The sequence below is a fragment of the Leiobunum rupestre genome, chromosome 8 (assembly GCF_980474605.1).
Source record: "Leiobunum rupestre chromosome 8, qqLeiRupe1.1.hap1, whole genome shotgun sequence".
Lineage (NCBI taxonomy): Eukaryota > Metazoa > Arthropoda > Arachnida > Opiliones > Sclerosomatidae > Leiobunum > Leiobunum rupestre.
In genome coordinates, this window is record NC_143391.1 from 34674102 (window position 1) to 34746190 (window position 72089).

Sequence of the window (72089 nt, forward strand, 5' to 3'; positions counted from 1 at the left end):
CTTTGGAGTTTGTAGAGGAGCGCGCGATGGTGGACACTCCCGAATGCGTCTTTGAGATCCAGTAACACCGCTAGGCAATGCTTATTGGAGGCCAGAGCGCAGCTGGCCGCAGAAGCGAGACGAATCGCATTGTCAGTGGCACGACGACCTTTTCGGAAACCCGATTATTCCGGAGGGAGCACCTTGTTGAGCTCTAGATACCAGACGACTTTTTAAAGAATTCAAACCCTAACCGCTAGATCGCGCTGCCTGTGTTGGAGTATGAAAACATGGAGGAATAGATTAAAGTCTACCTCGACATACCCCCCGTTTCTACATCTCCCTTTACGCGATTTCTGAAGAGGAACGTCAGTGCTTCGCCCAATCAAAACTATCAATACCACTCCAGGGCTATTCCTCTATGCCTCCAGTGAGATAAATCTGGCTCGATACAGAAGTCAAACTTTGGAGGTACCTTGGGGAAGGCAGCCCGAAAAGTGTCCTTCAGTAATTTGTTCATGGCTATTTGGACGGGTTAGCCCTAGGCGCAGGGTTGTGCTTGTGGGGGGGCGGCGAGAAGGGCAGCCGCCCAGGGCCGCTAAATGTAAGAAGATTTTAGGTCTGCTAACACATTTCTAAAATGGATTTTTAGAGGCTATTGAAGCCTTTTGAATATCGTCTAATGTGACTAAACACAAATGATAGGGGGCACATTGGTGTAGGGTCCATCGGAGATGCTCGAGGAGGGCTGCAAATCAGAACATTTGTAAAGGCTAAAGGGGGGGGGGGTGCCAATCATGATAACTTGGAAAATGTTTTCAGGTCTCCAGGGGGAGGGTACAAATTAAAACGTTGGTAATGCTCTAAAGGCTAGACTTGAGGGGGGGGGAATTGAAGGGCCCGCGAGTACCTTTTGCCCTGGGCCCCAGAATACCTCAGGCAAGATGAGCACGGACTCGAATAAGGGCTCTTATAATTTTCGCTAAATAATCCCGCTAAATACCCTAGCAAGTTAGCATCGCTTTGCCTAGATGGTCAGGTCTTAATTTATAATTTGGTGGTTAATCGTTTTATTACTTACAATAATACCGTGGTTAATCGCGGCTTCCGCAATTAATTGCCTAAATATGTTCAAGATCGAAATATGTAGTTAAATTATTACAAATGCCGACCTCTAATCTTTGTTTTATTATATATTAATATATTTTTTCGAAGATGCTCTAATCGAAAATTAGGAAATAATCTCTGCGATTAAGAACGCGACATTGGTTTACATCCGTTTAAAAAAAATTCATTTAACAAACGTGATTAACCGCAAATGAAGATTAAGATAAAAAACCAATCGTTTATGGTTGCTTATGTTCTATTTGTTTGGAATTTATATTTCAACGAGATTGTAAAATAACAAATTATCTTTTCCCTTATCGCAAACGGAGAAATTTATTGAAAAATAACCACTTTTTACAATTAACCATAAATAACCGTAAATTTGTTGGATAGCGGTTGGAAAAAGCCGATCTCTATCCACCATGCTTGACATCCTTTTTAAAGTGCTATCAATCACGTGTTTTTTTCCACCAATAGAAAAGAACTTTATTCGACATATTTTCCGCGAAAAGTAGTGCATTCCGGGGAATTTTGGGATACATTGTTTCGGTCCTCGCTTTCGACGTCTCGAATCGTCCGCTTCTGTTACAGAAACGCTAGCCTAGTATTTTACTTCGCGCTCGGTTTTGTTTGGCAAGCCAAAATATACCTCTCCTCGGAAGAGTTTTTAATTTTCAGTGAAGCGTAACTGTATCCGTGGTTCTGCGGTAGAACGCTCACCTGTCATGCAAGAGGGCTCGGGTTCGAATCCCGGCCGATTAAAAAATTATACTACACCCAATGACAAAAAGAGGGCGCTTTTGGAAAAACCTTTTCCCTGATTCTAAGAAACTGCGAACGCAGTGATTACCCTTTGCCCCGAAAATGCGAACGCGTTCGCAGGCCTGACAGACAGACCCACCGACAGACAGACAGACACGGTGGTTGTATAACCCCTCCTAGGGTACAAAGTCCCCTCGGAGAGGTAAAAATGCCACGTAAGCAACCTTTGCCGCCGATTGCAGTTTTAAACGCCCCAAAATTTCAATCTACACAGTGTAATCAAGGAGGATTAATTAATTAATCCTCCTTGGATGAATTTGAAATGAGAGCAAAGGCTTCAGTCAGTAAACACTAAACAAACCCAAACGGAAAGCTTAGGTGTTATGTTTCCATCCTCTGTTGTATTTTAAGCAACGTTTATCTAGTATTTGCTAAAGACTTCCATCCATCAACAACGATTCGCAAATAGCTTTATAGGTTACATCCAGTTGGAAAAAATCATCTTCATAATTCTTCAACAATGCTTCAATACTTAACTCTTGGCTAGTCATTTTTTATGAAACCAATTAATATGTTCCTTTTCTGGCTATAGAATTGAATGTCAACTAATTAAAAACCACGAAAAGATTCTAATTTTAATGTCATTTAAAATTTTTACCTTTTGAAGTTTTAAATCCGTTTAAATATTTGTTTTCTTGTAATATACTTCACATGACATAAATTTGTGGCTAGCGCGATAACACGTCATATTAGGCTTACTGAAAGCACTGATTTAAGTTACATGTGTATCTATTTTAAAAAGTCGTATTATTGTTTTAAAATGTCGTATTTTAGTTTCAATCAAGGACAGTAGATTCAAAGACGAGAAAGCAAGAAAACAAATTTCGATTTTAAACGTCTTCATATTCACGGGGAGTTAGATGTAAACAAACCGCGGTCATTGTTAAGACGTGGTTCACCATTGACAGTATTACAGTATTATTGTAGTTAGTTTTTACCATTTTGATGTTAAATTAAAAATAAAACTACGAGCGTAAATAAAAAAATGCCTATTTGTTTTGAACACTTAAGCCTCGTCAAATTAGGTGACCGCCATTTTTTGTTTACAACTAACTTTCCTTGCGTTTAGGTCGTTTTAGGTGATATATTCCAACAGAGGCCACCAATACACTTTCTCGTCCCTGAATTTACTGTCCTTGGTTCAATCATATATCTACTTTATATACTTTACTAGCCGAGAAGCCCGCCTTACAGGTGGGCCCTCAGCTAGTTGTGTGTTTCGAAGCACTCCACCCCAGTACGCCCCCCCCCCCAACCCCTTTTACCCATGCGATAATTACCGTGGCACTCTTTTCCATAGTCGAACCACCGCAGTAAGGACCCCTCCCTTTTTCCATGCGATAATTTCCATGGTACCCTTAACCTCATAGTTTACCGCCCCCCGTAAGGCCCCCTCCCCCCTTTCACATGCGATAATTTCCATGGAACCCTTTTCCCCAAAGGAGAACCACCCCAGTAAGGCCATACCTCCCCTTTTTTCCCATTTGATAATTACCGTTCATCCCCTTTTTTCTCATGTTATAATTACCGTGGTACCCACCTCCCCCTTTTTCCCATGTGATAATTACCGTGGTACCCTTTTCCCCATAGTAGAACCACCCCAGTAAGGCCCTTCCTCCCCCTTTTGCCCACGTGATAATTACCAGGGTACCCTCCCCCTTTTGCGCATGTGATAATTACCGTGGTACCCCCCCCCCTACGCTTTTCCCATGTGATAAGTACCGTGGTACCCTTTTCCCCGCAAAAATAACTCAAACTCGCAGTCGTACCAAACCCCCTGTACCCCTTTAAACCCCCTGTATCCAATGGCTAATGTATAAAGGCCACGGGATTAACGTACGCCGAGAGCGCCACAGGACTTTTAAATCGGAACGACCCCGAAACCTCCCGCCCCTCCCCGTTTCCGAAACTAACAGGCCTTCTGAAACTACCCCATACGACCCCCCCCCCTCCGAAATTTGCCGCGGAAACAAAGAGAAAATTTCGGGTGTATTTCGTGTTGGGACAAACAAGGCCCAACTCTCAGGGACGACCGATTTTGAGAAAATAGATAGTCGAACCACCTCAGTAACGAAGCCAAAGGCAGTCTCGGTTTCCCTATGTTCCGTGGGTTGTTTTTTCGGAGACGCTGAATAACGTGGAAACTGAATAACGTGCATCCTGATTTACGTGGAAAATGACAGCGACTTGAATAACGTGGAAACTGAATAGCGTGGAAACTGAATAGCGTGGAAACTGAATAGCGTGGAAACTGAATAGCGTGGAAACTGAATAACGTGGAACTGAATAGCGTGGAAACTGAATAGCGTGGAAACTGAATAACGTGGAAACTGAATAACGTGGAAACTGAATAACGTGGAAACTGAATAACGTGGAAACTTAATAACGTGGAAACTTAATAACGTGGAAACTGAATAACGTGGAAACTGAATAGCGTGGAAACTGAATAGCGTGGAAACTGAATAACGTGGAACTGAATAGCGTGGAAACTGAATAGCGTGGAAACTGAATAACGTGGAAACTGAATAACGTGGAAACTTAATAACGTGGAAACTTAATAACGTGGAAACTGAATAACGTGGAAACTGAATAGCGTGGAAACTTAATAACGTGGAAACTGAATAACGTGGAAACTGAATATCGTGGAAAAGATTCCTTTTGGCGTTGCTAGAAGTCGCCACTAACTGAATTTTGAAGGCGTCGTTTTCCATTTAAACAAGTTGGGCAAAATCATACAAATTGTTTCACTTGCTGAATTATTTAGTGAAAAATGTATTATTGTTTCTTCTCTTTTCTCAAAATTATTTTTATTCGATAATTATATGGCCTATTTATGCATTGCACCGAAAAGACTTACGATTTTGTATAAATAAAAGGGTGGCAGATTTTTTGGCGGCAAAAGTATAAAGATGGCTCTGATTATAGTTTTAAAACCAAAATAAATAAATTTTATAAAATAGTAAGATTTTATAAAACGAAAATTTCTAAAAAAAAAGGTTAATTAACAAATAAATATAAATTAAATATTATTATTATATTAATTATTTAGGAACGAGTGACACTAAATTTTAGACTAGAAATGAAGTTTATGAGTGAACTGGTGGAACAATATTTATCGAAGGAAATTGCGTTATAGCCAATTAGGTTCAAAAATTCACTATGCGAGGTAAAATTTATGTAGTCACAGATTTTTTTAATGAAATTTAAAGAATTATAGTAAAGTTGGACTTGGAAAATCCATGACTTGAGCTATGGTCTACAAGTGAGCGGGAGTGGTCAGCGAATGAGCGAAGAGATCTGCATGTGTTTGGAAAATCATTTTGCATCTTACCGAAACTCAATCGTAAGATAACCTCACTGTTTTATCAAATAACTGTGGTCTTTCTCTCGACAATATATAATTTTTAAAAAACAGATACTAAATTACTGAAATAAAAAAACAGCCTCACAACAATTAAAATAATATCTTATTTTATAAATCTGATCAGGAATTTGAGAAAAGTTCGGGGTCGGAAGTTATAGCGTCGTGGCTGGACGGGAACGGTTGGCGGAGGAGGCTGCAGGACGGAAATAGCTGGCGGTGGCTGGACGGGAACGGTTCGCGGTGGTGGCTGGACGGAAATAGCTGGCGGTGGCTGGACGGGAACGGTTGGCTGAGGAGACTGCAGGACGGAAATAGCTGGCGGTGGCTGGACGGGAACGGTTAGCGGTGGTGGTGGCTGGACGGAAATAGCTGGCGGTGGCTGGACGGGAACGGTTGGCGGTGGTGGCGGCTGGACGGAAATTGCTGGCGGTGGCTGGACGGGAACGGTTGGCGGTGGTGGCGGCTGTACGGGAATGGCTGGCGGCGTCAGAACTCGTTGTAGAAGCGGCTTATTTGACTCGGAGTCGGACTCGTTCTCCCTCCCAAATAATATTTTATTATATAAATCTGATCATGAATTTGAGAAAAGTTCGGGGTCGGAAGTTATAGCGTCGTGGCTGGACGGGAACGGTTGGCGGAGGAGGCTGCAGGACGGAAGTAGCTGGCGGTGGCTGGACGGGAACGGTTGGCGGTGGTGGCGGCTGGACGGAAATAGCTGGCGGTGGCTGGACGGGAACGGTTGGCGGTGGTGGCGGCTGGACGGAAATAGCTGGCGGTGGCTGGACGGGAACGGTTGGCGGTGGTGGCGGCTGGACGGAAATAGCTGGCGGTGGCTGGACGGGAACGGTTGGCGGAGGAGGCTGCAGGACGGAAATAGCTGGCGGTGGCTGGACGGGATCGGTTGGCGGTGGTGGCGGCTGTACGGGAATGGCTGGCGGCGTCAGAACTCGTTGTAGAAGCGGCTTATTAGACTCGGAGTCGGACTCGTTCTCCCTCCCAAATAATATTTTATTATATAAATCTGATCAGGAATTTGAGAAAAGTTCGGGGTCGGAAGTTATAGCGTCGTGGCTGGACGGGAACGGTTGGCGGAGGAGGCTGCAGGACGGAAATAGCTGGCGGCGGCTGGACGGGAACGGTTGGCGGCGCTTTCGATGGACGGAAATGGTTGGCGGCGGTGCAGGCTGGTCGGGAACAGTTGGCGGTGGTGGCGGCTGTACGGCAACGGCTGGCGGCAACTGTGACTGGACGGAACCGCTGGCGGCGTAAAGACAGGGACGTACGACGGCGACAGAACTCGTTGTAATTATTTTTTGATTTCTTGTATACTTTTGATAATAGTGTTTATATCATAGATAAATACTAGCTAAAGTATTTAAAATTAAAATTAACTTTTATTCTAAATAAATTTCGAGCGATACATAAGAATTAAATATAATTTATACAGATCATAGAATCAGTGCTTCCCTAGCTTTTTAAGTCCAAGTAGTAATTATTTTGAGAGTTTTAATTGTCACTTGGTGTAATTTATTTATAATGAACTAATAGTCATCCAGGGAAGTTCCCGGTGGGAAGGTGTGCAGTGTCGAAGAGGCATTACCTCGTTGAACTACGACGGCGAAGCGCTGGATTAAGTAGGAAACTGATAGCGTTTTCCATTGGGAACCTCTGAGTGTTATCCGGATTTGTTGAATGACGTCACTGCTCTCTGTAGGAGGCGCCCTGGTAGCTCCCAATGAAATACGAAACGTTTTCGGAACACTCTTTTGTTTCCCTCCGACTCTTGAGTTGGGGAAGCTTGAGCACTCCGGGAGCACTCCGGGAGCACTCCGGGAGGGAGTACCTTGGTCAATGGAAGACGATCCTCCCTTCCGGAGTTGCCCCTTTTTTCCCAATGGAATACGATTTTGATTTTGGAGCACTCCGGTAGTGCTCGGAGGTTCCCAATGGAAAACGCTATTAGTGACGGATCGAATCCTACGACCTATAGCGTTGGTCAGTTCCAAACCGAAGGAGCCAAGAGTTTCGATGGCCACTGCTTTAAACATATAGTGTTACTCAAGCACCGAGTATTTGGATCTCTTCTTCGTTTCAGCCTGGGTAGCGGCCCGGAAAGGGGCTGTTGAAAAATTAAGATTCCCACTGATTTAGATGAAGTCAGTTATATAATTAAATTAGTATTCATTAATTCTTTAAGAATATGTATTGGTTATTTATATTCCCTTTTATAACATATCCAAAACGAATTGAATTTAATAAAACTACGGCACGTAAAGTCAAGAAACTCTACAACATCTAAAAAGTGCTGAATGTATGAAGTATTTTGAAGAAGCAAAACTTCAAATAGAAACGTTTGCCCGAGAAAAGGAAGTGTTAAAAAATTAAGGCCGGAGAAACCGAGAGAAAATTTTGAAGAAAACTGTTAAATCTGAGGGGCAGGTCACTTCCTTGATTAACGACGCACCCCTCTAAAGGTTTAATCCGAATTAATAGTGATTATTTTGATTAAAATCAATTTAATCACGATTCTGTTGATTAAATCACGTTTAATCATCATTAGAATGTTTAAATCTTATTGAATCATGATTAAATGAAAAAATCTGATTTAATCACGATTAAATGAAAAAATCTGATTTAATCACGATTAAATGAAAAAATCTGATTTAATCATGATTAAATGAAAAATCTGATTTAATCATGATTAAATGGAAAAATCTGATTTAATCATGATTAAATGGAAAAATCTGATTTAATCATGATTAAATGGAAAAATCTGATTAAAATAATTAAATCCCTATTGAAACGATTTAATCATGATTAGTATGATTAAATCGCGATTAGAAATTTGAAGGAGAATCAGAATGATTATATTGGTGAATGGAATGATTACAATTGTGCGTGATTAGAACGAGCGGATCAGAATAATGTTACATGAAAAAAGTCGTTACCTTAATTACTAAGCGGTGATAACTTGTTACAAAGCTGTGGTGTTTTCGGATGTTCTAAATAAAATGCGATAAGTTATTTTTTTATCATTTCAATCAAATACATTTACGAAAGAACCATCAATAATTAATATTAAATTATCGTACTTTAGTGTTGATTTTAATTATAAAATCTCGATTCGATCTGGTTAAATGATTTAATCTGGATTAAAAATTATATCCTGATTAGAATGATGAAATCTTGTTTAAATTATGATTAGATTTTCTAATCTTGATTACCCTGATTTAATCACGATTACCCTGATTTAATCATTTTACTATGATTAAGACGCACCCAAAATGGAAGTGACCTGCCCCTCGTCTAAGCGTGGAAAAAGAGGAGCTACATGTGATTAATTTCGGAGTATGAGGAAAAAGAACGATGAAGGATTAAAGTGCAAGAATTGTTGAGACTGGATTTGTTTCACTTGTTTGAAACCAAGTGAAGGAAACTGTGAATAATTACCTAATGAAGTGCCGAAGTATTTCTGCAAATACTGTTTTCCAGAAGAATAAATATTTATATTTTATAAAATAACACTATAAACAATTATTAAAATTTTTCATATCTAAATATTTAGATTCTGTTTTTAATTGTTTCTATGATCTGTAGAAAAAAAATTATTATGTATCGCTCGAAATTTATATGGGGTTAAAGATAAATTTAAATTTTTATTACTCTTAAATCACAAGGGCTAGTTTTTATCTATTAGGGGTTGAAATTTCAAGTCTGACGTATTGAACATTCGAATTACATGTAATTAATTATTACTAATGTGCTAAACATTACTCCTTATACGCGACAACAAGATGGTCAAGAGCAGTATTTTCTATAAGTCAGGGGAATTTATATATTATAATCGTTGGTGTAGGTCAAGAGTATATAATATTAACACTAATGGCAAAAGTATACAAGAAAAAAAATTAGTACGTTCCTGTCTTGACAGCGCCAGCCGTTCCGTCCAGCCGCCACCACCGTAAATTGTTCCCGTTCAGCCACGACGCTCTAACTTCCGACCTCGAACTTTTCTCAAATTCCTGATCAGATTTATAAGGGAAATATTATTTGGGAGGGAGAATGAGTCCGACTTCGAGTCTAATAAGCCGCTTCTACAACGAGTTCTGACGCCGCCAGCCGCTCCCGTCCAGCCACCGCCAGCCAATTCCGTCCTTCCGCCACCACCGTCAGCCGTTCCCGTCCAGCCGCAGCCGCAGCCGCAGCCGCCCCGCAGCCAGCCGTTCCGTTTAGTCACAGCTGCCACCAGCCGTTGCCGTCCAGCTGCAGCCGCAGGCAGCCGCAGCCAGCCGTTCCATCCAGACACCGCCAGCTATTTCCGTCCTGCAGCCTCCTCCGCCAACCGTTGCCGTCCAGCCACGACGCTATAACTTCCGACCCCGAACCTTTCTCAAATTCCTGATCAGATTTATAAAATAAAATATTGGACCAGCCACAGACGTAGCTAGCCGTTCCGTCCAGCCACAGCCGCAGCCCTCCGAAGCCGTAGCCAGCCGTTCCGTCCAGCCGCAGCCGTAGCTATCCGTTCGGTCCAGCCACAGCCGCAGCCATAGCCCGCCGTTCCGTCCAGTCACAACCGCCGGCAACCGTTCCCGTCCAGCCACTACGCTATAGCTTCCGACCTCGAACTTTCTCAAATTCCTGATCAGATTTATAAGGGAAATATTATTTGGGAGGGAGAATGAGTCCGACTTCGAGTCTAATAAGCCGCTTCTACAACGAGTTCTGACGCCGCCAGCCGCTCCCGTCCAGCCACCGCCAGCCATTTCCGTCCTCCCGCCACCACCGTCAGCCGTTCCCGTCCAGCCGCAGCCGCCGCCGCAGCCGCACCGCAGCCAGCCGTTCCGTTTAGTCACAGCTGCCACCAGCCGTTGCCGTCCAGCTGCAGCCGCAGCCAGCCGCAGCCAGCCGTTCCATCCAGACACCGCCAGCTATTTCCGTCCTGCAGCCTCCTCCGCCAACCGTTGCCGTCCAGCCACGACGCTGTAACTTCCGACCCCGAACTTTTCTCAAATTCCTGATCAGATTTATAAAATAAAATATTGGACCAGCCACAGACGTAGCTAGCCGTTCCGTCCAGCCACAGCCGCAGCCCTCTGAAGCCGTAGCCAGCCGTTCCGTCCAGCCGCAGCCGTAGCTATCCGTTCAGTCCAGCCACAGCCGCAGCCATAGCCCGCCGTTCCGTCCAGTCACAACCGCCGCCAACCGTTCCCGTCCAGCCACTACGCTATAGCTTCCGACCTCGAACTTTCTCAAATTCCTGATCAGATTTATAAAATAAATATTATTTGGGAGGGATAATGAGTCCGACTTCGAGTCTAATAAGCCGCTTCTACAACGAGTTCTGACGCCGCCAGCCATTCCCATCCATCCGCAACCGCAGCCCGCCGTTCTATCCAGTCGCAGCCACCGCCAGCCGCAGTCACAGCCGGCCGTTGCCGTCCAGCTGCAGGCATGTGGTTAGAATTTATAGACCGGTGCTCCAAGCTGCCGCCAGCCGTTCCGTCCAGCCACAGCCAGGTGGTCAGAATTAATATACCGGTGCTCTAAACCGCCGCAGCTGCAGCTGGCCGTTCCATCCAGCCGCTCCCGTCCAGCCGTAGCCGCCGCCAGCCGTTCCGCCCAGCCACGACGCTCTAACTTCCGACCTCGTAATTTCTCAAATTCCTGATTAGGTTTATAAAATAAAATATTATTTGGGAGGGAGAATGAGTCCGACTTCAAGTCTAATAAGCCGCTTCTTCGACGAGTTCTGACGCCGCCAGCCATTCCCGTCCAGCCGCAGCCGCAGCCCGCCGTTCTGCCCAGTCGCAGCCACCGCCGTAAACCGTTCCCGTTCAGCCACGACGCTCTAACTTCCGACCTCAAATTCTCTCAAATTCCTGATAAGATTTATAAAATAAAATATTATTTGGGAGGGAGAACGAGTCTGACTTCGAGTCTAATAACCCATGTAGCACAAATCTTCCAATTTACAGTTGGCCAATGGTCGGACACCGGAATAGTATAGCCATTTTATCCGACTAAGAGCCAACCTGGAATTTTGGGGGTTGACATTTTTAACTTATTAACGAACATATAATTTAGTGACGTTTTAATGTTGGCCAAAACGACTCTATCACTATTTCGTCGAAAAGTACAGGGCCGTGCTTAGAGGTCTCGCGGCCCCGGGCGAAATGCATGGTCGAAACTGAGTGTAGCGGCCCTCCGGTATATACATCCCTATGGTAAAATTTTAACGGCCCTGGGCGACCGCCCTGCTCGCCTCCCCCTAAGCACGGCCCTGGAAAAGTAGGATGTTTTATGGTTGGTCAAACCATCTTTGTTTTGGGCACGGCGCCTATGCTTTTTTTAGGTTGGCTATGCCGACACTTAGGATTTTGAAATCAAATATTACGAAAATTAGGAAGTTTATAGGTTGGCAAATCCGTCTGTACTTTTTCACGATGCCTACCCTATTTTTAATATGAATGACGACTCTGCCATGCCGTCAAAATGGATGGCATGAAGTCGGTAACACGTCGCAAAGAATACAGATTTCAATTTGCGTCGGCATAAAAAAATATTTAATGTTAATATTTCAAGTTAATTATAAAGTACGGTCGGCCCATGATCGGCCCACAATATTTTTTTATAGTTGAAATGTCCTAGTGCATTTTTTTGGCAGGACGTCGACTGGCCTTTAAATCGCGACTCCGTACTGTATCTAATCTGCCTAGAATTTTAATGGAAATTTACTAAGCATCTTTAAATAACAGTTGGTTGAATGTACTTTTAGAGGTCGAAATATGAACTATCTTTTGTATACTAGCCGACCAATTTCCAACTGATGTACGACGTTATATTTGCCCTTAAGTCGCGGAAATATTCCGCTATAATAAAACAAAAACGTATATATTTTTTAATTAACTTCTGGTATGACGTCTACTACTACGAAAGAGTTCAAATAGTCAGTTGAAAAATCGATTAATTGATAATAAGTCCCCTCTGGTATAGGTCACATGGGTGTAGATGAATTTATTTGAAACAAGTATAGTTCACAAAGATCCCAAATTTCATTAACTTCTGATATAGAAGTTTGAATTATGGGATATATCCACGATATCGGTAATTTGAATGCCCCATTAGTATAACACACATGTCTATCGGTTTAAATGACCAAACAAAATTAATACTAGTAGAATCGAAAATACAGATTTTAATCATGCGTCGACGTCGACCCGACCTTATTTTGCTTCGATTCTTCAATAGTTTTTGATTTGGCAAGTACTAAGTTTTAAAGTCGAAGAACCGTCAAGGAATATCTGTTGGGCCGCCGATATTTTACATTTCTACCCTCAAATGTCCGCAACGCCAATTACAATGGTCGGGACCACGGGCCAACCATGGGCCGACATCGTCGGTAAGCCGTCGCCGTGCTACATGGGAAGCCGCTTCTACAACGAGTTCTGACGCCGTCAGCCGTTCCCGTCCAGCCGCAACTACCGCCAGCCGCAGCCGCAATCAGCCGTTCCCGTCCAGCCACAGCTAGGTGGTCAGAATTTATATACCAGTGCTCTAAACCACCGCAGCTGCAGCTAACCGTTCCATCCAGCCGCTCCCGTCCAGACACAGCCGTAGCCAGCCGTTCCCGTCCAGCTCCACCGCCGTAAACCGTTCCCGTTCAGCCACGACGCTCTAACTTCCGACCTCGTAATTTCTCAAATTCCTGATTAGATTTATAAAATAAATATTATTTTGGAGGGAGAATGAGTCCGACTTAGAGTCTAATAAGGCGCTTCTACAACGAGTTCTGCCGCCGTCAGCCCTTCCCGTCCAGCCGCAGCCACAGCCAGCCGTTCCGGTTAGTCACAGCTGCCGCCAGCCGTTGCCGTCCAGCCGCCGCCAGCTGTTCCGTTAAGCTGCAGTCACAGCCAGCCGTTGCCGTCCAGCTGCAGCCATGTGATCAGAATTTATATACAGGTGCCCCCAACCGCTGCAGCTGCAGCTAGCCGTTTCATCCAGCCGCAGCCGCTGCCAGCCGTTCCATTCAGCTGCAGCCGCAATCAGCCGCTCCCGTCCAGCCGCAGCCGCAGCCGAAGCAAGCCGTTCCATCCAGCCGCAGCCGCAAAAAACCGTTCCGTCAAACCGCAGCCGCTGGAAGTCTATCATCTTAATACCTTACGCCAGCGTCCACAGCCTGGACAGGTGACAGAACAGCCAATACAGTGTGTCAGAATTTATAGCCCGGTGTACCTAGTAACAGAGACCATACCACCGGAGGCCTATCATCATAGTGCCCTACGCCAGCGTCCACCTAGCCCGGACAGGTGATAAATCCAGCATGGGTAGCAGAACCCTACTACTGATGGTCGCACCTTTGACGCAAGCCACTCAACCCAGCAGAAGGTGCAGCAATGGGTGGACCAATCCCCACTTCGCACACAGCAGTGGGATTAAGAATGGATGCTGTAGCAACTCCAGCCGACACCCTACCTACACAGGTAAGGAGTCAAACCCTTTGGAGAGAGCTCCTAAAGGGGAACGACGAGCACACAGCAGTCCAAGTAACCCGGCACTGCCGGCACCGGAGATCCCGGTGTTGTTCCAAAAGGCCGGGAAACAGGACCGCCGTGCCCGCATATGGAGGCCCACCGCCCCACAGCAGGCTACCCAATCCGCCGAGGCGGCCAGTTTGCACGGACCCTCTCCGTTAGCCCTCTCATTCCCTACATACCCAGTGTGTGACTTTATCCAAGTAAACGTGACCGGCGTCACCATCCGTGGCAACATCTTACGCATTTTATGGCATAAGCCATGATTGTTTTTATGATTGCTTATTGCGTTAATAGCAAAAATACAATCCGTAAAAATCGTTGCAACATCACCAGGACGTTGACCTTGCGTCCTTAACCAGCAAATACTTTCATGTATTGCTACGAACTCCATATAAAACGCATCTACCTTTTCATTAATGCAACTGACCACGTTATAGACCTCTACACCTTTCTTTTACACAACAAAAGCCACGCTGGCACCCCTTCTGGACAACGAACCGTTATTAAACACCTCTACCCTATTGGTAGTTGCTCTTTGATGTTTATAATTCCCTTGACCGCTAGGTGGTCCTCCCGTGGGTCACCTGGGTAGAGGTAGTTACCACCTTGTAACTCCATCTTGCTGTCTTCTCTGAAACAGAAGGACCTGAATACAGCAGCTTCCTGACTCACCAGCAGGTCTAACGTTTGTATACCAGCAAGGACCCTTAGCGCATCGCTCGAGACAGTCCAATAAACACAAGTTATACGTAGGGCAGCAATTCTCAACCGGCAGCCGTTCCCGTCCAGCCACGACTAAAATTTTTGTCTTCTAGTGACCGGAAGTGGCTTACGACTATTTGAAAGTCAACCGCATAGGTGGGGTAGTTTCTGAGAAACAGAGTTGCAGACATGAGATACGCTCCAAAAATTCCAAATTTGGCTACGTTAGGACAAGTGAAATACCAGTTTTCACTAAATTTCACGATGGTAGGGTGAACAAGTCAATCTCTCGTGGAATTACCCATAATATAGAGTTGATCAATACCTATCTAACGAAGTATCAATTGAAATTTCTTTATACACCGTTGATGAGATATTTCCCTTTCGCGGCACGTTTTAAAACCGTCAATAGCGGCGTGAAGTGATCACCACCACCGCGAACATCATCTTAGAAAATAACAGCCTTGTTTATATGGAGAACGACGCCTTCAAAATTCAGTTAGTGGCGACTTCTAGCAACGCCAAAAGGAATCTTTTCCACGATATTCAGTTTCCACGTTATTCAGTTTCCACGTTATTCAGTTTCCACGCTATTCAGTTTCCACGCTATTCAGTTTCCACGCTATTCAGTTTCCACGTTATTCAGTTTCCAAGTTATTCAGTTTCCACGTTATTCAGTTTCCACGTTATTCAGTTTCCACGTTATTCAGTTTCCACGTTATTCAGTTTCCACGCTATTCAGTTTCCACGTTATTCAGGTTTTACTAACTTTTCCACGTAAACCCGGATGCACGTTATTCAGTTTCCACGTTATTCAGTCGGTCCGTTTTTTCCTCGCCGGCCCGCCTTCGCCTTCCTTACTGACTAACCAAAAGCTCGAACAACGACGACGACGACGAAGTGGTTTTTATAATATAGATTTTATAATATAGATTTTGGAAAATAAATTATCAAATTATCGCAAGCGAAAGTTTAATATCCGCGTATTTTAAAGCGAACTATTTTTTCCGCGGCGGAGTACATCGATACACTTAATGTTCCTGAAAAGTGCCGAGTGGGAAGGCATCAGCAAAGCCAAGAATTTTTTACCCCTCGATACAACCGCGGTGATTTTACGACTATGCGCACTAGGCGCTCGTCTAGCTCCCCCGATTTTTAGGGGGCCCCATTTTGCGCAAAAAGTTACAAAAGGGCCATAAAATGACATTGCGCCTAGCGGGCCACAAGTGGTGAAAACGTTGGCGTGATGAAGCTGGAGGTAGACGGTACGTGTTTACCGTTTTTAAAACACAGGTCGTCCAAACTCCTTCTAGTTTAAAATAACAAATACTGTCAAGACTAACAATGGAACGAATACTTGTCAACCGGTCAATACTACCAATTTCATAATCAGTCACCGTTCAACCGTTTGATTAGATGCAGTAGCGGCGCTAAGGTTTTTTCACAGGTGGGCTAATTATTTTCTGGCCCTTACAACCATAGAGTGTACCTATACACTCCATTTTACAAATTTAGTGACCCCTTATAAATTTTCCAGGAAGCGAGAAGAGCAAGGTCGTTTTTTTGGTGCGGCTCTCGTCGCGTTTACTGGACCCCCTATGACCTTGTATCTGACCTGGAGGGGACACGTGCACGCCCGGGGTATTTCCCAAAATTCCCTTTCTTTTCTTTCTATTGTCCATTCAACTTTCTCTCAATTCCCGCTCCCTTCCTCCCGAATCTATCTGTTTATGGTCTACTATCTTATTGAGTAAACCAATTGATTTTGAAAGTTTTTTTCCAGAAAAAGCTTTCTTGGCAATAAAACAAATTTCTAGAGATAAAGAAAATTCATAAATTCAAATATGTGGCCTCTTCATTATGAATATGTGGCCCTTTTAATATAAATATGTGGCCCCTCTCAGAAATGCAGGGGGGCTAAAGCCCACTTCAGCCCACCCTTAGCGCCGCTACTGATTAGATGACCTCTAGCTCGGTCACGCAACTAGCGGCGAAAGTTTATCCTTAGACCCCATTGAAACTACGCACGTATACTGCCAGTGGGATAGTAAAAGAAATGTATAAATCCAGGAGCCACAAACACACCCCAACAAAGAGCTAGTGCTTTTACTCACCAAATCACTATTGTAACACAAATTTAAATCGTCGTCCGTATGGACAGCTTTTACATGATTCAGTACGGTTTTCTCTAGAGCGAAGAGGTCTAGAGAAAAACAGAGCCACCGCTGATCTGAAGAGACAAAACATTAAACTATGTAAAAAAAATCAACCTTGGAGAGGGAAAAACTAAACTTCATTCTTCCGGTCTCAATCAAGAGTCCATCGTTAACGTCCTTGCCAATTTAAAATCTTTACGCCATGTCTTACGACGTATACGAAAGGGTGCCAGGCCCCTGGACGGCAAGTGCCCTTTCCATTATTATTAACAAGGCCGAACGTGAAAATACCTCGGAATCTTGGCATATTTTATTTTGCTTCCCAACGGCTTGCTTTCACGTAGTAGCAACAAACACAAGGAGAACGCAGCTAGCCTTTAAACACGCTAACGCAGTGTTGTGTACGAATTAATGGCTTCAAAAGTAGCTTGACGACTTAGGCAGGAACCGGGAGGGTCAACTAATGTTATTGCCCCCTCCAACGTTTTGGTCAGTTGAAATCTTCAAAAGGCTCAAATTCTCATTTTAAAAGCATATAAAGCTTATAGAACCTTAACTGTGTTTAAATTTTCGTCTTTTCCCGCCAATTTACATAGTGGTAAAAAGTACACATGCATTCGGAGAAGCTACACGCCATTAAAAATTGAAAACCATTCTCCAGACCCCTTTCCGTTTCTCTTTGCCCCCTCCAACTTCTAGAACGTTCCTACGCCCCTGGACTTAGGCCTAAGGTGGTGCCTAGCTGAAAAAAAATTCATTGGACGAGCCTTTACGCTGAACGTTTTACGGGCGGGGGGGAAGACAATTTCCAAATTTTCCCCTTCCGACGGCAGCAGGCGCTAAAGCGTCTAGCCAATGAAAACTGTACACAAGAAAATCCACGACTTTTGACGGGTTGCGTTCTCCTTGTGTGGGGTGCTGTGTTTGTTGCTCCTAGCTTGCACGTACCAGACGTGTCCGAAGGTAAAGCGGTCTCTCGCCACTTGTACTAAAACCAATATTGAAATGTTCCAGGACGGCTAGGTTCTTACTACCGCTTCGCGTCCGTCTAAGCCTTCTACGATCAACCGTAAAGCGCGTAACATCGGCAAAATCGTCGAAGCAAAACTAGCGGATTGTGCTATTTCTGGCGCTGTACGTATTGTCTGTTCAGGTGACACTTTCGCACCAAGCAACACTGATGCTCTCGCATCATTAGTGAGCATCTACTCAGCTCAGAGCACCATGATTACTTATATGAAACCGTCGTTAACTGCGGTCTTTTATGTCACATTTAACCGTTTCCGACTCAGATGTCCGATTGGCTTGGTTGTCTTTACCCGCAGGCTCTGCGGACAAAATTGTTTTCTCGTCGGTGTAAATATACCTTGTAGCAATGAATAAAACTTAATCTCTCTTAATCAAATCTTATCTTTTATAATGAACATTATGCATCACTTCATGGAATCATGGTGTCAAAAGTAGTTCCCGCACTTTCCACTTAAATAACGTACCCCGTTTTTTTTACCTAGACCAAGCCTGCGGTTCCGCCTTTTGCCATGGCTATGTCTGCTTCTTCCCGGGGCCCGGAATACAACGACCCGGGGACAAAGAATCCAGCCACAGCATAGGCTGATACGCGACGGTTTAAAATTTACACAGCTTCAAAGTTATCTACCGAGGATCCAGGGACACAAGCAGCACAATTCTTATATATTGTTGGCCCAGCTGGCCGTACGGTTTATGACAATCTAACCAATCCGCAACCTGCTACTTTAGACGACATCTACGCTGCATTATGCTCCATATAACAACCCTGATTCCTACCGATATAAATTTTTTCATACAAAACAAACTGAACACCAACCATTTGGGGATTTCCTGTCTGATCTACGTTATCAAGTAAAAAACTATGGATTCGACCAACTGTTTGATTCACTACTACGTTACCAAATCCTTGTACGCATTTACCGTTCTAAACTTCGGTATTTTGTTGTTTTTTTCAAGCAGAATTTTACCCTTGTTCAAGCAATAGCTATATGCCAAGCGGACGAGACATCTACCACACATGCTGATCTCAAGATAATTTTCTTTCACCTAGTTCTCTTATAGCCGCTGTCAATGCTTTAAACAGAGGAAACCATATTCGACAAGAATACCACCCTCGAGCTCCAGCTACGGTTCGTCCAGCTTCCGTCTCTGGGCGAGGACAGTGGCATACTTACGAAACACGACACGGTTTTCAACACTCACGAAGACCATTCCTCCACCAAGGATCCTCAAGACCTTAAAGATATCTCCCTTCAGCTAATCGTAACAACCATTGCCCAAACTGTGGACTGCTGCACTTTCGCCAGAATAGATGCCGAGCCACGGATTTCATCTGTTACAATTGTAAAAAGCGATGGCATTAGGCCAGCCTGTGTCGATCCAGCTCATCACAATTTCTTGCTGCTCTTCAGACCGAAGGAATGCCGGACGAATTATCATCACATTATTATAAGTATGATACTGAACTTACATATCCATCAAATTATTCCACATATACCACAGCGAATACCGAACACTATTTGTCGGTCGCCAACCTGGATGTGGAACCACCCTGCAGGATCAATCATATCGGGACTCTTATTTTTTGACTTTGACTAGTTTTTTATAATTGTATATATAGCGGACAAAATTGTTTCGTTGTTGTTGTTGTTATAATAGTTGTTATGGTTATATTCTTAAACTATACTTGTCTTAATTAACTATACAAGATTATATTTAATACTGTTAATTTAATAGTATCACATGAATACCTTAATAAATGGTATTCTTACATTTTATTCTGGTCTGTCTGCCAGTGCCAGATTTTTATATATATTGTTTGTTACATCATTTAGCCCCACCTGGTGGCTCCATATACAACAACTTTTTTTTAAACAAGTTAGTAATAGTTAATCAGAGAAACGTTGTGGAGGACGAATAACACGCCCAGAGCGAGTGGAGGTAGGAGGGTTATGGGCAGATTCGATTATTGGAGAACGTTGAACATCAGAATACGAAGGTAAGTATGTGTCGTAGGGTGAGGAGAATTACCGGGAACAACAGAATCCAAAGGACGTGTGGGGAAAATGGGTGGAGTCCGTGGGAGGACATCATGAGATCGTGGTTGAGGGCGATGATGAAGAGTAAATGGTCTAGGAGGAGTTGAAGTAGAAGTGGTGAGAGGTTGGTGTGTCATTGTTGATTGAGTAGTTGATGGTATGGGAGTTGGTGAGCTGTACGATGACCGTTGAGAGAAAGTTACTGAGGTATTTGTAGTGATGGGTATAGAAGAGGAGGTAGTTTGCGTGGAGTCAGAGCTCGTGACGTACGGTATGGTATAGAGTCGGTGAAGAGGGTTTTGGTGGTGAGGATATGGGCGGTGTAGTATGGGTGTCAGGTGTCTTGCGGTAGAAAACACGTGTGAGAGTGGAGCGACTCAGATCCGGACGGAGGAAAATTCGGTTGCGCCGATAAGAGCGGCCTTGAGAATCTGTGACAATATAAGATTGCGGCTCCGGTCCAATCTGTGTTACAATCGCAGGAACCCAAGAACGGTTACCTACTTGTAGCAATACTCTTTGACCATTGGATAAAGGAGCCAAAGGTTTTACACGAGAGTGACGGTCATGATAGGATGTCATAAGTTCTTGTTTGTGCTGTAGTTGTTGACGAGTGGAAAGAGTGGGATAATGTGGATGAATAATTTCTTTGGTGGTCGTCAATGGTGTCCTAAGTCGACGGCCCATAAGAAGTTCAGCAGGGCTAGACGAATTAATTAATGGAGTGCTCCGATATTCAAGTAGTACGTAGCTCAAGGATTTGCCAGAAGCTTTAGCTTTAATAAGAGCGTTCTTGATCGTCTGGACGGAGCGTTCAGTTAATCCATTTGATTTTGGATAATAGGGACTTGTGGTAATGTGATGTACTCCCCATTGTTTGAGGAAATCTTGAAATTGTGCAGAGGTAAACGGAGGACCATTGTCGGAGATTAACGTAGTTGGGGCGCCATGGCGGGCAAATGAGGTGTCATAAATGCAATCACATCTTTGGCTGTGGTGTAGTGGAGCTCCTGTGCCTCAATAAATTTAGAAAAGTAATCTACCAGCAAAATCAGGGGTTTGGAGTCGACGTGAAAAAGATCAGTGCCAATAATTTCCCATGGTAGACTTGGTACGGGGTGTGGTTGTAGTGGTTGAGAAGAGTTAGAAACAGAGCGGGATTGACACAGAGAACAAGAGCGGATCATCTGGGTGATATCCATGACCATATTGGGCCAAAACACATTCAGCTTTGCTTTAGCAATACATGCAGAAATACCTTGGTGGGTAACATGAAGTTGCGCTAGAACATCATTACGTAGTGTGGGTGGTACTAGTAAAGTTGAGCCTCGATAAAGTAAGTCTTCTGAGATGTGTAGTTCATTTTGGTATTGCCAATATGGGTACAATGCTTTAGGAAGGGATTGTCGAGAAGAGGGCCAACCATCTGCAATGAGTCGACGTAAGGTAACCATGCTTTGATCTTGAAGGAATTCAGACTTAAATGCTTGATATTTGTCATCAGAAAGAGTGGTAAGTGCATGGAGAGCAGTGGTAGGGCCATCTAAATCATCCGATTTAAAAGGGGAGAGAGACTGATGAGCCCTTGATAGTGTATCAGCAATGTGAAGAGTAGAACCTGGAACGTACACAAGGTTAATGTCATATCGGGAGAGTCTCAACACTAGGCGTTGAAGTCGAGGAGATAGTAAGTGCAAAGGTTTATGGATTATGGCTAGGAGTGGCTTGTGGTCGGTATGGACAGTGACTTTGGTGGCGGTGATATAGTAGCTAAAATGCTCACATGAGTACACGATGGCCAGAAGTTCCTTTTCTATATGTGCATATCTGGATTGAGTGGTGGTCCATGATATGGAAGTATATTCCACTGGATGACTATCTTGAAGCAAGACGGCTCCGGCACCAGTTGGGCTAGCATCAACAGATATAATGATTGGTACAGTAGGTTGAAAAAAGGCAAGGACTGGAGAGGTAGTTAACCGGTGTTTGAGTTTGTCAAAATGCGCTTGATAGGTATCATTCCACGTAAAGGTAGAGTCCTTCTTTAGAAGCTGACGTAATGTAGAGGTATGGTGCGCCGCATCGGGAATGTAACGCACAAGATAATTAATCATTCCCAGGAATCTCTGAAGGGCTTTCCTGTCAACTGGAGGAGGCATTACCTAAATATGTGATCTTTGTAACCGCCAGTTGCATCTTACGAGTAGAGAAAGTAAGGTTTTTATCTTTTGCAGTATTGAGGACATCAAGAAGGTCTTGTTTATGGTCATCAAGTGTAGAGGAGGGGATGAGGAAATCGTCAGTAGAAATATGGAGATTGGGAAAAAGAGGAGGAAAAAGTTCTTTCATAGTGCGTTGAAAAATTTCCGAAGCGGTAGTGATTCCATAGGGTAGTCGTAGAAATTTGTACAGTCCGAAAGGGGTGGCAAAAGTGCATAGATTCGAGCTTTTATCAGTCAATCGTATTTGCCAGAAAGCACTTTTTGCGTCTAAAACGGTGAATACTGTGGACCCGTGTAACTGGGCATAAATTTCCTGGTTGGTGGGCATAGGGTAATATTCCCGTTTAATGGCCCCATTTAATTTGCACGGATCAAGACATATCCTAAGAGAGCCATCAGGTTTGGTAACAATCACCATGGAATGCACCCATTCCGATGGTCCAGAGACAGGGGTGATAATATCAGCTTCGACCATCTTGTGAAGTTCTGCTCGGACCTTAGCAGAGAGTGCGTGAGGAAGTTTTCTTGCTGAAGAAATACTAGGTATTGCATCGGGTCGGAGTTTTATGTCATGGAGACCAGGAAGTGCTCCGATTGTGTCGATCGAATATTGGGTGGTATTGTTCAATTATTTCGGTAGGAGAGATATGAGTGAGGTCAACACTTGGCAATTGTCGGGAAGAACGAGATAGTGTAGAAGCAGGTTCCAAAGAGTAGGAATATTTGGTTTGCGAATCCATCAAAGAATTGTTTAAACGTTTGATATAGCCATATTTTATGGAAGCCAATGCTCCAAGAATAGGCTGGGAGGAGCAAGTGGTTACGTAAAAATCAGAGTCGGCTTGGTATGTTTTGGAAGCACATGGAATAGTGACAATGCCCAATATTGGAACGGTATGTCCAGAATAAGCGAGGACACGATGAGTCGGTTGTTTAAGTGGTGGTTGAGTTGGAAAAGAACGGTAGATGTATTCAGGTAGAAGGTTAATCTGGGAGCCCGTATCCAGTTTGAGGGTTATTAGTTGGTTATAAATATAAAGTCTGTCCATCATGAGGTGGGAAATAGAGATATCGTGAGGAAAGGAGTTGAGTCTGTTTGGAGTATTGACTTCATTTAGTTCAAGAGTAAGACTGTGTAGGTGAAAGTCATCAAAATCTTCTTCTAGAAGGTCTTGGTCAGATTGATCACAATAAAAATAATAGGATTCGTTAGGGTGTCCATAAGAGGTTGAAAGATCTTGTGGATTGGAAGTGTCAGTATCAAGAGAAAATGCTTCGCACTTACTTGCCCAATGTCCAAATGAACCACAGCGTAGACAACGAGACGTTCGTTTGGTAGGTGTGATTTTCCGCAATTATGACATGATTTAGTTTGACGAGATTGAGGTTGGTGTTGATAAAGTGGAAAACGGGAATGAGCTGGTGGAGGATTTACAGTTCCCGAGTATTGTCGTGGGGAGATATTGCGAGTAAAGGGTGTTCCATAAGAAGGACGTTGGTGCGATATTTGTGATGAGGATCGTCGATTGCTTTGAGGACGAAAGGAGGAAGAGTTGTTATATGGTGTGGAAGGACGAGTGTTGTAGTTATAACGAAGTGCATTAACCTGAGACTCATCAGAAGTAGAGGTAGTTGGAGAAGAAGTGACCATAGCGGATGCCTGATTTGTTGCCATTTCTTCCGAAAGGCACAGTAGGGTTGCAGCGTCAAGTGATAAGTTAGGTTTGGCCAAGAGATCTTTTCGAAGCTTGTCATTTTTAATGCCACAAACATTGAAAGACTGAGAAGCAGTTTGTCTTGCAGTAAGGAAAATATATCGAAGGTACAGTAAATGTTTCTGTGGAGCGTACAAAGTATCAAAGGCTGTAAGTATAACTTGTACAGTGCGATCATTTCCGGTTTCAGGAATGGTAAGTGTTTTATATATTTTCTGACCAGCTGGACCCAGTACGTGGAGAAAATGAGCAACTTGAACATCAATGGGATCTTTATTAAGTTTCATAGCAGTATAATATATGTTGAAACTGCATTTATAATCGTCCCAAGCTGTAGCAGGGTCTGCACCCGGTTTGAAATGATCAAGACCCCTAATGGAGGTAGTTTTTGAATGTGATTGCGACATAATAACAATGGGAATTTTACGCGGGAAACAAGGCTTAAGGTGATAAAGTCCAAGGGCGTATCCAGGATTTTATTTCAGGGGGGGTTTTTGAGGGAAAATTTCAAGGGGGGGTGCTGACGGAAGTTTCATTGATTTTTATTAGGCACCCCCCCAGTCAGCAGCATTTCGGGGGGGGTTTGAACCCCCCAAACCCCCCCCCCCCTTAAATACGACCTTGATAAGGCGTGACATGCAGGGCTTGCCACCACCCTCCTACGCATTGTAACCCGGCCACCTGAATTAAAGGCTTCAAAAGTCGCTTGACGACTTAGGCCTAAGGTGGTGCCTTGGGTATTAGCCTAGCTGATTAATACTTCCAATTGGTGTTCGAAAAATGGTTCTTCGCAGCTGCCACCATGTTATAATAGTTGTTATGGTTATATTCTTAAACTATACTTGTCTTAATTAACTATACAAGATTATATTTAATACTGTTACTTTAATAGTATCACATGTATACCTTAATACATGGTATTCTTACATTTTATTCTGGTCTGTCTGCCAGTGCCAGATTTTTATATATATTGTTTGTTACATCATTTAGCCCCACCTGGTGGCTCCATATACAACAGTTGTAAATATACATTGTACCAATGAATAAAACCATATGTAACATAATTACTCATAAGTGTACCAAAAGGAACGTCTTCTCAATGAGACCTTGTTCACAGGATATGACGTGATTGACGTCACTTTAAAAGCGATGACGGCTTTTTCGTCATTAAACCTAGGTCTGGCGGGGAGGGAAGGAAGATAAAACCGGTTTTGCGCGTAGTTCGTTCGTGATTTCTTTGGTGGCTGTGAAACAAGGTCTCATTGAAATTTTTAATACAGAGATGTTATATAGAGACATACTTATGAGTAATTATGTTACATATGATAAAACTTAATATCTCTTAATCAAATAGTATCTTTTATTATGAACCTTATGCATCACTTCTACTTCAAGTATCTTTTCGACGCAGAAGCTCCAGGCATTAAACTCCTCTATCGTTCGAGTTATATCTTACTGGGTGAACCACTTTGAGACAAAGCCATTTCTACTTGCCTGTCTACTAAAACCGTAGAAATCAGATTATCGGAGAAATAACTAAACCGATTTTTTTAATATTTCGGTGCGCGCCTGTGCTTTTCGTTGGCTGGCGTACGACAGTAAAGCCATCTCCGCCGCGTCTAACTAAAAACTATCACGCCAATAATACCAAAATAAATTGGAGTCTCAAGCATGCCATCGACTAAGAATTGGTCTCAAGCTCGTCATTAGACGCGTTTTATCGAATCTCGGGAATGCGGTTTTTTTTTGATATTTTGAAACGCGGTTTTCTATTAACAGTTGAGCAATTGTTTAAAACTGTGTTATTAAATCTTGTAAGAGTAATTACTCAAACAAAATGTATCTTTTCACAGGTTAGTGTTAGAAATTCAAAATAAAATAAGTTAACTAAAACCAAAAGTGACACTTTTGCTAAAACTGTATTCGCGTGGGAGGCCTAGGCGTAACGGAAAGTTTTGGCGTAGCCGCGATCATTGCAGCTTGAGAAGGCGGATTTACGATGGACGCCGTAAATTCCGGCTTCTTATTCTTAATCATATTAACGGTTCACATTCAAGAAATAGTAAGCCATATACTTTATAAGATAGGCTAAGATACATATTCTTTCTTATGTGTTCGGACTTCGGAGGTGAAGGCCAGAGCCCGGAGTTCGGAGCTAGATAGAGTGAGGGGTTTCAAACAACTTTACTTTAATTTGTACGGAGTTACAGCATGGATGAAGGAACATGGCCTGTAATACATAAAGCCATATTAAGGTTGGCATCTGAATAGAAAATTTGGAAGACTGGGTTACACTAGCGCCACCTACCCGCCAGCGCACCGTACTACAATAATAAATACGAATATTATTTTTTTTCTTGGCGGACCCGCCGTCCGACGGAGTTTTTAAAATGGAGGGATTTACGAATCGCCCAAAAGAAATAATTACTCCGTAATCGTGATTCGATTACTAATAACGTAGAATTATTTCTAATTTCTTTGTTAAATGTTCTTAGCCTTGGTGTTCCAATTTCCAAACGACCCCAGCTTTAAACAGCCCTGAATATCGTCCAGATAAGTAAAGCCTAGCGGTGCACACTTTTCAATAATTTAATACATCTACATAATTATAGTGACAAAGGCTTAGGTGATATATTTTTATAAAGTGCATAAGAAATGATTCAAAAACGTAAACCGTAATATTTACCTTAAAGAACCCTTAGGAAACCAAAACGCGAATATCTACAATGGTGGTTGGCACAATGATGTTTGTTCCATTTCGCCGATTTGCTAAATCCCTCCATTTTGAAAAGTCTATCTCGCGGTTCCCGCTGTAAGTAAAAATAATATTATTATTTATTTTTGGAGTACTTTGCGCTGGCGGGCAGGTGGTGCTACTTATTTCAGTCTTCTATTATACCATAAGACTAGTGTATAATATTGTTACATATGTGTGACACTTCTATTTTACACATTCAAAAGTTTTACTGAGAGCTATTCACAAGACAGACTCCATTACGGGCTTCTTCGCCGTTTTGCTTGAGCAGAGCTTGCTAACGCGTCTCACGTAGCCTTTGACAGCGCCTCGCTAGGGGGAGATTTTCTTCTTGTGAGGACGTCACTCCGTTACTAGCTCTCAGTAAAATATTCCCCAAAGTGAAAACTTATGGAACAATATTATAGACTTATGATTATACCTATTAAGATGCCAATCGATCCCTATGGCTGTATGTATTACACGCCTTGTTCCTTCATCCATGGTTACGGTGGCCGGGTGGGCCTATTCAAGGTTTTGTAAAAAACGTTCGGAGTTGCCGTATCCCACCCTAGCTAGTTTACTTATTACAATTTTCAACTAATTTGATGCATTATACATTTGTTTGACTTTCAGAATGCATTTGAGTATCTAAGAATTTGGGTAGATAGTTTAAGCTCCTTTTCATTATTATGTTGCAAAAATTAGTCTTTCTAATTTCCATGACAATCATTATACATCTCTATATAAAAAGCAGACAAACAAGAAACCCATATTTATTAAAAACTAGATAAAATATTAATTATCTTGCCCTCTTTAAACATTACATCGGTAATTAATGAAATTTTTAGATAAATTTATATTTAGAAATATATTCGCAACCGAAACCTGTCTAGATGGCGTAACAACGCTAGTTTCTCCGAGGTTGCGCCTACTAAACTTAACAAAATATAAGCAAACGATGCAAATATAAAGAAAGCCTGAACATTTAAGAAAATGAACTTCCAAGGTATGACAGAGATGGCAATACTTTCATCATCCGCCAAACAAAAAGCACGGTCAAAGATACAGCTTCTAATCGGCGCGCTTCCCACCATTCGAATGAGCGTTCTAGTTATTTCTCCGATTTCTATAACTAAAACAGCGGTTCTTAAAATTCTAGCCAAAAAAACCTTGAACATGTCTCTGATAGCTGTAGTTTTTTTCTGTTGAAGAATTCCCTCGCGATTCTAAAACTGTCATACCTTTTACGTTGTTCCACAGCTTGGCGCCGAGAGGAGGATCTAGCGACTCTTGACGACGTTTTGCGTCAGAGCCTGCAGACTATCACCAACACTCAAATGGACGGGATATCTTGGGAACAAGTGGCTCTCCCTGTCTGTTAGGAGGTTTAGGAATTCGGCATGCTTCCAAGCTTGCTTTGCCGGCCTTTTTGGCCTCGAGTTGGAAGACTGTTGGTTTTCTTTACCACTTTTTTATCGAATGATTATAATAAATTATGAACATCATTAGAATAAACGTGGTACTTCGACCGGTATGCCTTCTATTTTAAAGTTAAATGCCGAGAGCCAATGTACTATAATAGACACTACTTGTGTGGGGTATTTTTTTACTCCTCGGGGGAAAGTAGTCGAATTTTATTTTCCAAATATGTCCTTTTATATTTGAACTCAGCCATTTTCTTGAAAATTTTAATCAAAATCTCCATTTTTCGAAAATAGATGGCGAAAGTGTCTACCTCGACACGTAATGTTTTAAAGCGGACGACGTTTTCGAATAGTGGACTCACTGGGTAATGAAAATTCACGATTTTTTAAGCCTTTTTTTGCGTTGGAAATGACGTGCGACCATTTGTTTTTCTTAATCTAATATTTTTAATATATCTTAAGGCCGTTTAGTATTTAATCAGAAAGTTGTAAGCAAAAGAACAATGTCTGCCAAAAATCCCCTTACCAAGTTCAGGAATAGGCCATCATCAAATTCTTCTATTTCCTCATCCAACTTTTCATTTCGATTTAACCCTGCTGAGGAAGATCTTTTGGAGGAATACACTGCAAGTGAGTCTGCTCCCTTATCCAATCCTGTGTCAATAAATTCCAACACTGAAACATCGAAGCAAGTGAACAGTGCAGATGATTTAAATGATGAACAAACTATGAACAACCTTTCTACTAGCTCTAGTCAATCAGAAATTGGGTCTTATACACCACAGTCAGAAAAGTCTTCAAGAGACGCATCTCCACTTAAGGAAAGTTTCAAAGAATATTTTCCCAAAGTTGGAAAACGGTCTTCTAGTTTAGATTACAGTTCAGATGGTGAACGATGGACACTCAGTGGTATCAAAGGTAGAATAGCTAAACGGATAGAAGAAATTGGAAAAGATGCTCCTTCTTTTGCTGGCTCATTATATAGAGGTGATAAACAAAAACTGAAGGAGTCATTCTCTACCAATGGTGTAACTGACACAGCAAATGAACATGCAACTGCTGATGGTCACGTTTCCAAATCCTTCAGCTCTAGGTAATATTACAGTGTTGTCTTGCTTAAAATCAATTTGATTTAAATAACAATTTAAATCAAATTATTTGTATTATCTAGTTATTATGCCTCAAAGTATTTATAAAAATATAGAAAAAAAGTGTCTGAAGCAAACTACATTTTTAAGATAGTAATGAAGTATAATAAAGTTTGATTTAAATTTTAGTTTTCATTACCCCTGCACGCCAATTATTAATACATTTTTTCAGAAATAAAGCCAAAATATTTAAAAATAAAAAAAATTAAAAATAAACAACACTTCAAGTATTTGTATGAATAAAATGATATCCTGATATTTATCTTGTTTTGAAAATACAATACCCTGCATTAGTAGTTTATCTTAAAATGTAATCTTTAGATACCCTTGTTTGTTTGTTTGATAAGTCTTTTTATTTCCCCATGATATGTTATGATAACTAGCTTTCTCTGTTCTATAAATATGTCTCTTTCATTTTTACAAGTTGATAAAGGGCTTTCAACTCCTACTTACATTCCTAAGATTAATTTTTGATTCATTTTAAGTTATTTTCTCTTTTGAATAACAGTGCCCAGTTTTATAGTATTATAATAATAAAATATCATGAAAAGCTTTAGACTATCGGAGTTCTCCTTCAAATTGTAAGAAAGTTTTTAATATGTTGTTTTGTCTAGCAATACTCACAATTTTAACAAAAAAAATTAAGTTCACTATAGAGAATAGAGACTGTTAATTATCTAAATATATGTTATGGATTTGATATTAATTTATAACCTTCGCTTCTGTGTTTTATTTCAATTTTGCTTTAGATCAAGATCAAGTCTTGATGTTAGAGCAGCTATTGACGATGAAAGCGCTTGTATAGCGCAAGTGAAAATAGATAGAGACCGATCTCTTTCAGTCGAAGAAGGAATAGACTGCACCACAGAAGTTAATACTCCAACGCAATCTAATGCCTCATCAGAGTTTACCAAAGAATCTAGTCAACCATCGAAAAGGTCTGCTGTCAGTCTGGTAACTTCGGGTGCGCAGGCCTTACTCTCTAGGAACAAATCACCAAAGTTGTCTTCTAAAGTTTTGCCAAGCCAATCTTCGCTACCTGGAGACTTCAATGTATCATTGTCATCTTTGAAATCAACTCCTTCGTTTGAATCCGAAGTGTTGCCTGCAGAGGAAATGGAGGATTTTGAAACATGGGAATTTGTTAATTCAGCCATGGCAACTGAAGAAAAACCAGAAACTCCCCTTGTTTTTGAAAAACCACTACTCTCACGTAAGTGGGAATTTTTAAATCTGGGTTTTATAAATTATATTAGAGTATACTAAATTACATGCTGATACAGGAAATCCACAAGTCTAAAGGCCCATTTCCACAGACACTTGTAGCTTTAAAAGGAATAGCTTGAGATGTTTATATTTGCGTGAAATTAATTTTATTTAAGAATTTCGCGCTAAACGCCACATGCCATTAGCTTTGTGTTTCCACGAAATGTTTTAAGCGTGTCTCGTTTTGTTTTGGCTTTAGAAATTTTAAGAATATATCTCTTTGGTTTCCTAAAATTGGTCTTCCAAGTCGGTTACTCGAGTAGGTTCCTCCCCCTCCCTTGTAATGGAGGAAAATTTTATCACTATGCCTACAAATTGTTGCAACATAGTCATTTTCCCTAGTATAATTAAGTAAATTCTTGATTATATAATATTGTTTAAATAATAAAAATAAACTTTAATTTCAAGTTAACGTTGTACTCCTTTGGTTAACTTTTTAGTATTTCATTTAGGATTAACTTGGGCCCAGATCAGTTAAGGTCATCCTTTTGTGTTAGACTCTTTATTTCTAAATTTTGCATAAGTGTGAATGCTAAAGGGTATTTCTTTATGCTATATATGTTTGTTCTTCTGTTGCTACCCAATTTCCTAATGCGCATTAAAATGTCATTCCCTGTGAATTCAACTTGAGATAAATTTGCCTAATTTTTCATTTAATAATTTTTTGCACAACATTAGAGGACTAATTAAATCAGCCTTTGGTTTTATATGCCACTTGAGACAGCCGGTGTAATAAATAAAAAAAATTGGTGTGCAATGGCTTGTGTGGTTTATACAAATACTAGAACAGATTTGGTCCACAAATGTTGTACAGCGCCCCCTTTTATCTAAAAACATTTCAAGAACTTCATTGTCTTATTTCAAATTTAGGGGAGCCTTGATAGTCTTATGACTTTATATAAATTTGATGAATGACAATTTTTTCAATATAATGCTTTTATAGTTATATGTGATGAGATTTCTTTTTGATACCTGTACTAGAAGGAAAGTAATGGCCAATTTTTTTTTATGTAAATTTTAATAAGTATAAAAATTACGTAGTTTGCAAGCTTTTGAGTTGGGAACCCCCTTTTCAAGCAACTGACTCTCTTTTGTCCTGAAATAGTAGTTTGTAAATGGAAATATCTTGGTTTACATTTCTTTTATCCAGCATTATGTTCATTAATTTTTATAATATTTTTAGTCGAAATCAATGCTTAAGTTTTAAGATTTTCACTTTTTATATTTATACCTTTACTTTTTACGTGTCTCTATTTTTCAGTTATTTCTTTTTGATATGGGAAAATTAACATATTCATTTCTGGCAATTTAATATTTGTTTTAAAAAGAAGACCTTGCGAGAATATAGTAGTAATGGAAGCTCAAACGTAACATATAAAGAAAAATTATATTTACCCTATTCAAAGTTAAGAAATATATGTCGATTTAGTTTGCGAAGTAGCTTCAATTCCATCTGTAGTAACGTTTTAATGTAGATATTTCAAACTGTAGATATTGTACCTACCTTGGATATTTCTAAAAAAATATCCATGCAGGTGTAGTTTAGTCAAAAACAATTCATTGTAATTCAAAAGTCAGAAACCCATTTTTTGTACAAATTTTCCTCAAAATATTATAATGAAAACACCATTGTTTCAAATTTTGGTAAATTTTTTTTTAACTTACCTTCCAAAACCATATATTTGTATTTTTTGTGATTTTTGAAAGAGCAATCCAACCTTCATTATACTATTTTTTGCAAGTTTTAAAGTATTGTGCAATAGTATTTTCTACTATGTTTAAATTATTTGACCAAATTTAATTATTTGTGGTACTTGATTTTGGAATTGAGTTGGCGACCTAGTATGTGGTGTTTTTTATTATTATCTAAAATGTTAACAAGGGATACCTCAGACTTTTCAAAAGGTATTTCTTAAAAGTTATAAATATCATGGAAAAATTAGGTCATTTAACAGTATTATTCTGAAAAATTATTAAAGATTAATAATTTTTGCTTTGATTCTTTTTAAATAGAGAATTCCAGTATAGAAAATAGGAAAGAAACCTGTTATTTCTACGAAACGTTAATGAAGTCTTCTCGAAAGTATTGGCGGAAAAAAAATGGCATTGGAATTTTGGTGATTTTTATTGCACTACAGTTTGCACCAGTTTCTTCATACTTCGTGGGACTCCTTAGTGGAGTGATTTTGTCTTGTATTGTTGGAAAGATCCTTTGGGTTATATTCCAAACACCTCCTACCATAAACACTCTAGAAATTCCGGATTACAGCTCATTACCACCGTTAAAAATTCCTCTTGACAGCGAGGATAAAGAATCCACTATTTGCAAGGTAAACTATGATAATTTTATTCAATTTCTGTTAAACTTGTAAATGAAGTTAAAGGGTCACACCTGCATTTGAATTTTATTACTTGTCTGCTCAAGCTCCAGATATAGAGCTGAGAATAATCCCAGAATATGATTGACCGGGTATGCTATCATGTTATGCAGATTTTCCAAATGTGTGGCCCCTTAAAACCCACAGGTGTTGCATTCAAATGGACACTACTACTTTCTCTAACAATTCCATATTGAAATAGCTCTCATTTCAAAATGGATTTGCTAGTAATAAATGTAATATAGATCTGTGCCAATTATTTTGTCTTAAATTTATCAAGTCTCCGTAGAACTTGCGAAAGAACATTTAACTTTTATAGTTCAGATGAATACTTGTCCCGTAATATATGTTATATACTTCTGTATATAGTTAATATAACTTCTATCGATCATTTTGGAACATAATAGACTTATTCAAATTTAATAATGTAGTATTGTTACTCTGTGAGCTTCTTATGTATGTTTATTTTAATAAAGTAAATTTATTAATTGAAGAAGCCATAGAATTATAATTACTGATTTTTGTTGAAAACTTCTGACTCTTAACAAAGACACTTTTTATCCCCTTCCTTCGAAGTCTAAAGCTTGAACGTGCCTAAGGTAAATAATATGGTTTTTATGAAATTAGATTTTACAAATGTATAGATATGAGTTCATATTTTAAACCAAATGTAGTTTTATGTTAAATTTAAGTAGCATTAAGATACACCAAAATAAATGGTAAATTCTAATTTTATTAATTTAAGAATTCGGCAAAATATCAACTTTAAGTTTTTTCACATAAATAAAGTGGGGGGGCGCGCTGCGCCATCCCAACCCCATTCTTGCTAATCACGATGGGGCGTCTAGCATCGCGACCTAATAATAATAATAATAATAATCAGCTAGGCTAATACCCAAGGCACCACCTTAGGCCTAAGTCATCATGCGACTTTTTAAGCCCTTAATTCAGGTGGCCGGGTTACAATGCGTACGAGGGTGGTGGCAAGCCCTGCATGCCACGAGATCGAGCCAACAGCTAACTACACTAACTATTACCGTTAACCTACACAAGTTTTTATGGAAGGGGAAACCGAAGAACTCGGGGGAAAACCCCTTAAACCAGTGGGGAGAGAACTTGCAAACTCAACGCAGAAGGAGTTGTTCCGAGTTTTCACCCAGTGCCACAAGCTGGGATCGAACCTGGCTCCTCTTGCTGCGAGGCGAAAGTGCTAACCACTCCGCCACCCCACGAGGACATATTTCCCACCACAAATGGAAAAGTAACGCTAGGAAACGTTAATTTTCAAAAATTAATATCTCCGCAAATTTTCATTTCCGCAAAATAATTTTGACACAGGAATTAATGTTCAGTATCGTCTAAGGTCTCCAAAAAAATTAAGATATTCAGCCAAGAATTTTATTGCTTTAATTTATATGGAAAATTGTCAATAGCAAGGGTATTCTAATTTTTTTTTCAGGGTTGGATGAATGAATTATTGAATCTAGATTATGACCCTGAGAACTACCATTCAAACTGTACACAGTCAGTGTACGTACGATTAGATGGAATGCAGTTACGTCTTTCCCGTCCGAAGGTCAATGTTCCCAAGAGGGCCATGTGGAATGAATCTAAAATTAACGCTGTTTTTGTCCGCCAACGCCATTTTAACATTAAAGGAGCCAAAGTTTCTTTGCTACCTGAAGGATTAGCCAGAAAACGGTATGATATATAAACAACACATTTAGGCATATTGAAACTTGATTCAACTTTGTCAGAAGTTAATGAAAATAATATATTGAATAGATTATAATTTGCGCGAGGCATTTTCCTTACCACAGACAGGGAGGGTTTAGAGGTATGGCCCTATCATTGTCATATCCTGCTTTTTATCTTGCAAACAGTTTGTTACGCATGTGCTTCTCTGCACCTTTCATTTGAGATGAAGGTGCTAAACGATCGTAGTCTTGGCGGGGAAATTTTTGCTGCTTCTGTGGCTGTTGTTCTTTCAAGGCAAGTAGAAAGAAAATTTTTGAGATTAGCTAGAAAGGGGAGTAAAGGCTGAAAAAGAGGGGCACATAGAGAAAGTGCAACTTACATTAAAGTTATTGTTATCCCATAACTTCTATTAATTAAGTTCTGACTTGCATTTTAACATTGAGATTCGTGACAAGACATTTGGTAAATAGTGGGAAGAGTTCTTTGTATGGTATGTCGGTGATGGCAAGAACAGTGGTAATTCTCTTGTAGACTTGTTTAGTCTTTATTTAACTCCTGTCAGTGTTGCCAGAAATCCAACACATTGGCAACATTGACTCCTGTTTCTTCAATCTTTGGCTCGCCTGCAAAGGGAAGACAGTGGGTATGTCTTTAGGAACAACTGCAGCTGGAATGGTTTTGATGGGAATGGCTGGAGCATGTGCTTGGTGGAAGCTGTTGCGGAACAATCTGTGTATAGTCATCACAATATTATATTAATTTGTTACAAGAGATAATCGAGGTGGCATCATGTATCATGAGGGAAAAATGTTTTTTGTTGAGAACTTGGTTAGTTGGTTGGAGGCCAGAGGAGACGATGTGCATACATGAAGGGGTCCAACATTTTATAGAAAAATTATTTTAGAAATCTTGAAATCAACCCTTAAATGCCTAAATCACCTTAAAAAACCCAGAAATCAACCCTAAAATTGTATTTTGGAATCTCAAAATCATTCCTGTTTTTTGAAATCAGTTAGGGATTCAAAATCCACTATGTTAAATTTGCATGATGTTTTTCCAGCCCATGGCTGTGATATGGATAGTTGTGAGTAGAGTAAAATAAAATATTTGATTAATGCTATTACTTATCTATTGGTTTTCACTAATGGATGGTAATTTTGTCTGTTACAGTACTTTCATTTTTGTTTCCATGCATGTTCACACTTGTGCGGCTGGGGTTAGTAATTCTAATTTATACTCCCCTTAATACCAGGGTGGTTTCAGCTTCCCTATGAAAATACAAATGCTTATTCCCATAAATCTAAAAGCAATGATGTATTGGTCAAAACATAGGTGCCATCTCACCCATGTGTTCGAAACCCTCATAGATAAAAGTATTCACATAGTACTGTGAGGTCTTCTTTTGGCTATATTAGTGGCAGATTTAAAAATTTCCAGAAAAGCATATTTATAACCAAGAAAATATAGAAGAGTTATAGAAGCTTTAGCTTCCAAGAAACGTTAAAACTATTGCATAAATGTCTGGTTAATAATATTTAAATGGGGCTTACATCATAACATTACTGGAATTAAATCCTGAAATGAAATTTATTTTACTGTCTCGATTTTCTTTTTTAAAACTAAACCCACACCAAAGCTAGAAAAAAGTTGATGCGAAGTGCAATTTATGTAACAATTTTTGTTCTTGTTATATTACTGAACCACAATTAATATATCATTATTTTAAATTTTTCATTGTATGAGAATATATGTTAAAATTCTGTATTAAATTTCAAACTGCATGCTAACATGCAAATTTATATTTACTTACAAAATTACTAAAATCATTATAGTATTCTAGTGTTACGTATTTTAGTGTTTTACTGCAAAATATGCACACTATTAGGTAAATTATATGATATTCAAAATATTTGATCAGATAACTGGCTTGGATTTTTCATACAAAAATACTCTAATGCAATCATTGTTTGCCGAGTGTATCACATTGTCCACAACAGAATCGTGACAGTACTGATGGTATGCTAAACCAGCTGCCACGATTATGTATGATTAGACTTAAGCCTTGCTTAAAAATAACATCTCAGATAGCTAAGAAATGTAACATATAAATTTATATTTTTATTGGTTCCAATTTTTTGTAGACTTTGGAGTAAGAAGTACCCAATTTGCCTTGTAATACCTTCTCAATCAAGTATGTTAGGCTCAACTAGTTCATGGCCAGTTTTTCAGTCTACTGTTGATGAGGAAGAAAATAGTTCAATACGTGGGACATATTCTGAAGATGAGAAATCTTCCAAGTGTGTATATATTTTGTTAAAATGGTTGACTATCTTTATTATCATCTAATCATATTGTAACCTTTTTTTTTTTAATCTATCAGCAGGCCTAGTAACATAATTTATCTGTTTGCACGTACTTGTCGTGACAAAGAAGAATGGTTCCGAAGATTTCAAGCAGCTGCAGCAGGGAAAACTTTAGTTCAATTTCAAACAGAATACTGCCTCAATATTTTATGTAATCAGAAGATTGAAGAAACTCTTTCAGTTGAAGAGGAGAACAACGAAAACAAAGTTGTCAGTATTGATAGTGCAGATATTAGTCTTGGCCCTGGAGACTATCTAACGTACATGGCTAGTTTCATGACCCAAGAACAAGTGGCTCAAAATGTGTCCAATTTTAGAAATAGCGCCTCTTTATCAAATCATTCTGAGGGAGAAAAACCCATTATTGCCAAAGAAATAACCTCAAGTGACTTGTGGCTCAATGCTCTTATAGGGAGAATTTTTTACGATTTTCTAACATATTCCATATGGTCCAAAGTGATTAGTGATAAAATTCAGAAGAAGTTAAGCGTTATTAAGGCAAGTTTAATTTAATTTCTAGCAAAAAATTTATCAAAGGCTTGAAATTTAATATTTATTTAAAGGTTCCTTATTTTATGGATGAACTGAAGCTGCGTGATATAGATTTGGGTAGAAATTTGCCTTTTCTTCAACGGTCCTCCCAACCTATGATGGATGAAAGAGGTCTCTGGATAGACTTCGATTTAACTTATAAGGGATCTTTCCAAATGACTCTTGAAACAAAGTTAAATTTGATGAGGTTAAAGAAGGATATGTCAGTCGATAAAAGTTCTCCCATTGCCTCATCTCTTGGAAGTTGTCCAGAAGATTTGGAAGTAGAAGTGTCCTCTCAGACTTTACATTCTTCAAAATCCTTTAACAATAGTGATGAGGAAGATAGTGCAGAGTCATCGAGTGATGATGATTTGAGCTATGCTGACACTCTTGAAAACACAACTGAAGATGGGTAAATAGATTAGTTACATAATATAACATTCATTGCTAGGGCTTGAAATTTATTTTTAGATTCAGTAGGGGTGTGCAAATACCTTTTTTTGGGGACCAAATCAAATATCAAATATTTTTTTTTTAAGATCATCAAATACCAAATCAAATATTTGAAAAGTCAAATAATTTGGTCAAATAGTATTTGGTTAAAAATATTTGATCAAATACCAAATAGTATTCAAATATCAAATACTAGATCAAATATCAAATAATTTGGTTTTCAAATAGTGTCAAATAGTTGTCTACAACCAGTTTCAATTTAAACAAGTAAAATAACTTAACCTCCATTTCATTTATATTTAACAATAAGTCAATTACTCAACGAAACTATCTTAATTATCATTAATCAATTAATCATCAAATTATTCAGTTTAACTATTTATAATTATAGATATTAAAATTACGATCCATGGTTTTAAAATTTAAGTAATAGAAATTAAAAAGACAGATACTTTATTACCAAGTCATAAAAAAGGTAGCTTTCGGCCCAAATGTTAACAATACTAGCACTTAATTTACAATATTTACAATTACATCGCTGACAATGAAAAATAATATCATCCCTTTTTTTATATATTTTTTTTATACAACCTATTTATAGTTTGTTAATTATAAAGTGATTCCATTGTAATATCCAATAACTACTTTTATAGGTTTAATTTCCTCCAACCAAATATGTTAACCGTGCCTTTATCTAGATTTATAAGTATTAAGTGACAATTAAGTCTAATAGAAATGGAATTTTAAATTGTTTCTTACCATTAGTGTAAGTTGTTCAAGTCCTAATCTTGAACTTTTCTAATTAACTTAAGTCTCAAACTATTTAAATAAAAGCATTTATTAATGCCGGTTTAACATAAATAAATTTAAATAATAATAAATCTAACTAAAACAATAGACTAACTAGTAGTAAAGAACGAAGTTTCTTTTACACTGGTCCAGCTTATAATGCTTCTTGCTTTGTGTTTTAGTTTCGCTTTCATATTTCCATTGTTCAGCCAATGGCCAAAGCGCACGAGCTTTAAAATGTTTGGCGGGAAAACCCAGACAATTTCTAGCGGTTAATTGATTATTTGACTAATTTATCTAATATTTGAAATCAACAAATTCTTTTTGAAGACACCAAATTATTTGATTTTGGAACTATTTGATATTACCAAATACTTTTTATAGCTATTTTCAAATATCAAATTATTTGGTCAAGAAATAAAATATTTGACAAATAGTTTTAAACACTATTTGATTTGGCAAACCGGTTATTTGATTTGGTATTTGGTCCAAATAATTTGGTTGTACCAAATATTTTGCACACCCCTAAGATTCAGTTTGGCCAGATTACTAAAAAAAATAGTAGAAAAATTGTTTGCTTTGATCTAATAAAAGTTATAATTATCTTGTTTAAAATATAAAGACAGTCCGTTGATTCTAATATGTTAACTTCTATCTTGAAAGTAAGTTGTATTCATTCCTTACAAAGTCAAATGCAGTTTTATATAAATGCATACATGCAAAAACTATTCAGAAATTGAAGCTAAGCTAACCAGGATAGATTTTACAAAAGGAACAAAAGTATTTTTTTTTTCCAAATCCTAAACAATTCAGTGTACCAATTATAAATTATAAACTTTTAAGGTGTTAGCTCACATGCATATACTATATTAAAGCAACTGTCGGCCCTATCATTGCCACCTGTATTATGATAAGGCTATTGTTATGAGAGATGGCACTGAATCTATCCGATTCTTTGAATACAACGACTTTACTGGAGAGAATTGTCCATCTATAAATGGCAAAGGAAGCTATAATTCAAAATATCGAGCCGACACTTGCTTAAATGTTCACACAAAGTACTGGTCTTATCAAAAAACTGTTAGTAAAGTTGCTAATTTCTTTAGATCTCCATCTGTGCCTTCTTCTCCAAGCTTATCATCTTCAGCTAACCGTTCAAGTACCAGTAAAAAATTACTCCATTGGGTTGACAAAATTGCACAGTCTCGATACTTTCAACAAGCCACAGAAATTGGCTATATAAAAAAAGCTATGGCTGAAGTTTCAAAGACACCCATCATCTTAACCGTTGAACTCAAAGGGCTAGTTGGCACATTAGTCCTAAACATTCCACCTCCACCCAGCGATAGGATTTGGTAAGAAGACCTTCTACAAGTTACAATTATTTTGACCCTTTTCATAGCTACTTTGAATATAACTTTTTAAATTTTGGTACATTCTGGTATTAACCGAAATATAAAATGGTTTTTAATTGTAAATGTATGTCAAGAACTGCTACTTTATCTTTAAAACATGGTAATTCTAAAATTAAAGACTATTTTGGACAGTGATTCTTCCTCAGACACTAAACCATAATTCTAACAAAAATGTACTAACTTTTTACCATCTAAAAGAAATTCAATAATTTCAACTAAAGGGTAAAATAAATTCCTAACCTTGGAAGGTTTTTAGAAATTGGGCCTTGGGGAGAAGAAAATTGGGATATTTTGTGACAGCATGAGTCAATGCTTCGTGACTTTATTAGTCACTGATGTAATTTCTACTGCTGTTCTATGATGATTTATTTCAATAAAAAAATTTCGTTTTAAATTAACGAGTACAAAGTTTTTTCAGGGCTGTATTTCCTTTAAATATGATGGTCAAATATTTCACCTCAATTTATTTTATTTCTTTAGAAAATTAAAAATGCTATATTTTTTGACTCATTCTGAATGAACTTGACAAATCATATGCAACCCATTTTAATACAATTTTTAGTAAAATTATGAAGAAATGTTAAATTTGTTGGCAGAGGGATTAATTAGATCTTTCAAAATTGGGGTCATTTTTTAAAAGGGTGGAAATAGTCGATTTTTATACCCCAGACATTTCATTGAATGAAATAAGACGATTCGGTCTCAATTTACTAATTGCAGTAACACATCCTAGATTTAAAATAATCCTAATCACAATTTTCTAAAAGGAACATAAGGTTACTTAAAAAAATTTGGATAGCTATCGTAGGGTTAAGTTTGACAGCGAATATCATTCAAAGTGCAAACTTTCAATTATTATATTAAGACATTGCTAAATAGCTTTTAATCCAAGCTTCAATTTGATGTTTCACATTATTTGCCTAAATGATTTTGAGCAATGAAAAACGAGATTTTAAATTTTTATGAATTGGCAAAGAATTTAAAAAATTTGTAAAACATGAATCCGTATCATATTTGCATGACACAAACCCATGGATCAAAATTGTAGTTGGGTATAGAAAGAGTCTCAAACTTTTTTTCATGGGATTGTTGGTTGTGTTTATTTAATAAAGAAAAATGAAAGTGGAGGAAAATTTATCGTAGCTTATCAAAGGCTGGTTTTTTACATTTATTGATGCAGGTTAATTTTGTAATAATAAATTCATGCTTCATTGAGTGCACATAATATCATAGAAACGAACAATGAAAACATTTACAAAAATTACTTCAATTATTTTTCTATAGGTATGGCTTTCGAGGAAACCCACAACTTTTGCTAACTGCTCGTCCAAAACTTGGTGAACACGTGGTTACAATTACACATGTTACAGAATGGATTGAAAAAAAGCTTAGGCTTGAATTCCAGGTAAGATGATTTAAAACTTTGAAGAAAATACGCATCAAAATTATGAAATATATGCAGAAATGCTTTAAGTTAGATTAACAATTACCTTTGACAACTATATATTTATCTATTCTTAGAGAGAAAGACTATAATTTTTAGCATTTCGCCCAACCCCCTCAAAAAGTAAGCTCTTTCCCTGAAATATATGAAATCAACAAGATCTCATTGGTTTCTAAGAACTTCCAATGCGAATGAAGTGCTTGTCGGTGATTTGCGCAACCCTCCTCCCAATATCTGCCATGGGAACCTTTATGATGATGCCCATGAATCATCTCAACATAGTCATTCTTGCTAAGTATATATCAATATACATTCTTGGTAAAATTGTACTATTGGGGATCCGCCGCAATTTTGTTTTTATTTTTATTTTTTTTAAACATTCCTTGGAGAATACAATTTTATTAAATATTAACCCCCGCTTTTTGAGAATCATTGAGAATTTAAGTTATATTTCCAAATTCATACATTCCGTTATATTTCCTAATATATGTAGAATATACAGCGCAATTTTGGTCCTAATTATAAATTTTGATATATATGAAAATATTGAAGTACATCTAGGAGAAATTGGAATTCTGGATGCAAAAATCACCCAAAGAGAGTCAGAAGTAAATCGGAACTGGAAATCAACATATATCATTGAATGTTCTACAAAAGAGGACACTCTAATCCTAAACCTTGAAAATTGGCCCCACCCATATCGAATACAGAGATACCGTACACCACGAAGAACTAATAGGCTAGCATTAGATGAAGTGTGACTTCCTGCAGGATTTCTCGCACAGAACAAGCCAAACGAAATTACTATTGCCTCCCAAAAAGGACTGAAAATTGCCCATCTGAACGTTAGAAGCCTTAAACGACACACTGAGAAAATTGTGTATCTTATAGATAAATATAATATTGATATTTTTGGGATCTCAGAAACCTGGCTTGTACCGTCAATTCCTAATATTGTAATAGAAATTGACGGATTTTATATTTTAAGATGTGACAGAACAAATAGAGGTGGCGGTGGTCTAGTTATTTACATAAAGAACCACCTTAATGCACTCAACTTAATATGTCTTTAACTAATAACGAGACAAATGACTCTCATCTGGAATCTCTATGGTGTATCCTTTGGGAACCAGGCTGTAAAGGAGTGGTCATTGGCATTTGTTATATTCCCCCAATCCCAAATAATGAGGAGTCGTGCACTGATCTTAAGCTTCAAATTGATGCAATTCGCAACAATTCGAAAATAGATGAAATATTGATTTTGGGAGATTTCAATGTAAATCTACAAACATCCCTGACTGTAAAGGCGAGAAATTTGAAAAGTGCTACTTATTCTTTTACACAACTTATTACTAACCCAACAAGAGTCACCTTGGACACCAGTACGCTGATCGATCATATCTATACAAATTATCCATGTAGAATCAAGACGGTATCAAATCTCCCACTGGGTATATCCGATCATGATATGATATTGTGTATTAGGAAAAAGAAGTGTCCGAAAATAGATAAAGAGATTCGTAAAGTTAGGATATACTCGAAAATGAATACTGACCTCTTTATCAGAGAGATTCAAGAAAATATAAATAGATATGATAAAAAATCCTTAAATGTTGATCAAGCCCCTGATGTTGACGCAGATGTTGCCTTTTTAACAACAACAATATTGAACACTTTAAATAAATATGCTCCACTTGTAACTAAGAGGATCTGTACTAAGAATCCCCCATGGCTATCAGCTGAAATTAAATATTTTATGCACCTGCGTGATCTGAACTTGCGGAAGAGTAGAAATTATCCACATTTGAATTATAGACAACTTTATAAACACTATAGAAACCAAGTAACCTCAATGATTTATATGCAAAAGAAAACTTATTTTGAGAAAAACAAACTTAAAAAATGACGGCACCTCAAACGTCTGGAAAGTCTTGGAACCTTTCCTAAAAAAGAATTCCCAAACAATTTCAGTTGTGAGAGTAAATGATCATAATTATACAGCTCAAGACACAATAGCAGACATCTTTAGTGAAGCTTTTACAAATGACTCGTCTAACTTGGGAAATATGGCAAATTATTCTGTCCCTGACACTGATTTGTTTATCGAATCTAACAATGAAAAATTTTCATTCAGGGAAGTCACTGTTGAGTATGTGTTTAACATCGTGAAAAACATGAATGCTAAAAAAGCTACTGGTTCGGATCAACTACCTCCAAAAGTAATTAAAGGCTTGGCCATAATAATTTCTCCAATTCTTACCAGAATAATAACTCATTTAGAAGTAATAAATTTCCAACGCAGTGGAAACAAACAAGAGTCGTTCCAATTCATAAGAAAGGAGATCACTCTGATGTTGGGAATTATCGTCAAATATCCATCCCTGTATGTTTGTCGAAACCACTTGAATACGTATCTTGTACTCGGTTAACTGAATACATAAACACACACAATATCTTAAATCCTTTACAGTCTGGTTTTCGAGCGGGTCATTCAACCATTACTGGTATTATGTACCTTCTTGAAACTATTATATCCCGGTTAAATAGTGGACAATTTGTTGGAATACTGTTCGTAGACCTAAGTAAGGCATTTGATTCTGTGGACCATGGTCTTTTGCTCTCAATGCTACAAATAAATGATTTATCACATAATAGCTTAAAATGGTTTAAATCATACCTTCAAGATAGACAACAATTTGTTACCATTGGTGATGCCAAATCAACGACCAGATATGTGAGAACCGGTGTACCCCAAGGTGGAATTTTAAGCCCAACACTTTATAATGTATACACCAGCGATATCCATAAACAATTACACAATAGTATTTCAAATGAATACGCGGATGATGATAATGTCAAATTATAATGTAAATGCGCTGTTAGACGTAATGAGTGAAGAAGCCATAAATTTAAAGGAAATATTAAAATCCAAAAAACTAACTATGAACGAAAATAAAACAGTGTTCATGCTATTTCATCCAAAAAGACAACCAATTTCAAATGAAATTAGCTCAATTTTAAAGAATACATCAATAAAAAGGGTTAAAAGTTTTAAATACCTTGGTATTATAATAGACGAAGAACTGACATGGCGAGAACATATAGAGACTCTAATCTCAAAATCAAACCAGCGGCTGGGGATTCTTAGACCTTTATATAGAAGCCTGGAGACAAAAATCATCAATCTACTCTATAATTCGCTAATTCTACCACTCTTTAACTATGGAGATATATTTTACAACTCTGCAAACTTAATGCAATAAATAAACTTCAAATTGCTCACAATAATGACTCAAGATTTGTTGCTAAAAGGGATATGTTTGCCTCAGCAACAAATACTCGTCAAGAATTAAATTGGTTGACTCTCAATCAACACTACATATTGAACCTCTGTGTTATGATGTATAAAATTTTCAATTCAGCCTGCCCTACCTATTTAACAGAATTCTTTAGTAAGCCAAGAGACATTCACACTAAATCAACAAGAGCTAGTGCCCTGAACTTCTTTGTTGAAGACTTACAGACTTCCTTACGACACAAGAGTGCAAAATGCCGCGGAATAAATACTTGGAATAATCTGCCAACTGTTATAAAGAAATTAAAACCCCTAAGTGAATTTAAACACCATTTGCGTCTACATATTTTAAAAGACAAATGATTTCTATTTAAATTAACTCTTAATTAAATATAGAAACTATTTTATACTTTATGTTACGGGCCTCCTTGTAAATCAGGCATGTCCTGAAGGTGAAACCCAATAAAAGCATTTTTTTTATTATTATTATTATGACGGTAGTATTACTACTTTTGAACTTTACTACGATTTGATATCTTTGTTGTAACATAAAATGATATAATAATAATGATAATATATTGAACCTAACCTAACCAATTTAATCGTATCATAGGTTAGGTTAGACTATTTTTACCAAGTTTTCGTATTGTCTGTACACCACTAGTGTATTTTGATATCTTTGTTGTAATATAAAATGATATAATAATAATGATAATATATTGAACCCAACCTAACCTAACCTAACCAAACCAATTTAATCGTATCATAGGTTAGCTTAGGTTCGACTATTTTTACCAAGTTTTCGTATTGTCTGTACACCACTAGTGTGTTCGCGTGTTCTACTAGACCTATCTCAAAGTAAAAGTAAAGCGGAATTTATGAAATTGGAAATATAACGTAAATACTCAAAGTTTCTCGAAAAGCGGGGGTTTATTTTTAATAAAATTGTATTATCCATTGAATGTTCAAAAATAAATAAAATAAAAAACAAAATTGCGGCGGATCCCCAATAGTACAATTCTACCACATTCTTGCCAATAGCCAGTGGGCTTATGGCAGCCATTTAAATTATCTTTGTTGCAATATGAGTTGCAGGCATATATTTCAATAAAGAACATAATAACTTTTATTTATTTACTTAAAATGATACTAATTTGGCATTTTTTTTTCAAAAAAGAAATTACTAGTAATGCCAAATATGGATGATCTAATAATTCCAATCATGGAGTCTGGATTATGAAGTCATCAAAATAGTTTTACTTTAAAATTTTTACTGACAGTTAAAACATTCCCAAAAAACAAGTATTTCTGTCCAGCTGTAAAAAGTTATATATTTAAATTTGGTTTTAATTTGATACTTCATCAATATTGTTGTTGTTTATTGTACGTTTTAAACTAGATTTTTATATGATATTATATATAGTTTACTTTACCTGGAAAGGCAGAAAAAGTCCATTATACCTGGTACAAATCTTTACAGCACATATATAAAGTTTGATATTATAACATGACATACTACAAAAAGAGATCTATTTAACAATATGCTGAAAATATCAGGTGGAATAGAGGAATTTATTTGATAGTTTCATGAAAATCTTGGGTATATACAGTTGCTATTGGATTAACTTATCCTTAGTCATTAGAAATTGCGATATTTTCATTGTGAGAGAAAGTCTTTGGTCCTTGTTTAAATTTTGCTACATTCCTTACCTTTGAAGTTTTGTACATAGAAGAGTAATATTGTAAATACCAATTTGCTCCAGTAAAGTTTTTGAATGCATGCTGTTTTTGTTTGAAATCAATTGTCTGAAAGACAAATTTATGTCCCCTAAAAGGCCCTTTGACTTAGCACGTAGTTTCAATAGAACCCTTGTTAGTAGTTTAAGCTTTCATTTAACTCATAAATTTATGGACTCTCAGTGGGAAGTTGGCAACAGATGTTTTTTGCCAGCAAAACATGTTTTAAAGTGACAACCAATTTTACTATTGATTGTGAATGAAGCTTAATTTCTGTTCACTTTTTAGTGTTATTTCATATTCTTAAGTATTATCTAAATTGAAACTCTTATTAGAAATTATTATTGATTCATGCTGAGTCCTTTTCTCGGTTTGTAACGGGATATGCCACATGGTCCACCCTACCTACGTGGATTTTGATAAAAATTTGGTTTTTAAGGTTCATTGAACCTTAGATACTGTGTTCTTAATTTTTAGAAAGATCCATATACAGCCACTGACAAGATACTGGTAGGGGGATATTACAAAGATCAACTGTGACATCCTATATTGAATACTAATGTATCTCATGAAGGGCAAATTACTTAAAAAGGACCTATACTGTAGTTTGAAAATGGCTTTTGTGGGTCTTTCTAAAAAACAGGAATTTGCTATAGGGGGTTATGAAAACCAAATTTAATCAAAATCCCATGGAGGATTGAGTTTGACAATGTGGTCATTGTCCTGGTTTTACCGTTAGGCATATATTTTTAAATTATTTTAAATAGATCCATTTTTGAAGATATTAGTTAAAATAGGACTGCTTTATGCTGATTGTAACATATGGCTAAGAAAAATTTTCAAGGTCAATTATAAAATATGGCAAATGGCATGAAAAAATAATCTGCAAGATGCCTCTTTGTTAAGCTGGAACAATTCAGTATTTGTCAGTCAATATTAGCTTAAAGGCTGTGTTACTGGGAAAACTAACATTGCTGCAGGTCAAATAGACAAAACTTTCAGATATTGATAAGTGGAAGCAGTACTTAATTTTACATAAAATAAAAGCAAGAATGTATTTATTTATACTCAGGGAGAATGAATATGTCGAGATTATTTTTAGCGTTTCTCCAATCTCATTGGTTCTTAAAAATTACGTTTTTCGACGCGATTAACGCTGCTGCGAGGACGCAAAAAATAAGACCGCCTCCTTTTTGCCTCCCCCCCCCTTTAGCGTGACGGGGTTAGGGGCTCAACGTGTCCGTCGATAGTCTCGACATATTCATTCTCCCTGAGTATAAATAAATACATTCTTGATAAAAGTCAGCATGAAAATTCAGAAATTACACAATATGATCTTATATATCATTTCCACAATTACACGTTTTTAGACTGATGGTCGTGTTAATATTTAGAAATGTTTTTTGTACACCTACCCATGTAATCTTTACAATGTTAATTTTTGGAGTCCTTAAAGATTTTATTTGGTTTTGCATCTATTGTGATAATATAGGATATTGAATTATAATATATTATTATTATTATTAATAGCTCTATTTGAAATCAAAATTAAATTCATTTTATACTAAGTTGGAAAATTGGATTGAATGGAAAAATTGTTGGTATTTGAATGTTGTAGCTTAGAGGGAATTTTGGATTATATTGTTACTTTTTCCACAGCATTTATCAACAGTTAATTCTTTTGTACCCAAAACCCCAACTTACTATATTATGGTGAGGCATAGTTTGTATAGAAATGTCTCAATATTCTATTTTAAGAACCCTTAAAAAAAATCGTAATTTGGAAAATTATTTTAAAAATAAATGCAGAATTGATGTAGTTTTCTGTGAGAGTCATATATTTCTTATCTAAAATAAATGGATATAAAGTAAAATTCTTTTTGTGAGTTTTCATAATGTATGTTGTCACAAGTCATGAGGCAAATTTTCACAATATAAAATTTATTATGGCAAACACAAGAAAATGTAGAAAAAAATTCTTTGGCACTATTCAAAAGCTTAATTTTACGTCTTTATAACTTTGTCTAACATTTATTTTTTTTATAAAAGTAGACTAGATAAAATGAGCACACGTATTTGGTTTATAATTATATATTAGTAGTTAGAAAAGGAGTAGTACATGTTCATTTGGCAGTGTAAATAGAAAAATGTTTTATACAAAATTAAGCATACAAATAACTAACCTGCCTTAATATCAATTGATTCCAATATTAATAATAAGACAACTGCAAATTATGGCTTAAAAACTTAGCTGCAAACAGTTAATATTGTGTTATATAAAAATAGGACTGGCAATTGCCACAAACATGGTACCGTATCACAAACATTTAAAATCTTTAAAATGAGTTATTTCATGGCAACTCTGACTAAATTTGCATAAAAATATGGCTAAAAGAATTCAAAATTCATCTTTGACAGCTTTTATGTCAGCCGGAGCAGATATAATTTTATTTTTGGGAAATTCAGCTGAATTTTCTATTACTGATGAGTCTTCAGTGTCTGATACATATAGTGGTTCACCGGTATAATGAGTGGGGTATATTAGTAGTGGATGAGCGGAAAATGCTTTTAAATTTCTTATTGGGTAATGAGCTACCCAGGTTTCCCTGTAATAAGCAAAAAAATTCCAGTATCTGAAGTAAATAAATCATGTTATATTTGGAAATTTTTCTACATACTGGGGATGTTTGTTAAACATTATAGGCAGATATTCATCTACAGGAACCATTTTTCCTAAAGGTTCCGCATCCACTAGTTTTTTAGCTCCAGACAATGATAACAGATAGCCCAATGTCCAATAAGAATAATCCACATGCACAACGTGCGAGGTGCCAGTTACAAAATTTTCGACTGTAGTTTCCCCTTGTCGTTTACGCCCAAGGTATCTGAAAGTTTGATATTTTAACTGATATGGTTAAGGGAAATCTTACAAAAGTACATACACTAAATCCCAATCCACTTTAGCCATGGTTAATTCTTGAACAATTTGGTTGAGCTTTTTTCGAAAATATGGTTCAAATCTAATATCATCTTCAAAAACTAAAACTGTTCTATGTTGATGTTTAATGACCTATATTCAAAATATTATTAAAGTGGGCGCAATAATTACTTACATTTTTTAAGCATAACTTACATCTCTCCAAATATTATAATGGCTCATAAAACAACCTATTTCCCCCAATGTTAAAGGCCTTTTAAAAAAATATATTGCATTAAATATTTAAGTACATTTTCAATGTAATCGAGTATAAATTATTACCTGTGATGATATGGGTCAGAGTATTCAGGTAACATTTTAACCCCCAAGTCATCTAAAGATGACACATTGAGGGCTCTAAACAATTTTATTACAAAATTATTATTGAAGATAGTTGAAAATGGATCCAGAACAGTATCGGTACATACTTTCCATCTACAGCATCGATTACTTTAGCTTGAACCCCCAGAACACTAAATGACTGAAGCATTCGAACTCTTCTTTCTGATCTTCGCCGAAGGTTTATCAAATAGACCTACTTGGAATTTTTTCTTAGTACATAATACCAAGAAGGTATTTATTTCTACTTAGGTAGAATGTCTATGTTGAGACAATCCGAGGGCATCATCCCCTAGCATGAGGGGGGGAGGGAAAATAAGTCTGCAACATGCTCATCAAATACATCAGAAAACAGGTTTTTAGGGAACCAATGAGATACTACTTTAATTTTGTTTGGGAGAAGGAGCTTTCTCCTCGAGCATGAGGGGGAGTGGGAGCAATGCTAAAAATCATCTCAACAATCATTCTAACCAAGTACAAATACATTCTTGATAGTGACTACAAAAATTAAATTTTTTTAGAACAAACTTCATCAAAGCCTAATTTGTCAGTCTTTTTTGGTTTGATATATTTCTTCAAATGTTTAGATACAACTAAAGCTGGTCCTTCAACTACCAACAGAGATGAATTATTTTTATTTATTTTTATTAATTATTATAACCACTGACACGTTTCGGAAATGTTTAGAAACTTACCAAGAGCTTCAAGTTGTAAATTAACCATTTGGTTTTCTTCATCTTGAATAGAATCCCCTTTTTCCAAAGGGGACATTATATATCCAAAGTGCTGGTTATTTACCACATACATGGATACCCCTATGATGGAGAGCTTTTGTCAAATCTAAAAAAGCTTTTTGACAATATTTTAAATACCTGCTCTACGAGCTGATGTTGCGAAGGTAATAATGTCATCAATTGGACCATTATAGTGCTTCAATTTTTTGGGATTAAAAGTTATTGACGATGTAGATTTGAGTCTTAAGTCCATAAGTGTAGCAGTGTGAACCATTGGAACTTCAAAACAACCAGTTTGTTCCCTTTCAACAATTGGTAAATATTCTGGGGTTCTTCTGTAATAGAGCTGATAAAACCAAAAATAAATAGACATAAACAAAATTCGTCTAATTTGAGGCAGGGCTGTGTAATCTGAGTAACTACTTTGCGGCGTGATATTAGTTGGAGCATTGAACAAGTTGAAAAGATTTAAAATTAATAGTTTAATGTTAATCTAAGGTTATATGGAGTTCCTTTTGGGTGGTTTTTCAACAAGCTCATTTTAAGCTGTGTGGGAGTGTAAGCCTTCATGCATTTTATTCCTCTTTTTAGCAAATTTACAATTAAGTGGAAACCCTGTTAATGATTAGTTATGCTTTCTGCCACTTCCTCATTTCAACTAAATAGTTTCTAACCACAGTTAACGAAATATCGTTCTTATCTCAGCAATAAAAAAAAATAAATAAAAAATAACAGTTGTTAATGGCATAAGTGTTAAAATTGTAATAACTAATATAGTAACCAACTATTTGAATGATGGCTAAAGTGTGACTTAAAACACCTATTTTAAATATTTTTTATAAAATAATGGTCTAAATAGGAAATGTGCTCTGATTACATTTTTACTTCAGTACCTATTAATCAAAATATAATAACCACATCCATTTATCTTACGCCATTCTCAGCGCTCTATAACTAAATATGAAACTGGCCCCATATTAATTACCCAAAAAATCCCATATTTCATATTTTTTGTTTAGTTTCTTTAGGGGTTTTTTTGTTACCAATTTATTTAAAAAAAAGTGTATATAAACAAACCTTTATTGAAACAAAACGCCATTGACAGTTTAAAAGAATTCAATCTTTCCAATGTTATGGTTAATAACTACAAATGTATTTACTTCTGTGATGCAAAGTAAATTTTTTCGAAACATTTGGATGTAGTTCCTAGTGACCAGCTAATCAAAATTTTAAAAGACCATTTTTTCTAATAATTTACTGCCCCTTAAAAATTTGTGTCCCAAGCTGTTTAAGGATTAATAATTGGTAGAAGCCTTTAATATTTGGCTAGATCTATGAAATGATAGCAGAATTTGATGTCAAGAGGAAATAGTAGTTAATTGAATTGTCAAGTAAAAAACTTGGATTACTAATTGTTAGCATTGGCACCAAAGCCACACGCTTAAAAACCTTATTGCATTGGTATTATTATTATACATATGATACAATGAAAAAAAAGTCAGGATGAGATGATAAAAAAAAGTTTTTTGTTCACTTATGCATAAAACAAATTTGATACTGACCTTTTCATTCATCCCACACCAAAAGTTGGAATATGCTCCTGTTGACTGAAGCATCGGTGCTATTACAGCCCTTTCAATAATATAGTATTATGTTAATAATTTTCCCTGGTTGCCAAACAATACACGCATAACTTCTATTACTTTTTCTGGGATATTATTGTGTTCAATGTTTCAGTGTTGGTTAAAATAGCATCACAATCTAAGAACTGGAAAAGTATTATATTTAGCAGATGAAACTCTTAAGATACTACTAGTTTCAAAATAATTTATGTTCATCAGTGGCGTAGCCAGAAATTCGTCAAGGGGGAGGGGGGTCGAAGTATGTGAATGTTAAGAGGGGGTTGAGAAGGGATGGAAATTTAGCACAGTCAAAGGTAGGCCCAAGTGGGGGGGTCTGGACTCTGAAACCTCCTGATGTTAAGTATGCATATGTGTAAGCATAAGCTTATCATAAGGTAAAGGTCTAGCATAGAGCCCCATGTTTACAGCATTGTCGATGCGAGAAGAAAATTAACGTACGACAATAGGGCAGTAGCGACATCTTCTTTTTCAAAATTTCTACATCTAAAATATTATCTTACTTGGTAGAGCAGCCACGCTCGGGTTGATAAATGCCACACAAACGCGTCTAAATCTCAAATTTGAAAAATAAATAACTTTAGAAACACAACTCTTATTTCTAATAGCCAGTTCTAGGTTCTGACTAATTATTTTACAAAGATAAGCGTTAATTTTAAGTTTTAAAGCGATAAAATTGTGAATAAACCTTGGCTACAGAGCCAAGGGCTCCTGACGGAAATTTATACTGCGTGGTTCTAAGTTTGAAAACGTTTGCACACGGCTTGTGCGCATTCATAATGCATTTCGCAAAATTTATTTCAGAAATGCATAGTTGAGGACGTAGCAACTAGGAGGTGCAGATTTGGAATACCCACCTCTTAATAAATTTTTGTAATAATTACGTCTCGGTCTCAACGCGATGGGTTACAAACCTTTAGCACGTCAAAAAAAAAGAACTTAAAGGGAATATAACCTCTTGTATGTCTGTCACCCTCCAAGGGTTTCGCTGTTGGCCGTTCCCTCCCTTGGCTTTAAACTTTTCAGCGTTGCTTAGTGATTTATTGGAGAGGTAATCCAATAAATTAGGGGGTCTTCCATAAAGAACGCCTTGGAGGTTATATTCCCTTTAAGAACTAATAAGTCCAATGGAATTTATAAACAAACTAGTCCAGGCATATCTGGTTTTTTGTTACCAGAAAACTACCTTAAATTTGGAACCAGAATGGCACTTAAATCAAGGAGCTAGCTTCAGACAATCAGACATGCTATCAACTATTCATTATTATTAAATTTTAGTTCTGGAAATGAATAATTAACACTATTCTTTAGAAATAAGACTTATCACAATAAATTTTACATAAAATTTTTTCTAGATTTTCTAACATCACCAAATATGGGAAGTATATATTTCAGAGGTTGCCCCTTAAGGTTCATTTTCATAACAGGCATTTCAAATCAAGTCAACAATATTTTTTGATACCTACCCAAATATAATCTGCCCATTTATTTTTAGCTGCTGCTAATGCTTCTTCTCTAAGTGCTATGATGTGAGAATAATGTTTCTCTGACCAGTCATAACGAGATGTTTCATCAACAAATTTTATGGGGTCATCTTTAAATTCATAGTCAACTGTGTGGTATTCAGCCTCTTCATTTGCCAGCCAAGTATCTAAGATCTCCTTCGTTTTATCAATATTGTGGTCAGTTCTTATCCTACACAGGAAGATAAATTACACTTTTCTTCATACTAATACAGTTCCTCAGATAAAACCAAATTACCATAAAATAATGCGATTTTTGGGGTAATTGAGGTGTTCCAATGAGCCAAGGAAATAGGGAAGAGTTATTTCCTTATTCCTAACTAATAATGCAATGACTACTGAAGGATAAATCCTTTCTTTTTCAGTATCTTCTATTGTTTTTGACACTAATGTTGTTCTTTGGCAGCTTACATTTGTCACATTATATATATTTGTCTGAGCAACTACAACTGAGATCAAAGAATTGGTAAAAATAAAAATATTAAATATAATTGAGATTTCACGAAGCATCGTCATAATTTGTGCATTATTCGAAATATTCCATAGTAATCAAACGGCTTCCCGTCTTTATCGCCTAAATTGGGTGGTGAAAGTTAGTTACCAAGGATTGTCATTTAAAATAGATGGCGACAGGGATAAGAGAAAGCTGTTCCGTTAAGGCTAAAATGTCTCGTAGAAAAGCGCGATGATTTGAAATCACTTTGTGGTTGAAAAAAAATTTCAGAAAACTGTTTCCTCTCCGTTGAGTCTTACTGAACGCAGCCAAATTTGGCCGTGATAGGACTATGACCATAGAAATCTTATAACATAGAATGATTCCGTATAAATACAAAAATGGGCCAATTACATTTTCGGAGGTTCATGATAGGTAAGTAAACTAAGTATTGAAAGGAACAGGAAGCGTAATTGAAGGTTGTTAGATAATTTTCTTTATTTAACTGTCCTTTCCGTTATAAATCCAAAACTAAAAATAATCATTTCCAAACCCTTTTTTACTTTCAAAACCAAGCGGACCAACGTAATATTGCTCGCGACTTTTAATTTGGCTCTTTTTAAAATTCGAATATATTTTATGTAGGATATCACAATTATCAGCCAATCACGATTCAAAGAGTGACTACGGCAACGACTCTTTGCCATCTAATTTGAGTTACGGAAAATAATAATTTGATTATGGATTACGTCACCTTAAGAACCCGCATTTGATTGGCCCACGTCAATCGAGTCACGGCCCCCTAGTATAATGCCTAGATGGCGCTATTATGTAATCAATCATGTGATCGAATTGGTCGCGTTTTATTCTCCATAAATATGATCTGCCTCCATGCATCAGGGCAGTTATTATTATGATCTCCAATGACTAAATGTAAATAAAGTTTTATCGCTCTTTTATTATACGATCCTTGTCCCGCTTTTAAACCCTACAACAGCGTGAACAGATTGGTGAGCACCGTTCAGGGACGTTAAATTGGACGGACAAATAACGAATCGCTCCAAAATGTCTTTTGGCGATTTTTTAAATGAAAGCATAGCCGTAGTTAGCCATGGAAATATGAAATACCACAGTATAAATCTGAATCTCGGTCTTATTTGTTATATAGATTTTAATGAACTGACAACAAAAACCAAATGGTTATTTAGAAAATTTCCGAAAAGTGTAAAGTGGGTCCGTATTCAGTTTTAACATAAGTCTATAATATTGCTACATAAGTATGTCTCTTTGGGAAATATTTTACTGAGTCGAGCTATTTACGTCATCCCAAGAAGAAAATCGCCCCCTAGCGAGGTGCTGTCAAAGGCTACGTGAAATGCGGGAGCGAGTGGACGCAAAACGGTAACAAAGCCCTTTATAGCGTCTCTCTTGTAAATAGCTCTCAGTAAAACATTCAAATGTGAAGAATGGAAAGTGTCTTACTTATAGTAAACTCTCATCTACTTATGGTATTAAATATTACTACACGAAATATCATATTATAAATAATCGTAACTTTACACCCTTTTCCACAGAAGTTAGAAACGTTTTTCCATTTTCTTGGGGTGCCATGCATTTGTAATCGTTACTAAATCTTACACTAACTCGATCTCGGTACGAATTGGTTATATTGCTTATTAAAACCGGCCCTAAATGGGTTAGAGCATGCAATAACTGGTGGCTTTACCGGGGAGTCGGGGTCCGGCTCTTGTAACCCATAAGGGCGGTGGCGCACTGGAAGATATTAGCTCTGATCAAATGGTCCTATCTCCACCTCCGACTTCGGTCAGGTTTGGGATGGATACTGAGCTTCGGCTCAGGCTAACGGAGAGGATGCGGCGGATTGGGTAGACTGCTGTGGGGCGGCGGGCCTCCGTATGAAGGCACGGCGGTCCTGTTTCCCGGCCTTTTGGAGTCACACCGGGATCTCCGGTGCCAGCTGTGCTGGGTTACTTGGGCTGCTGTGTGCTCGTCGTTCCCCTTTAGGAGCTCTCTCCAAAGGGTTTGACTCTTTACCTACGTAGGTAGGGTGTCGGCTGGAGCTGTTACAGCATCCATTCTTAATCCCACTGCTGTGTGCGAAGTGGGGATTGGTCCACCCATTGCTGCACCTTCTGCTGGGTTGAGTGGCTTGCGTCAAAGATGCGACTGGATTTGTCACCTGTCCGGGCTAGGTGGACGCTGGCGTAGGGCACTATGATGATAGTCCTCCGTTAGTATCGTCTCTGTTACTAGGTACACCGGGCTATAAATTCTGACACACTGCTTATTAAAACCGTACCAATAGAAATTTTGTCAAAATATTTTTAATTATTTTATAGTATACTTCAGGGTACGTGTGTATCAAATTTCGGAGTTGTTTGACAATTTCGAACAATTTATTAGCATGCGCTCCCACTGACACTAATCTTTAAGTGTCATAGCGCAAAATATTTTTGGCTTGGCATGATGAAACCTAACCAAGCATGACTGAAGGGCGACTCGCAGAATACCACAATTCCTAAGGAGACCGATTTAGGCGAAAATAATGACGATAAAAATAATTTAAATCATTACTTTATTATTAACAACTAGAATAGTCGCTGTCAATTGAAGACTGATGAAATTACATACTGAATAAATTTACAATATCAAGCAGGTGATTATATACAATAGTTAAAAAATATATTTACATTTGATAAGCACAAAAAATTTACTATCTTGCATTGTTTGATCTAAATTCAATAACACAAAAAATAGTTTTAACATGGCACCAGGGCTGAACATAAGGATATTTTTTTAGTAGGCCGCTTTCTCGAGAACGAGTGACACTATCTTTAGAAAAATAAATTTTAGACTAGAAATGAAGTTTATGAGTGAACTGGTGGAACAATATTTACCAAAGGAAATTGCGCTATAGCCAATTAGGTTTCAAAATTCACTATACGAGGTAAAATTTATGTAGTCGCAGATTTTTTTAATGAAATTTAAAGAATTATAGTTAAGTTGGACTTGGGAAATCCATGACTTGGTTTTTGTCTGCAAGTGAGCGGGAGTGGTCAGCGAATGAGCGAAGAGATCTGCGAATGACCGGAAGTGGCCTACGCATGTGTTTGGAAAATCATTTTGCATCTTACCAAAAGTCAAACGCAAGATAACCTCACTGTTTCACCAAATAACTATGGTCTTTCTCTCGACAATATACATGTATAATTGTTAAAAAAAAGATACTAAATTACTGAAATCACAATCATTAAAACAATATTTTATTTTATAAATCTGATCAGGAATTTGAGAAAAGTTTGAGGTTGGACGGAAATGGCTGGCGGTGGCTGGACGGGAAGGGTTGGCGGCGGTGGCGACTGGACGGAAATGGCTGGCGGTGGCTGGACGGGAAGGGTTGGCGGTGGTGGCGGCTGGACGGAAATGGCTGGCGGTGGCTGGACGGGAAGGGTTGGCGGTGGTGGCGGCTGGACGGAAATGGCTGGCGGTGGCTGGACGGGAAGGGTTGGCGGCGGTGGCGGCTGGACGGAAATGGCTGGCGGTGGCTGGGCAGGAACGGTTGGCGTTGGTGGCGGCTGGACAGCAACGGCTGGCGAAAGCTGTGACTGGACGGACCCACTTGCTGTGGTTGCGGCTGGATGGGAGCGGCTGGTGGCGTCAGAACTCGTTGTAGAAGCGGCTTATTAGACTTGGAGTCGGCATTGTTATCCCTCCCAAATATTTTTTTTTTATAAATCTGATCAGGAATTTGAGAAAGTTCGAGGTCGGAAGCTATAGCGTCGTGGCTGGACGGGAACGGTTGGCGGGGGTTGCGACTGTCGGAATGGCTGGCTACGGCTGCAGCTGCGGCTGCGGCTGGACGGAGCGGCTGGCTACGGCTCCGGCGGGCTGCGGCTGCGGCTGGATGGAACGGCTAACTACGGCTGCGGCTGGACGGCAACGGCTGACGGCGGCTGCGGCTGGACGGAACGGCTGGCTGGCTACGGCTTCGGCGGGCTGCGGCTGCGGCTGGATTGAACGGCTAACTACGGCTGCGGCTGGACGGCAACGGCTGGCGGCAGCTGTGACTGGACGGAACGACTGGCTGCGGTTGCGGCTGGACGGGAGTGGCTGGCACCGTCAGAACTCGTTGTAGAAGCGGCTTTTTAGACTCGGAGTCGGACTCGTTCTCCCTCCCAAATATTTTTTTTTAAAATCTAATCCAGAATTTGAGAAAAGTTCGAGGTCGGAAGTTATAGCGTCGTGGCTGGACCGGAACGGCTGGCTACGGCGGCGGTGGTGGCTGGACGGAAATGGCTGGTGGCGGCTTAACGGGAACGGCTGGCGGCGTCAAGACAGGGACGTACGACGGCATCAGAACTCATTGTAATTATTTTTTGTTTTCTTGTATACTTTTGGTAATAGTGTTTGTATCATAGATAAAAACTAGCCCACGTTGTTTAAAAGTAATTAAAATAAAAATTAACTTTTAACCTAAATAAATTTCGAGCGATACATAAGAATTAAATATAATTTATACAGATCATAGAATCAGTGCTTCCCTAGCTTTTTAAGTCCAAGTAGTAATTATTTTGGGAGTTTTAATTGCCACTTGGTGTAATTTATTTATAATGAACTATTGACAATTTTACAATTTCCAAAAAAACAAAAAAAAACTGAAGATGGACCTAATAGTCATCCAGGGAAGCTCCCGGTGGGAAGGTGTGCAGTAACGAAGCGGCATTACCTCGTTGAACCGCGACGGCGAAGCGCAGATTAAGAAGGAAACTGAGTGTCACGGCCGAAGGAGCCAAGAGTTTCGATGGCCACTGCTTTAAACATATAGCGTTACTAAATCGCAGAGTTATTTACTAAAAACGTAATCCCGGTTCCATCCCGCCCGGTATCAAATTTTAATTGAGCGTAGCTCTCACTGTGGAAACTGGCAGAAAAAGTGGCTGTCCGGTCCTAGAGAAGCTATTGAATGAAACGAAAAGGGGCGTTTCGGAAAACGACTCGAGAGGGAAAAACGGGTGATTGTTCCGCGCTTTAAAAAAAATTGGTATTCTCTCACTGCGATGAATTGGGGGGAAAAAAAGTGGGGTTTCGGAAAACGAGTCGAAAGGGAAAGAGTGGTTAATCGGTCGTGTTGGGGGGAAAAACGACTCCAGAAGAGCCGGCGCCAGAAAATTGCTGTCTGACGGAGCCACGAGAGGGGAAACAAGTGGGCCCGGCAGTCCCAAATAATAGTTTCACACGAGCCAAGCTTTACGAACACACGAATAGTAGTATAACCGGTAACGGAAACATGAACAAATAAAATAAACGGTCGAGAAAAACCGCTCGAAATATTTTTGTGGGTAATATGGGAACCGCTCGAAATATGTTTGTGGGAAATATAGGGGTGACAATTTCAAAAATTACCCAGAGTGGTTGGGCTAAAGGGTTAAAAAACCAACAGAAGCGATTTCACCACGTTTAGAGATGCACTTACGAAAACCCATGCCGCCCCCTCCCCTCCCTTCACACCTAGGGGCTCAGGGAAGGTGATAGCATAGTTCCCAAATTCCACAGAATGGCTGGGCTCCGAAGAGTCGCCAACAATAGATAGGAGCGCTCGGTGGGAGAGTCGCCATATCTTACCCTCCCCCACCCGAATGGAAGCGAGAGGCAAGCGCTGTTGCGGAAACCGTGTGCGAACGAAAACGCCAAAACGCCAGAGACGGAAACGCCAGAAGATCGCCGAATCCCGATTGCCCGACTTGCTTGGTTATTGGTTGTCGAACGCGCGTGAATTTTAGGGACGAAAATCTGGTTTAACTATAGGAGGATATGGCTAGCTTTCTACGGCCTTTCCCTCTCTGGTTTAAAACGCGAACGTAGGAGGATTCTACCGTGGCGTAAGAGAACGACGTTATTGCGGACGGTAATAATCCTACTGTGGCGTACTGGCGTTAGAAAACGGCGTGTTTGCGAACGGCGGCGGCGGGGACCGTAGCGGCTACGGGAGTTTTACTCTATCCTATACTAGGCTCGTGTAAAACTAAAAAGACTCAACAGCTGACAATGACCGAAAAACACAAAACGTTTAAATGAGTTTTGAAATTTATATTTTTATTGACCGAAAAACATAAAACGTTTAAATGAATTTTTAAATTTATATTTTTATTGACCGAAAAAAACAAAACGTTTAAATGAGTTTTGAAATTTATATTTTTATTTAAAAAAAACAACACGTTTAAAAATTTACTTTGAAATTTTACGTAAAAGAACATTTAAACAATGGGCCACGTCGACGTCGACCTCAGATTCCACACCAGCAAGTCGTTCCCCGCATCTTATAACTGTTTCTCCACTCATGAATGCAAACGAATTGAAATAAAGAGTAATCTTTAAAAACTAAATTATTTATCTCGCTTTCCTTTCTCTACTTGAGTTTAATTAATCTAAGCCTAATTAACCACCGGATTTGCATCTCGCTCCGCTCAAGTATTTGTTGAAAATTCCGTTTTCGGTTTTTGCAACGTCCTAGTTATAATTCAAATAAATGAGAATATTATAAATTAAGTAGTTACAACAGTGAGTTAGACGTACTATAACAATGCACAATTGAATTTAACCCTTTTTATAGTACAAGTTTATCAGTTGAATATAATACGAAGCAAATTTTAATGAAAGAAATATCTACAGATGGTATTTGTATTTTTCTCGCTTACGAAATACTTGCCGCATCTTTAACGCTCATTTTATTTCAACACTCGTAGACTTCCAGTTGACGTTGTGACACATACCGCATGAAAATGACCAATACCGTCCAATTTACAATATCATATAATGACTCGCACACCCAGGAAATCATTGACTGCGTTAGAAATCGTAGATATCCAAATATCCACACCAAATGTATTTACAAGAAGCAAAAACCTTACCATCAACAAAGCACAGAGAACCACGTGACTAACCGACATTTCTTAAAGCAATAAACGTTAAATTATCGCTTTTGCATTAACACAACTATATATAGGTCGATAATAAAACCCGTAAATAAATAACAAAAAACTAACAAAGTGGACCACCCACAGGGTCTACCCTTTAACCCTCTTATCTCGGCTGACTGCGCTAAAACAAGATTTGACCTTTAAAATTGCATACGTAAAAAATTTAGACTTCAAAAACCATTAATATACTCTTCCGATAAGCTGAGTTTATAATTTTCAAAAAAGCGTAACATCTATCGGTAGATCTGTGGTAGAACATTCGCCTGTCGTGCAGAAGGACTCGGGTTCGAAACCTGGGTGGCGCTATAGTTTATAATCAACATAGAATACGCTACATTAGAATCACTTCGATGCAATAATTTAAATGGAACACGAAATTTCGTTCTATTTTATAACAAGATTAAATCAACATAACTTCATTCGTAAAAAAACCAGATTAGGCCTTCATAAATTCATTCATAAAAAAATTCAAGACTTTATTACCTATTATGCTTACGATGAGTGTCTTATTTTCAAGCCGCTAGGCAGCTGTCAGTAGTTCTGTGGTAGAGCGCTTGACTGCCAAGCCGAATGGCCTGGGTTCGAAACCTGGGTGGCGCGTTTGTTTTGAATCAATAGAGAAAACGCCAAATTAGTATTTCTTCGATGCAATAACTTCAATTTCAATTCTATTTCAATTAATCCAAAATTTCGTACTCTAATAAATACGCTTCCGATAAAGCTGAAGGTCTAACTTTCAATGAAGCGTGTCGGTGGTTCTGTGGTAGAACGTCCGCCTGTCAAGCAGGCGGTTTCGGGTTCGAAACCCGCCCGATGCGATCGCAAATTGGTACTAAGACGAATACCGTGAACAATTGGTGGAAACCCTGCCATTGGACGTTGAGAGGTTGCCATAACACTCAGCACTCGGTCCGTCCCAAAATTTAATAAGAAGGAGTTGGAGAATACGCACCCGTAACAAACGTAGCGACGGTGGGTGTTAACGAAAAAAAAAAAACTCAACGCAATCGCAAATTTATGCGTTAACGCTCACCGTCACACGGTGGTTTTGCCAACCTTTAAACTGCTAAAACGCGTTCGGAGGCCACACACACACCCACACACCCACAGACGGACACGCTGGTTGTATAACCCCTCCTAGGAGGAGCAGGTCACTTCCTTGATTAACGACGCACCTCTTTGAAAGATTAAATCCGATTTCATCGTGATAATTTTGTTTAAATTCAATTTAATCACGATTCTGTTGATTAAATCACGTTTAATCGTGACTAGAATGTTTAAACCTGATTTAATCATGATTAAATGAAAAAATCTGATTAAAATGATTAAATCCCGATTGAAACGATTTAATAATGATTAGTATGATTAAATCGCAATTAGAAATTTGATTGTGAATCAGAATGATTGTATTGGTGAATGGAATGATTACAATTGTGCGTGATTAGAACGAGCGGATTAGAATAATGTTACATAAAAACAAAGTAGTTCTTATTACAATGTTACCTTAATTACTAAGCTGTGATAACTCGTGTAACTAAGCTGTGATTACTTGTTACAAAGCTGTGATGTTTTCGGATGTTTTAAATAAAATGCGATATTTTTTTTTATCATTTCAATCAAATACATTTGCGATAGAACCATCAATATTAATAATTAATATTAAATTATCGTACTTTAGTTTTGATTTTAATTATAAAATCTCGATTCGATCTGGTTAAATGATTTAATCCTGATTAAAAATAAGACCCTGATTAGAATGATTAACTCTGGTTTAAATTATGATTAGATTGATTAATCGTGATTAGATTTTCTAGTCTTGATTACCCTGATTTAATCACGATTAACCTGATTTAATCATTTTACTATGATTAAGACGCACCCAAAATGGAAGTGACCTGCCCCTCGGTTAAATCTAAGCGTTGAAAAAGAACGATGAAGGATTAAAGTACAAGAATTGTTAAGGCTGGAATTGTTTCACTTGTTTGAAACCATGTGAAGGAAACTGTGAATAATTTCCTTATGAAGTGCCGAAGTATTTCAGTAGGTAGAAATTGTCAGTTGATCAAACAGTAATGTTTTTCGCGACCGTTAGTAACCAACAACAAGTCAATTTCGCGTTCTTTGGGTACTCTCCTCTCACTGACGTATCGCGGGAAGACTTCTATTTCGTATGCAAACACGTTGATGGATAAATTGTTAACCTCCTCGAACCTTTTAAGTTTGTGGGAGTTTAATTCAAACGGAAAAGTTATTCCCGAAACGTCAATTTCGTGAGCGAACTCTCGATATTGGCTTACACGGTTAGGATGATTTTCGGCAGGATGAAGACGGGGTATTATCGACCATAAAAAACACTTATTGTCCACTGACTGGACGTTCACGAGAGCTCTTTTCTTATCAAGACCGTCTGGTAACAGGAAAAAAATGGCTCCACCTACGAGCGGTAGGTACTGGATAATGTTGACCTGAAGAAATAGGATTCTATCTAAAATCCAACCGCTACCTCTATTTTCATACTCCGCCATAGATTCGGCAATTTTCTTTATGCTAGAATCTATTTGACCCAGAATAACGTCTGAAATCAAAGTGTATCCTCTAAAATATGGAGTAGATTCAGCTTCAGCTTCAGAGTTAGCGAGTTGACGAGTGTATCGAGTCCGAATGGTTAAATACCATTTTATGCCGGCTTTCTGCGTGAGTTTATTCCGGAGGTAGTTTTCCAAGATTTCAAGGTGCTGGTTAATGAATAACGTAGGGTCCGTAACGTCATCAGGTGCTGTGATTCGAACGGCGAAGATAGCGTCGCCTAACGCGTTTATTTCTTCTAACTGTCCAGGTTGATAAACTTCGGGTTGGTCTGCTTCAGGATGGTTTCCTGGCCCCGGATTATCTTCTACGATGGGTGGGACGTCGTGTTGGGGGGTGGTGGTTGAACTGGCACCAGTTGTTGGTCTGGCGGTTGAAGTTCGGTGTCTTTTAAGGTATCTAAATATTCGGATATACCCTCGTCATCTTCGCTAAGAAGTTCGGGGACTTCGTCGTTTCGTGTAGCACCGTCTGTCTTTGGTCCCGTGGTTTCTAGGGTATCCAAATATTCGGGTATTCCTTCGTCATCGTCGCTAAGAAGTTCGGGGACTTCTTTGCTTCGTGGTGGGACGTTTAATGAAAACTTACCAGCACGAAGTATTTTTGGTTCATTAGGAATTGGAGACGCAGATCTTTTGCGACGTACAGTGAGGAGTATCGGTACATCTTGACCAGAAGTAGTAGATACCCTAGGTAAAATCTGTGGTGGTCCGACGGATCTCGATGGGTCGGTAACCGCGGACGGTGGCATGAACCCCGATGGGTTGGCAACCACGGACGTGAACCCCGATGGGCCGGAAACCACAGACGGTGGCGCGAACCCCGATGGGCCTGCAACCGCGGACGGGAACCCCGATGGGCTGGCAACCACAGACGGTGGCGCGAACCCCGATGGGCCTGCAACCGCGGACGTGAACTCCGATGGGCCGGCAACCGCGGACGGTGGTGCGAACCCTGACGGCTCGTTAACCTCAAGTCGACTTTGAATAACCGTGGGTGGTAGTGATACAGAGGGGACATGTGTCCGACTATGACGGGTTAAATTATCCTTTCGCGTAAAATACTTGTCACAAACCGAACATTTAAAAGAACTATTACCGTGCTTGGACTGAAAATGTCGATCGAGGCCCCATTTATTGGTGAAAGATGAAGAACAAACGATGCAAGCGAACATGGTCACGGAGATTTGGTGAATACCCTAAGTTGACCCTCGCTCCCTCCTTATATAGAAAGAGCACTCGGATACTCGTTTCCGATTGTATCCGGCGATATGTAAATATGCCTGAATTTGTTTCCGATTGAATATTTCCTACTATAGTAGTTAGCATATCTTGTTTCCGATTTAATATACTATTATAGAAGTTACAGATGCTTGTTTCCGAAAGAGTATTTCCTACACTATATTAGCTTCTATTACTTGTTTCACGCGCGTCCGTTTCCAGCTACAGGCAGTAGCGGCGCTAAGGGTGGGCTGAAGTGGGCTTTAGCCCCCTGCATTTCTGAGAGGGGCCACATATTTAGGGCCACATATTTATATTTAAGAGGCCACATATTTGAAATTTCTTTATGTTTTTATTGCCAAGTAAAGTTTTTCGGGGGGAAAAATCTTTAAAAAACAATTCGTTTACTCAAAAAGATAGTAGACCATAAACAGATAGATTCGGGAGGCGAAGGGAGCGGAAATGGAGAGTAAGTTTAATGAATAATTGAAAGAAAAGAAAGGGGCTTGAGGGAATTTCGGGAAATACCCCAGCGGGCATGCACGTCAATGCTCGGATACAAGCTCAGAAGGGGGTCCAGTAAACGCGACGATAGCCACAACAATAAAACGACCTTGCTCTTCTCGCTTCCTGGAAAATTCTGCGGTTTTTCGATTTCACCACTTTTGCGAAATATGGTCAATGCCAGGCTCGACCGCTAAGCTGCTTTTTTTAAAACATTTCTTTCCATTTCGTCTTGAGCTCCAGAACGAGGCAGGTCTATTTTGAAAGTCTTCCTCGAATTTTAAGTTTTTAGGCTTTCTGTTCTATTATTTTGGCAAGAGCGGACTTCTACCTCCTCGAGGTTTAAAGAAGCCCTAATGCGCTTGTTTAAAATATAAACACTTAGCTAAATGACTAGTTGATAGTTTAATTTTATTTCAAATTATTTCAACAGCCTTTTAAAGGCTAATTAACTATTAATAATTAATTTTTCCAAAAAGCATTTTTCAGGGCTAGCTAACTATTAGTAGATATATATTTTCCAAACCGCCTTTGTCAAGGCAAATTACTATTATTAGTTATTTTTCTAATATCTTAGAAACTTAGTCTTATTATTTACTAAGATAAATATTCCTCGAGAATTAGAAGGATTTTAGAGATACATTTTAGATAATTATATCCGGTAAATTTAACTATTTAAGTATTGACAAATTAAAAAAAATTGTAGAAATGAGTGGGAGAAAATTTCCGTCCGGAAGCCAAAGTCGCAAAAAGCGAAAAGCCAGTCAAGAATTTTTAAATTCTCAAAAAGGGGCTCTAAATAAGTACTTCAAAACATCAATTCCAGTCTTAGAACAAACTCAATTAAATGCAATTGCGAACAAACTTGACTTACCAACCACTACTGAATCTTTAAAAAATCAACTTTCCCACAACGAAAACAAATCGCTAGAATCCGAACCAAAACAAAATAACACTGACAATAAAATAAGCTTCTTGAAGGGCGCTATAGATGTTATAAATAAACATTCTATGTTGCAAACGAGCCAAAATGTTTTCGATAAAGTTGTAGAAGGCATTGAAGAATCAATTATTGATAATATCTTAATAGGAGCTCCTAGTAGAAGTGAATCAAACAATTCAAATGACATTGCACTTTCATTTGTCGCTTCCAGGAATTCCCGAGAACTCCATGAGAATAGCAGTATCGTGCACCATTTAACTCCTGCTCTATCTGATTTAAATGCAACTCAAATTATTCCTGACATTAGTATCGACATGGATTCTCCACTCGCTCAACCAAGGCTCTTATCATTTCCCCAAACGATTATTAGGGGTCAAAAACGAAGTTTCAATAGTATTTATTATGTAAAATATCCCTTTTTGGAATATTCTGTAGAAAATGACATGGTATACTGTCGTCATTTTCCAAGCAGTGGTAAAAAAACATATTTCACAACTGGATTTAAAAATTGGAAAAATATGAATGAGAAATTTCACGAACATTTTACTTCCGAGAAATCGACCCACCAATTAGCGGAAACGAAGTACATACATTTTTTACAGTCTAAGAAACGAGGAGCTATAACTTCACAGATAAATAAGCAACACCGTTTAGATACTATTCGAAACAGATAAGTTTTATCCGCCCATGTGCAAATTGTTTTAACATGCGCTCAACAGGATATCGCGTTAAGAGGGCATCGAGAGAACGACGATCAGCAAAATCGTGGAAATTTCATTGAAATCCTAGAATTGTTAAAGCGCATTTCACCTGACTTAAAGAAAAAAGTAGATAGCATGCCCAATGTAGCAAAATATACCCACGGATCAATACAAAACGAGCTTATTAACACTAGTGGTGCACTTGTTCAAAGAATGATTATTCAGGATATTAATGATTCGGGTGGTTTTTACGCAATAATTGCTGACGAAACTAGGGACAAAGGCGGTGTAGAACAACTAAGTGTTTGTGTTCGATTTACCACCACTAAGGGAGAGGTTCTTGAAAGGTTTTTGTCTTTTGTTGATTTACATAAATTTGACGCTGAATCTTTATCTTCCGCGATTATTAATATTCTTTTATCAAATGGGTTAAAAATATCAAACTGTGTAGCGCAAACATATGACGGAGCGAGTGTAATGAGTGGAAGTAAGTCGGGAGTGAACATTAGGATTAAGGATGCTGTGGGTGGGATGTGTCCATATGTGCACTGTTACGCCCATCGCCTAAATTTAGTTTTGGTGGATACCTGCAAGAATGTACCAATAATTCGTGAAACACTTTTTTTGTTACAGGCAATTTATACATTTCAAAGTAATTCGTCACTTCGAAGTGAGTATTTTCAAGAGGCCCAAAAAGAGCTTGAATACGATGTAATATTAAAATTACCCCAGAATTGTGACACTAGATGGTCCAGTAAAAAAAATGTATACATTTTTTTAGAACTAGATATAATGCTGTAGTTTTAGCTTTAGAAAACTTAATTGAAAGTGGCAAATCTGAGGAAGCAGCCGAATGTAGAGGGTACCATTCCCAGCTTCAAAATTTCAGCATTTTATTAATGGTCGTAGCATTAGATGAGATTTTAGGCGTAACAAATGTGTTGTCTGAATATTTGCAAAATCCAAAAGTAGTTATAACTCAAGCCGTAGCAATAAGACTATTGGCGACCAACTTAAAGCAACTTATTTTGAAATTTTAGATAGATTCGTATTAGAAATGAAAAAAAGATTGTTAGAAAATTGTTCTATTTATGAAGAACTTTGCGCATCAGACCCAAATTCGAGCGAGTTTTTGAACGTTGAAAAAATTACTGCGTTTTGTCAAAACTACAAAATATTTAATTTTGAAATGGAGTCTCTGAAAAATCAGGTCAATGTTGCTAAAATGTTATTTAGTACCAAAAGCGGTGAAAACATAAACACAGAAAGTTTGCAAACGCAGCTTGAAACCAATGAATATCTTAAACCTCAAAATTTGCAAAATGTATCCGATTGCTCTTAATGTTTATTGACTTACGAGCAGGCATTCCCAGATCTCGTAAAATATTTCCAAATTGTATTATGCATACCTGTTGCTAATACTATTTCAGAGCGTAGTTTTAGTACACTTAATAGACTCGAATCATTTTTAAGAACAACAATGTCTGAAAATCGATTAACAAATTTAGCCTTGCTCTCTATAAATAGAGATTTATGTAATAGGTTAAGAGGCAATCCTTTGTTGGTTGTTGACGAGTTTAGTAAAAAAAAAGAGAAGAGTGCAATTTATACTTTGAGTTAAATTTTCAAATTTTTAAATATGTAGAAGCTATAACAGACATATTGGAGGGCAAGCCACAGCTGCCACCAAATTATAAGGGGTAACTAAAATGGTAAGGGCCACAAAATTCTTAGGGGCCACAAAATATTTAGCCCACCCGTGAAAAAACCTTAGCGCCGCTACTGGCTACAGGGAAGGATTGTGGGTGTGTACATTATACACTTTTAATTATGAATAATTACATAACTAAGTAAATACATAAAATTGTCGGGTTATTGTAGAAATTTCTCAAAACAAATACTAATTCTTAACTAGTTAGCGCCAAGAAAAAAAAATCATTTTTACCACTGTCAAAATATCTTCACCACTTATTATTATTTAAAAATAAACGGGTCGGTTTACTGTTCGTTCGATGTAGAGTTTCCTTTACAGGGGTACGAATTAACTGGGAAATGTTTTTGTTTCTTTCAATCGTGAGAGAGTGTAAATAGTTCTTAAATTACAGCAAAAACGTTCTTGTTTCGCCATCTTTCCCAATGTGACTTTCTTCCTAGTTACACGTCAGTAAATCTGCCTATTCTTTCCTATTTTTATGTAAAATATATTACGTATTTGTAGGTTAGTGTGCTTATAACAAAATATAATTCAGGGTAAAGATATAAGATATTTTTATTTAAAAAATCTTTGAAACCACTTCAACAATATTTTCGTACACCCAGTCGGCGTAAATGGCACATTTTTCTAGTGCGCAGTAACGCGCCGTTTGATGATCGAATACGCATTTAACAATAGGCGATTTATCTAAGATGATTGCTTTTGGACAACCCACATCGTTAAGGTCCTTCACTTCACGCTGGATAATGCTCGACAAAAGGGCGCACTTCTCGTTGCCTTTCGAAAATACGACGTCGTAGTCTCGAATCATCATCTTAACGCACTTGGGCATCATCCTATATGAAGTTAAACCATCATTCCACGAAACTCCACTGATGTTTCTACTCGTCCATGCATTCTGTTGACGGCATTTGATTGAAAGCATTGCTTCGCTGTATGGTGGTGCAAAGGTAAATGACGCTATTTTTGGGACAGCTTCGACCGACGCACCCTCAATCTCCTTCATTATCTTCGTCGGTCCACCTTCATCAGAACGTCCAGTCAAATGAGTCAAATATTCCTCATCTACTATGATTGCTTTCATGGTTACGCTGAAACAAGAAATATATATATATATATATATATATATATATATGAGATATTTATACAGAGCAGATTTTTACCAAAATAATTTCTAAGCACTAACTAGGTGTATTAAAGGATGGAAAAATAAATAAAAGTAAAATGCTACACGAATAATTTAAAGAAAAAGAAATGTTTATGAAAATTTTAGGGCGGCAGAAATCGCAGGAGTGGTGTGAACTCGAAGTCTTTTGCACGAATCTTGAAGACTGATGCCCATAACTTTGGTTCGCTCTTTTTATACCGAACGACCGGAACCCTAATATCCGGTAGTGCTTGCACGCCAGGTGGATGGTCGGAATTTCCAATTTTCCGAGTTACCTGCCGGAAGCGTCAATATCCTGGTAAACAGGGTTGCCAGTCGGAACATCCATCTTGCAAACATGATCGAAGCCTAAAGTTTACCGGAACTGCTTATATCCGAAAATATGTGAATATAAACCCGTGGTCAATCTGAGAAAACCACAAAATCTACAACTTAGATAGAGGGAGTTATTACTACCAATCTTCCGATGGACGTACCATACATTGAAGTGGGTGACGACGCTAGTACGGTCGCAAACTCAGATTTGTAAAATGTGTAAGATTTCTTTTGTTAATTTTTTTTAAATTTTTATTTATTTTTTAATAACAATTATTAATTTTATTTACTTTTTTAATAGCTATTATTAATTTTTAATTTATTGAATTTTATTCATTTTTATTCATATAATTTACTATCTTCGTTAGCGTTGATGATGTAGAAGAACAATATACGGCTACCAAGAACTGCGATGGGAGGTACGTAACCCGGAAATTGCGCACTTTTTTGGACCCGTGGCCACGATTTCGGGTATTACTGGACACAATGTGTAGGATTGTGACGATTGTCTCTGATCACATGGATTTTGAGTAAGAATTTAAAGGAAAAAAATATATATTTATAAATATATTATTATTATTTTTTATCTCTTATAGCCCCCATTTAACTCCTAACGCGGACGGGATCGCTATACTGAAAGACGTTATGACACTAATGATAACGAGGCGAAACGAATATCGCGACCTTCAACTTTCAGACTCCGAGTTTTCCCACCTTATAAAAGACGAGCAAGCAATTTTAGATAATGTCGGTAAAATCATAATGTCCAGTATAAATACGCATTATCTAAATGCGTATTTTGTATAAATATTTTGGAAGAGTTTAAATAAATTTATTTTAAAAATAACCATGAAATTAATCATTAGTTTTCAGATTTCTGTTTTCTCATCCCTCTATATTTAATAATCGGTTATCTGTCCATCACCCTTTATATGTAGTTCAGTTCTCTGTCCGTTGTTTTAGAAACCCCCTCCTCTCTCCCCATTCCGTCCTTCCGTCTCCGCCTCTCTCCGCCTTCGCCCACGCCTCCGCCTCCGCTTCCGCCTCTGGCTTTCAACTGACAATTTCTACCTACTTATTTCTGCGAAAACTGTTTACCAGAAGAATAAATATTGTATTTTATAAAATAACACTATAAACACTTATTAAAATTTTTCATATCTAAATACTTACACTGTTAAAAAAATTCGTTCAGAAGACGTTCAACTTAGAACAGTCTGTTCAAAAATGTACTAACATATAAACGTAACACTTTCAACATATGACCAAAAGTAACAAATAAGTGTGACACTATTTTTCGGAAAACGTCGTAAGGCCAAAAGTAAAAAATTAGTGTGACACTATTTTGCGGAAAACTTCGTATGGCCAAAAGTAACCAACAAGTATAACATACATATAGTATAGTGAGTTGCAGGCTAAGAAAGACAAAATATATAGTACAATCGGCGCAAGGATACCTCAGATCGTTTCCGGTCATTCCACCGCGCGAAATTTGAATTTGGCCATTTTACCGTCAAATTCGAATTTTGCTCTTTTCGTCGTCTTTTAGCGCCGTCTAGAAACCAAAATTGGAATCATTATTTTTAAATTTCATAATTGTGGTGGCGAGCAAATTTAAAAGATACTATTTTAAATTTAAGAATGATAGGAATGCCGTATGTATAATTATATAGTTTTGTAAATTTATTTCTACGTCTTACCAGTTAAATTGACAGTTTCTTTTAAAATAGTTACCACGCTTTCTTGGGGCTAACGTTGTCTTAATGAGCTAAAAACGTTTAAAATTATGTTTTTCTCTTTACTTGTTAACAATAAACCTTTATCGTGCTTTTTATAGTAACGTCTTGGGCCATTTAAAATATTTGGAGCTTCCAATATCAAACTTTCTTTAGCAAAATAATTCGTCTGTATTCAGTAATTAAACTCATGACAACATGATAT

The 72089-nt window shown here is 38.0% G+C and overlaps 2 protein-coding genes and 1 long non-coding RNA gene across 4 annotated transcripts; 1 reads left to right on the top strand and 2 right to left on the bottom strand.

The window, feature by feature from the left end:
* Nucleotides 1-28156: 28156 nt before the first annotated feature.
* Nucleotides 28157-48202, top strand: LOC149933272 (testis-expressed protein 2). 2 transcript variants are annotated; one of them, XM_090156762.1, is made up of 10 exons: nucleotides 28157-28926; nucleotides 29731-30194; nucleotides 32261-32577; nucleotides 34085-34326; nucleotides 36465-36620; nucleotides 36707-37184; nucleotides 37250-37632; nucleotides 39569-39817; nucleotides 41162-41282; nucleotides 45794-48202. In XM_090156762.1, the coding sequence occupies exons 1-10, from the start codon at nucleotides 28337-28339 to the stop codon at nucleotides 45854-45856; spliced, it is 3063 nt and encodes a 1020-aa protein (XP_090012888.1). In that variant the 5' UTR covers nucleotides 28157-28336; the 3' UTR covers nucleotides 45857-48202. The 2 variants fall into 2 exon arrangements, with proteins under 2 accessions (XP_090012888.1, XP_090012887.1); XM_090156761.1 differs by having other exon boundaries at nucleotides 28159-28926; nucleotides 36704-37184.
* Nucleotides 31639-36812, bottom strand: LOC149933273 (uncharacterized). Its single transcript, XR_016473056.1, has 5 exons — nucleotides 36740-36812; nucleotides 34703-34946; nucleotides 34441-34609; nucleotides 33141-33219; nucleotides 31639-31700 (listed from the first exon to the last, which is right to left on the bottom strand). It is a non-coding gene; the product is annotated as an uncharacterized LOC149933273 (long non-coding RNA).
* A 111-nt stretch (nucleotides 48203-48313) lies between the features above and the next one.
* LOC149933274 (procollagen galactosyltransferase 2) lies at nucleotides 48314-54173 on the bottom strand. Its single transcript, XM_090156288.1, has 13 exons — nucleotides 53805-54173; nucleotides 53510-53738; nucleotides 52107-52171; nucleotides 51966-52035; nucleotides 50542-50749; nucleotides 50365-50484; nucleotides 50198-50280; nucleotides 49759-49865; nucleotides 49613-49687; nucleotides 49487-49544; nucleotides 49296-49423; nucleotides 49032-49238; nucleotides 48314-48959 (listed from the first exon to the last, which is right to left on the bottom strand). Exons 1-13 carry the CDS (start codon nucleotides 54080-54082, stop codon nucleotides 48752-48754), a joined length of 1836 nt encoding a protein of 611 aa, XP_090012414.1. The 5' UTR covers nucleotides 54083-54173; the 3' UTR covers nucleotides 48314-48751.
* Nucleotides 54174-72089: the final 17916 nt, after the last annotated feature.

What these genes read in the sequence shown, in the direction of transcription:
- LOC149933272 (XM_090156761.1), top strand. Translation starts at nt 28,337, where the DNA reads ATGTCTGCCAAAAATCCCCTTACCAAGTTCAGGAATAGGCCATCATCA. An exon ending in TGAAAAACCACTACTCTCAC is followed by an intron (nt 30,195 to 32,260) that starts GTAAGTGGGAAT and finishes CTTTTTAAATAG; the next exon opens with AGAATTCCAGTATAGAAAAT. An exon ending in GAAGATGAGAAATCTTCCAA is followed by an intron (nt 36,621 to 36,703) that starts GTGTGTATATAT and finishes TTAATCTATCAG; the next exon opens with CAGGCCTAGTAACATAATTT.
- LOC149933274 (XM_090156288.1), bottom strand. Translation starts at nt 54,082, where the DNA reads ATGACGATGCTTCGTGAAATCTCAATTATATTTAATATTTTTATTTTT. An exon ending in ATCGATGCTGTAGATGGAAA is followed by an intron (nt 49,688 to 49,758) that starts GTATGTACCGAT and finishes AAAATTGTTTAG; the next exon opens with AGCCCTCAATGTGTCATCTT. An exon ending in ATTATAATATTTGGAGAGAT is followed by an intron (nt 49,424 to 49,486) that starts GTAAGTTATGCT and finishes TTTTGAATATAG; the next exon opens with GTCATTAAACATCAACATAG.